Source organism: Aegilops tauschii, chromosome 2 (assembly GCF_002575655.3).
Source record: "Aegilops tauschii subsp. strangulata cultivar AL8/78 chromosome 2, Aet v6.0, whole genome shotgun sequence".
NCBI lineage: Eukaryota > Viridiplantae > Streptophyta > Magnoliopsida > Poales > Poaceae > Aegilops > Aegilops tauschii.
Genome location: NC_053036.3, coordinates 258,853,333 through 258,924,572, shown reverse-complemented (window position 1 = coordinate 258,924,572; position 71,240 = coordinate 258,853,333). Strand labels below are relative to the sequence as shown.

Below are 71,240 nucleotides of genomic sequence, written 5' to 3'. Positions count from 1 at the left end.
GATGCCCGAGGCTTAGTTGCCTCCTACTGTGGTGGCTAGTCCTATTTATAGTGGCCCTAGTCCTCTTCCCAAATATTGAGCGGGAAGGGAGCCAACAACGAACAATTTGAAAGGGGACAGCTAGTACAGCTTATCCTGACAAAAGTAGTCTTCGCCTGCCAAAGGCTCTGGCGGTGACGCCGCCTTGGGCTCCATGGTGACCTCCGTCTTGCCGTCCTGCTGGTCTTGGTCTCGTTGCACTGATATGGAAACCTTTGCTTGACGCCTCGGTACTCCGCGCCTGCGCTTGCCTCCTTAGCACCAAAGAGGAAACAAGGACTCTGTGCGTGCTAGCGCCTGCCTGGCGCCCGCCTGGTCTCGGTCGTCATGGCTCACGTCACGAGAACCTCGCGAGGTTTGCCTTGCCTTGATCTCTCCGCCCCTCGCGAGCCAACCTGGTGAGGCCGCTCCCGAGGAGGTCTCGTGTCGTCCGCCTCATGAGGCTTGGCCCCTCGCGAGGGTCTTGAGCGCTTGTTGGTGAAGATGGGCCGTACGGGCCCACCAGCAGAGCCACGCCGTGGCCGCAGGCAGGCAAGTCTGGGGATCCCCGTTCCCAGAACACTGACAGTAGCCCCCGGGCCCAAGGCGCGCTCGGGCTTGGCTTCGAGGCGAAGCCAAAGGTCAAGTGCGGAGCACCGCGGGCCCCAATAGCATGTGGCCTTGGTCGACGCGTGGCTGTTGATTGGATGTGGCGGTCTCCGCTTCCCCTTGCTGCCTTGGTACCCGCCTGGCTAGGTGGCCACCGCAACCTACACAGTTATTCTTCCATCGCCTGCGCCATACTCCTCCAATTCCTCTGCTTCCCCGGGACTCCGCTCCTCTTTCGGATCTGACCTGAGCTCTACCCACTCCGTCGTCATGGCTCCGAAACAAGCGGATAAGGGCAAGAAACCCCTGTCTTTGGCTAGTGCGCCATCGGCCGCCGAGCCCGTAGTTGGCCGGTCGCTGGTGCTCAACGATGAGGCCATGGGCAAGGTGCGTCCCATTCTCGCCTCCAGCTTCAATGAGTAGGGAAAGACGGTGGCTTGGCCTGTGTCTCGTTCTCGCATTGACCGGGCTGCCACCGAGGTCCCAATCTTCATCAATGCTCTTTGGTCCGGCCTAGTCCCTCCTTTCTCCGCCTTTTCCAACGCGGTGCTTGAACATTACCAGATCCACATGCTGCATCCCGACCCCCAATCCATGACTCTTCTCGCCGTCTTCGCCTTCATTTGCGAGGCCATGGTGGGCATTGCCCCTTCCGTGGCCCTTCTCCGCCACTTCTTCTCGTTGCATCTGGTGGATCCCCGGCAGAGCTCGGGGTGTGTGAGCTTCCATGCCGTGGCCGAGACAGCTGGCTCGGGGATTGATTTTGACCTCCCGCCGCCCGCGAGCAGATTTCGGACGCGCTGGGTGTATGTGGACGTAGGGGTGCTCAGCCCCCTGCTCTCGCCTCCGTCGTCGCCTGCCGTCCCCAACTCCGGCTGGGGCCATGAGAAGCTCGCGAGCCCTTGTCTTGTCCCCGTCTGGCTCAGGCTGAAGAAGCTGAAAGACCTTGGTGTGATCGCGCCTATGGTGGTGAAGGAGTTCGTCAGGCGCCGAGTCGCTCCACTCCAGCGCCATTCTCGACCGATGTGGGCCTTGCTCAATAGCAAGGACCATATGAGGCTTCAGGAGTCCGGCCTCCCTCCTGAGACGCGACAGACGGTGCTTGAGGTCTTGGCGGGCGTTCCGTTGCCAGACAAATCGCGGAGCACATGCCTTCCTTTGACGAGTGGGGGCTGCACCCAGACGGCCTGGTGGGGCCCCGCGAGAAACGCGTCAATGTGGTTCCCCTCTTCGCTGTAGGTGCCGAGCTCACACCGAGTGTGGAAGCAGGGGGGCGAGCACCATCCGGGGCCGGTGGCCCTAGCACCGAGGTGCTGATGCTGCATGGGGCTCCCGAGGCGTCGTCCTCGGGAGTCCGTGATTCTTGTCCTAGGACGGCAGTTGCGGGGGCGATGCAACGCGCGACTCCTAAGGCCGAAGCTCTTGAGACCTCGGCAGGTCGCCGCGAGGTGGCGCCCGGCAATTCTCCTCAGCTTGACGCCCCTGAGGCTGTCCCTTTAAGCGCTTCTCCTGCTGCACCTCATGCGGGCCGCCATGTCCAGCGCTTTGGTCGGCTCTGCGTGGACTTCGAGGAGCTCCGGAAGAGGAAGAGGTCCCCGAGCGGCAGCGGTGGCATCTTCGGGTCGTTGAAGTGGAGGAAGTACATCGCCATTGACGAGTAAGTGTTGTATCTCTGTGGCTTCGTAAGTGCTGCCTTCCTTCCTGACGTTGGTTCTTCAGGGTCCCTTCCGCCACAGCCGCTGACTCTTCCGAGAAGCAGTCTCCTCCCTCTTTGACTCCCCCGCTGGCCTTGAGCACCCCGAGCCCGCACGCCGCTCCTGGTGCAGGGTTGGTTGGGGAGCCGTGCTCGCCTCCATGGCGCCTTGAGCCCACGGCCTCGTCGCCCCTCCTTTGCGGCCTCGCTTGGAGCTTGGCGGGCGTGCCCAGGACCCCCCCTCTGGTCATGGACGGTGGCTGGTTGGCTTCGATCTTCGGCTCCTCTTCAAGCAGCGGGCCCCGTCTAGTTCGGGCCCCCCGCGAGGCCTGGCTGGCGCCTAGGGCAGCGCCAGCCCCCAGCCCCCTGCCGAGAGGGGGCGCACCACTTCAGGCCTCGCCCGCAGCCCCCGTGGTGGAGGACGAGATAGGCCGTGCGCTTGAGTTTGAGCACGAACGGAGCGTCGTTCGCCACGAGCTCTTCCAGGAGGCGATGGGCGCGATGGACCGGCTCGGCGGTGAACTCGCGGACGTCGACGCGTGCCTCAAGGCTGAGTGTCTTCGGCTGGCGGAGGAACGGCGTAAGCTGAAGGTGGCTATCAACCTTGGCTGCCATCAGCGCGATCTTGACAACGCGAAGGCCAAGGCGTCTCTTGAGGTCTCTCGTGAGGCTTGCTCCCGAGCTTTGGAGGAGGCTCGCGAGGCCGACCGCCGTCGCGAAGCTGCGGAGAAGCGCGCGTGGGACCTCCAGGCCTGGAGTGCGTCCCTGGAGCAGCAGGTGGAGGCGCGCAAAGCCGCCCTTACGTCGCTGAGGAGGACGCCCGCCGAAGAAGAAGAGGTCCGGAGGCGCGAGGAGGCGTTGGCACTAGAAGCCGTGGAGCGTAGCCTCGAGCTTGAGCGGTTGGAGACGAGGGAGCGTCAAGTTGCCCAAGCGGAAGATGCCGTTGGTGCACGCGAGGCCAAGGCTCAGGAGGAGGTCGATCGTCGGGTGGCCAAGGTTTGCGCGGGTCTTGAGGGTAGTCATGACCTGAAGCTACAGCTTGCAGAGACGGAGGCTGCAGGTAGGACCGCTGCCCTTAGGCCCAGGCTAGCTGAGGTATAGAGGCACGAGGAGGCCACGGCAGCCGCCCTGGTTACGGCGCAGGCGGATCTGGCCTCCACCCGCGCCGAGCTGCTCTCTCTTCATAAGCGGGTTGCCGACGCCGAGGCCATCGCGTGGCAGAACAGGGAGGAAGTGCTTCAGCGGCGGACATTGGAGCGCGAGCACGCCCCCATGCTCCAGAGTCTCAGGAACAAGGCCAACACCGCGATGTGCCATATCTGCGATGAGAATGCCCCTCATCCCCATACGGACGACTACGCCAGCCACCTTCGCTTCTTCTCCGACGTGGTGACGCGCCTGGAAGCTCGATTCGATAGAGCTCGCCAGCTCATGGAGGAGAGGAGTTGTGGCCTGCTCGGGCGCGCGTTCTCCCGCGTCTTCAGCCATCTTCAGAACACCTTCCCCAACTTCGACTTCGACGCCGCCATTGCCCCCGTACCCGCGGCCATCCGGGGCGACCTTGCACGGTGGGTGGAGGACAACGTGGATGCACTAGTCAGGGCCTTCGCCTCTGAAGATGACGTGGTGGTAGTCGCGGCAGACGAAGGCGACGTGGTTGACGACGGCGATGTCGGGGCCGGCTGTCGGTGTACAAAAAGAGGGGTGCACTTTTGTACCCCTTTACCTGTGCAGGGGCAGTCGGAGCCGCGCCCGCGGTCAGACCAAGCAGAATAGGGGAGGTGAGCCAAGGTAAGACTGAAGCCCAAGATAATCAGAGCAATGCCAAGGCCAAGACCACAAAGAGCAGAGGGACTAAGCAGGTTCCCCGGGCAAGACCCTTGCCGGGGCAGCTCGCCCCACACCAACAGAGCGAGCCACCCTTGAGCCCACGGTCCCCAACGCCATCATCCACGTGGGGCCAGGGCTCGGGAAGGCACCTCTCTGGTGGCATGCAGATCTTTGTGAAGACATATTCAAGATCAGATGAGGATTGGAAGACGACGATCCTCGGCAAGATCCTTGCCGAGGAAGGCCACCAGACCCCGGCAAGGTCCTTGCCGGCGACGGCAGCGCGCCGCGGCAAGACCCTTGCCGGGCCACCCGGCAAGGCCCTCGCCAAGGACGCCAGCACGGCCACCGCTAGGCCCGCGCCAACCAAGTTTCCGCCGTCGTTCGCATGCAGCTGACAGCTCAACCAGCTGAGCAGGCACCTGCGTGGCAACATGCAGCTCCCGGGCCAACTCGTCAAGCGCCTGCGTGGCGGCATGCAGATCTTCGTGAAGGGTCCACCACCGTGCCACCCCAGCTGCCTGCCTGCCTACATGGCACCGCATGCCTCACTGGCCGGGGCGCGTGTCGAAGCGAGAAGGAGCGGCGACGGACAGGTCGGGCCTCGCCCCCGTCCCCGATAAAGCAAGGGGACACCTAAGCTATGCATTAAATGCGTCTTGTCCAGTAATATGAGTGATAAGCTCATAGCACTGTGCGCCTTTCCACCTCTTGTGTGCCACTGTGGCAGCCCCTTTCAACTATAAAAGGAGGCCCATGGCATACTGGAGAAGGATTCGGCTCTTTCAAACCACGCACTCACCACAGCTAGTTCGAGAGCTCAAGAACTCTCTGAAATACACCCACCAAAGCAGGACTAGGGTTTTACGCATCCTCGCGGCCCGAACCTGGGTAAACGATCCTCGTGCTGGCTACTGATCCTGCTCTACTTGCAACCCTGCGCCCCGGCAACCGTAGTAGGGATTCTTGTGATCCCGTGGGTGTCGTTTCCCCGACACCGGCGAAGGTGGAGGCGACGCCAGTGACGGTGACAGCGACGCCAGCGGCGCGTCTGAAGATGACCTGGGGGACGCGGCGAGCGACATATCCGGCTGACTCCATGTTCCCCTGCTGTTTTACCCTGTATGCAAGAACTTGGGCGTGGCCCCTAAAGATTGTAAGAGCATTTTGGGAGGGGAGCCCCTCATGTAAACAAATCGTAGTTTTTATTCTTCAATGCCAAGCTGACTGTGCGCCTTTGTGGATCCATGAGTCTGGTGGCAAGTTTTGCTGTTGCGGCTTACCTTAGCCGAGGCAAGCCCCGAACTGGATAGTGAGGTCATGAGTTCCCGCGGAGCTCCTGTAGGGTCTGCTCACTCGCCCGAGAAGGCCTCGCGAGGATCAAGTGCCGATCGGCGCGTGCGGTGTGTTTGTCGCGCCCAGCCCCGCTTGTGAGGGGCCCGCGAGGGGGAGGCAGCGAGTGCGAGCTTCGGAATAAGGCAAGAACCAGATAGCAAGAAATCGCTTTAACGAGAAAAGGCACCCCCCGCGCGCATCAATGAAAATTCAAATTCAACGTAAATCCAAATCCAGAAGGCAAGGCTACAGAAAAGGGATCCAAAGAAAATGGCCGCGTCTGGCACCTAGTCTAGTCTTCTTGCTTCGAGTCTTCTCACCAGCGCGGAGCTAAGTGCTGCCACTAGGACGTGGGAGGGAGCCCCCGAGGCCCGAGGACGGCTCTCCTGAGGCTCCGGGGCGTGTACAGCCCCACTCATTATTACGTGAGAGTGTCACGGGCGGCGATCTTCATAGGCATGAGCCTTACTTCATATCGCCAGACGAGGCGCCCGCCTTGCGCCTCCCTCGGCCATCGTTGGGGGCGACCAGAAACCAGGATGCCACCAAAGGGGCAAAGGGGATGCCAGCGGCGCCCTCGGCGACCACGGGTCCTCTGCCGGGGTAGGGCTCGCCGGCGCCTCCCCGGCAGAGGGCCTACCTCCGGGTAACGCCTTGCTCCATGCGACGCAGGGAGGGGCCTTGCTCCTAGCTCCTCCCTCGTAGCCCCCAGTGGGCCTCTCCTGATGGGGCAGACATCGCCGTGCCGGAACCATCGCCTGGTGCTGTGACCTGGTTCACCTGTGACTCATGGTTAGCGTAAGCTTGCCCTTGAGGGATTAGTGGTACCATGTATCTGTTGTCGATGGCGCGGTTGGTGGGGCTCTCTGGCGGCTCCTGGAAGGCTTCAGCTCCTAACGCCTCCTCCTCCCAACCTGGTCCGAGGAACGAGCCAGGGTCGTCCTCCGGCGTGTACTCCTGGTCCATCATGCGGGGCACGTAGGCCTCCGAGGCCGCTGCCTCGAAGACCTCGCCAAAGTGCCCCACGCTCATGTCGCCCGGCCTGTCACGTCGTCCTGAGGATGGCAGGGCAATGCTCCGATGGGGCCATATGTGGCAACGCTCGTGCACGCACCCATTTGGGGTGGTGCAGGCGCGACAGGGCGCCCTCCACTGTGGATCGTGTTGATGTCGACGAGGCCCCCGGGCGCACCCGGGAGCACGCGGACGCGGCGAGGCCCGCCATGGGATCTAGCCGCCGCCTGAGGCATGAGCTGATAGCAGAAGGGTGGCGCTCCCATAGCCGTTGCGTCCAGTAGCTCGGCGACGCGTTCCAGCAGCGCATCCCGGCCGCTTTCCATCAGTCGGCACCGCAGCAGCTCCCGCACCAACGTAAGTGCAGCCCGCATGTTTGCCTGCTCCCACCGGGTGTGTGGCGCCGTTGCCGCGGCGTGGCTTGCGGCCCTTGCAGCGGCTCGCGCTTGTCGTGGAGTAAGGGTGGACGGCACCTGGCCGCGCCGCCCACACCCAGCAGCGTTAGGTGGCGCCCGTGCCGCTTGGAGCGCGGGGTTGAGGTCTTCCTGGGGCAGGCGCGCCGTCCGGGCGGGCCAAGCTGCCCAACGGTCGGCGTCAGCCCTCGGGTCGCCGGACATCGGAACCGCGGAGCGTCGGTCGATCAGCTGATGGGGAAGAGGCTCCGGCGCACCCCTACCTGGCACGCCAAATGTCGGATCTCGGGTTCCGACAAAACCCTTAAGGTTCGAACACTAGGGTGCGTGAAGTTCTTCCCCTACCGATCCACGTCCTAGCTTTGCTAAGATCTCAAGGACTAACTCGACGAACTCGCAACACAAAGAACACAAGATTTATACTGGTTCAGGCCACCGTTGTGGTGTAATACCCTACTCCAGTGTGGTGGTGGTGGATTGCCTCTCAGGTTGAAGATGAACATTTACAAGGGGAAGAACAGCCTCCTGAGGTTGAGGTGTTCTTGTGTTCGGTGTGTGGCCAGGGATTGGCTAAAGATCATATACCCGAGGCTTAGTTGCCCCCTACTGTGGTGGCTAGTCCTATTTATAGTGGCCCTGGTCCTCTTCCCAAATATTGAGCGGGAAGGGAGCCAACAACGGCCAATTTGAAAGGGGACAGCTAGTACAGCTTATCCTGAAAAAAGTAGTCTTCGCCTGCCAAAGGCTCTGGCGATGACGCCGCCTTGGGCTCCATGGTGACCTCCGTCTTGCCGTCCTGCTGGTCTTGATCTCGTTGCACTGATATGGAAACCTTTGCTTGACGCCTCGATACTCCGCGCCTGCGCTTGCCTCCTTAGCACCAAAGAGGAAACAATGACTCTGTGCACGCTGGCGCCCACCTGGCGCCCGCCTGGTCTCGGTCGTCATGGCTCACGTCACGAGAACCTCGTGAGGTTTGCCTTGCCTTGATCTCTCCGCCCCTCGCGAGCCAACCTGGTGAGGCCGCTCCCGAGGAGGTCTCGTGTCGTCCGCCTCGCGAGGCTTGGCCCCACGCGAGGGTCTTGAGCGCTTGTTGGTGAAGATGGGCCGTACGGGCCCACTAGCAGAGCCACGCCGTGGGCCGCAGGCAGGCAAGTCTGGGGACCCCCGTTCCCAGAACGCCGACAACGACATGCGGGGCGGCTGAGTGAAGGCATGTCCCATGGAGTGGCCATGCGCGGAGCGATCGAGTAGTGAGGATGTGACTAACCGAGTGGCAATGCACAGGGCGGCCGAAGTGAGGGCGTGTCCCCCCCCCCCCCCGAGTGGCAACGTGCGGGTCGGCCGAGTGGTGGCGCGGGGCAGCTAAGTCAAAGGTGTGTGCCATCGAACGGCGAAAATGGTCCTCGGAGGAGTTAGTCGGATGCTTTCGAAGCTACAGTGACGAGGTCGGTGTAACGTGGTTGCGGTGCGAGAAGACAGGTGTGCCAACTGATTCTGAGTAGGGACGAAGATGGCGCAGAGCGCCTGAGTGATCATGCAACTTAACGAAGTGGCGGGTCCAAGTGCACTCGTTGAAGTGAATGATCTGACTGATGTCGAAGTACTCGACCACTCAGGAGAGTGTGATTCTGAATGAGCTGCAGCCCCCGAGTGCGGCGTAGCCCCCGAGTATGGCGTAGCCCCCGAGCATACTATAGGCTTCGACCGCGGTCCTGCCGGAACACGATTAATATAGTTTTGAATCGATAAATTGTAATTCATCGAGTTAGACTCGGGTAAAGGTTAGGAGGAGCTTCCAAGTGATGTTCGAAAGAGGCAAACTCGCAAAGGAGTGAAGTGTGCAGTTTGATTACAAAAGTGACTTATCTGTCTCATGCCTGACGAGGTCTATATCATTGATACGATGAAGAGGATTCCACAGAGGGGTCGGCCGGATGTGTTTGAAGTCAACAGAGCGACAAGGTCGGTGTTGTGGTGCGCTAAGACCGATATGGCGACCGAGTCTGAGTAGCGATGAAGTTGGCGCATAGGGCCGTCGAGTGGTCGTGTAACTTGTGCATGAAAATAGCACAAGCCAACGTAATAATTTCTCGAGGAAATTTGATGTGTGCTGAAACGATTTGTGTAAGTAACACCCATAGACACCTGCTGGGTGTGCAAGGAGATTGCTGGTTCAGAACCAACAAGAGTCTACAAGAGCGAAGGGATTGATCGAACTTGACGAAATGAATGATCCAAATTGACGTGTTAGAGCGACGGACTCGAATAAAAGGTAGTGAAATGTTCCGACTGAGTTGCAGCCCCCGAGGACCCATGCAAAATCGAAATGAAGAACGCATGGTGTTCATGAATGACGTATGCGTTAAAAGGTAAGTTGGACTCGGGAGTCAAATAACCAGTACTAAGCAAGTGTGTGAAAATAAGCAATCGAGCGTAGAGGTACACTCGGTGGCATGGCCTCCGAGCGAACGTGATGTGTGAATTATGAGATACTCGGGAATGCAGAAATAACAGAATGTAGTGCATGTATAATGACTTAGCTGTCTGAAGGCGTGCGAGTGGCCGAGTGGTGAAGATGTGTTCAACCGATGGCGATGCGCGGGGCGGACGATTTATGTAGATGTGTCTCACCGAGTGGCGACGCACGGGGTGGCCGAGTGGTGATGAGGTGACCAACCGAGTGGTGACGCGCGGCGGCCGAGTGGTGATGAGGTGACCAACCCAGCGGGGACGCGCGGGGCGGCCGAGTGGTGATGAGGTGACCAACCCAGCGGCGACGCGCGGGGCGGCCGAGTGGTGATGAGGTGACCAACCCAGTAACGACGCGCGGGGCGGGCAAGTGGTGATGAGGTGACCAACCGAGTGGCGGCGTGCGGGGCGGCCCGATGTCTACTACGCAACCTTCTTCTTGTAGACGTTGTTGGGCCTCCAAGTGCAGAGGTTTGTAGGACAGTAGAAAATTTCCCTCAAGTGGATGACCTAAGGTTTATCAATCCGTGGGAGGCGTAGGATGAAGATGGTCTCTCTCAAACAACCCTGCAACCAAATAATAAAGAGTCTCTTGTGTCCCCAACACACCCAATACAATGGTAAATTGTATAGGTGCACTAGTTCGGCGAAGAGATGGTGATACAAGTGCAATATGGATGGTAGATATAGGTTTTTGTAATCTGAAAATATAAAAACAGCAAGGTAACTAATGATAAAAGTGAGCACAAACGGTATTGCAATGATAGGAAACAAGGCCTAGGGTTCATACTTTCACTAGTGCAAGTTCTCTCAACAATAATAACATAATTGGATCATATAACTATCCCTCAACATGCAACAAAGAGTCACTCCAAAGTCACTAATAGTGGAGAACAAACGAAGAGATTATGGTAGGGTACCAAACCACCTCAAAGTTATTCTTTCCGATCAATCCATTGGGCTATTCCTATAAGTGTCACAAACAGCCCTAGAGTTCGTAGTAAAATAACACCTTAAGACACACATCACCAAAACCCTAATGTCACCTAGATACTCCAATGTCACCTCAAGTATCCGTGGGTATGATTATACGATATGCATCAATTAATCTCAGATTCATCTATTCAACCAACACATAGAACCTCAAAGAGTGCCCCAAAGTTTCTACCGAAGAGTCAAGACAAAAACGTGTGCCAACCCCTATGCATAGATTCCCAAGGTCACGGAACCCGCAAGTTGATCACCAAAACATACATCAAGTGAATCAATAGAATACCCCATTGTCACCACGGGTATCCCACACAATACATACATCAAGTGTTCTCAAATCCTTAAAGACCAATCCGATAAGATAACTTCAAAGGGAAAACTCAATCCATTACAAGAGAGTAGAGGGGGAGAAACATCATAAGATCCAACTATAATAGCAAAGCTCGCGATACATCAAGATCGTGCCAAATCAAGAACACGAGAGAGAGAGAGAGAGAGAGAGAGAGAGATCAAACACATAGCTACTGGTACATACCCTCAGCCCCGTGGGTGAACTACTCCCTCCTCGTCATGGAGAGCGTCGGGATGATGAAGATGGCCACTGGTGAGGGTTTCCCCCTCCGGCAGGGTGCCAGAACAGGGTCCCGATTGGGTTTTGGTGGCTACAGAGGCTTGCGGCGGCGGAACTCCCGATCTATTCTGTTCTCTGAAGGTTTTAGGGTATATGGGAATATATAGGCGAAAGAAGTCGTTAAGGGGAGCCACGAGGGGCCCACGAGGGTGGAGGGCGCGCCCAGGGGGGTGGGCGCGCCCCCCTGCCTCGTGCTCTCCTCGTTGATCCCCTGGCGTGCACTCCAAGTCTCATGTATTGCTTTCTTTCCAAAAATAACTTTTCCGAAGGTTTCATTCCGTTTGGACTCCGTTTGATATTCCTTTTCTGTGAAACACTGAAACAAGGGGAAAAACAGAAACTGGCACTGGGCTCTGGGTTAATAGGTTAGTCCCAAAAGTAATATAAAAGTGCATAGTAAAGCCCATTAAACATCCAAGATGGATAATATAATAGCATGAATACTTCATAAATTATAGATACGTTGGAGACGTATCAGCATCCCCAAGCTTAATTCCTGCTCGTCCTCGAGTAGGTAAATGATAAAAGAAAGAATTTATGAAGTGTGAACGCTAGCAGGTGCACAAGTTTGATCAATGATAATTTCAATCACCTTTTATAGCATCATTATGTGTCATAACAGTAGCTTAACTCATAGAACTTTTCATGATCAAGTAACAAACTATTCACAAGTTAAAGTATAGATCATAAACTTTCTTGAAAACTAACAAACTATGTTCTCAGTCCTCAAACAATTGCAATTCATCTTATTTTTAGGAAGAGTCTATGTCAGAGCTTTGATTCAGCAAACTTCACATACTCAACTATCATTTAGTCTTCCATGATTGCTACCACTCAAAGCATATTTTTAGAACAAATAGTATTCATCGAACACAGAGAAAGATGGGGGCTTAATGTTACGCCTCCCAACCTTTTACCTCATGGGTAATGTTGTCACGCCCAAGATGCGACCACTCGCCGCCCGCCACCTGTCGCCTCCGCCGCCTCCCTCCACCGCGGCCCGCGGGGCCCGAAGCAGGCCCGCGCGAGCCCGCGCGAGCCGCCACCGCCCGCGCCCGGTGCGCCTTCGCCCGCCGCCTCCAGCGCCGCCGCCTCGGATCCCCGCCGCCGGCGACCGACCCCGCCGCCATGTGCCGCCCCAGCGCCGGCCACCGCCTCCGCCACTCGCCGCCGTCGCCTTGTCGCCTTCCGTCGCGGGCCCCGCCGCGGGCCTCGCCGGAGACCGCGCCCCGGCCAGTCCCCTCCTTCCCCGGCGGCCTCCCGAGCTCCGGCCGCCCTTCTGCTCCGGCGAGCCGCAGCCCCGCCTCGATCCCTCGAGCCGGCCCCGATCTGGATCGAGTCAACGCATAAGGTTGACCCCGACCCCCCCTCGAAATCTCCGTCCTAAATTTTGACATTATCATGCCATGTTCTCTGCATCATAACTCCATGCATAATGCTCCGTTTCGCGCGTGTAATATGTCAAATTGTTCGTCTCGTGATGCTCTTCATTTTGTTCAATTGCGCCATGTTCATTTGAGTCCATCTTAATGCCCTAATCATCGTTGCAAGAGGGCTAGTTGCTGTTATCTTCTGGTTCTTAGCAGAACTTGGAGATTTGTTATTTTTGTATCATTTAATCTGTGCATCTTATGGGCATGAGCTCTACATGTGTTTTGTTGTATGCCATGCCATATTTCCAAGGGTGTATGCCATGTATTTTTGTGATCTCTGTGGTGACTAGCACAAGCATGCAAACTAGGCCCCGTAATGTTTCTGATTTCAGGGACAGTGATTTCTCCTAGTCCTTGTCTGCTGTTATTTTGTTGCCATGTAAACTTGATGCTACAGAGAGATCCATGCATATTTTGGAGATGTTCATTAAGTATGTTTTGTAGATATAGTTGTAATTGATCCATTCATACCCTTGTTTGCAATTATGGAGTACCATAGCATGACTCAATCTTACTCTACTTTTGCTATAAAATATTTCTGACAGATTGTTTACGTGTTATTCATTTTTGCCAAGCTTATTGTAGTTGATTCACACATGCTATGTATTTGCTCTTGCCATGGATAGCTTCTTAAACATGCCATCTTGCTGTAGTTATGCTTGTTTTGTCATGCATTTCTTTGTGGTGAGTGCACCAAGCTCACAAACATGCCTTCATATTATTGTTTTCTGCCATGCTCTGTTTTCTGCTAAGTCTGAAACCTGTTAACGAAACTTGCTATGTTTACATGCTTGCCATCATATCGTCTGGTCCTTTTTGGCTTATGGTCAGTAAGGGACTTTTGTCATATGCTTTGATTAGATTCATGCCATGCCTTGTCTTGCCATGTTAAGTTCCTGTAGCATGTTGATTTCGTGCTCTGAACATTACTACCTGATGTTATTTCTGCCATGTCCAGTAATTTCACCAAGTCTGTGAACCTGTTATTATTTGCAATCTTGCCATGTCCTTTTGAGCATGTTCTATTGGTTTATGGAGATAGCTCAGTGTTGATGTTTTGTTTTGCTTTACCTGTAAATCATCCCCATGCCTTTTGTTTTCATGTTGAATGCTGTAGCATACTGTTTTCTTGCTTGCTAGTTGCATAGTTGTTGTTTTGGACAGACTGTTGCTATGTCTTGTTTGGAGTGTATGTGTTGCACCGTTGCTCCGTTTTGAGCATGCTGTATATGAAACTTGCTTAGATTCACATGTAGTTTCATATTATCATGTTGCATCCTTGTTTTGAGGTGTTCGCTTGATGTTTGTATGCATTTTGCATCAATGCCATGCTTATCTTGTGTTGCGCATATCTTCTAGGCCGTTGCTCCGAATCTAATGAACTTTATATGTAACTTGACTAGAATTTCGTGTAGATCATCATGGTGCTCTTTAACTTGTTGTTTAACAACTTGAATATAAGGTTTATTCAGTTCTGGACCAATTTTGAAATTTGCATATGAGGACTTACCAGATTTGTTATATGTTGTTTCCGGCCTCATTTAAACTTGCCTTGGTGTGTTGTTCTTGTATGCATCATCTTTTGTCATGAGTAGCTTCATATAGCCTTGTCATGCATCATACTTGATTGAGCATCATGCCTTGTTCATGTGTGGTGTGTTTACCTTGTTGTGTGCTTCTTCTCGATAGTTCCCGTGTCGTTGCGATCGTGAGGATTCGTTCGTCTTCGTGGCTTCTTCTTCTTCATAGACTCGTTCTTCTTCCTAGCGGGATTTCAGGCAAGATGACCGTCACCTTGGATCTCATTACTATCATTGCTATGCTAGTTGCTTCGTTCTATCGCTATGCTGCGCTACCCATTCACTTGCTCCTCAAGCCTCCCAAATTGCCATGAACCTCTAACCTTTGTTACTCTTCCTAGCTAACCATTGTTTGGCTATGTTACCGCTTTGCTCAGCCCCTCTTATAGCGTTGCTAGCTGCAGGTGAAGATGAAGATTGCTCCATGTTGGATTATGTTTATGTTGGGATATCACAATATCTCTTATATTATTAATGCATCTATATACTTGGTAAAGGGTGGAAGGCTCGGCCTTATGCCTGGTGTTTTGTTCCACTCTTGCCGCCCTAGTTTCCGTCATACCGGTGTTATGTTCCTTGATTTTGCGTCCCTCACACGGTTGGGTGATTTATGGGACCCCCTTGACAGTTCGCCTTGAATAAAACTCTTCCACCAAGGCCCAACCTTGGTTTTACCATTTGCCTAGCCTATTTATTTTCCCTAGGGATTCGCTCTCTCGAGGGTCATCTTCATTTACCCCCCCCCCGGGCCAGTGCTTCTCCAAGTGCTGGTCCAAACCGAGCGATGTCCGGCGCCCCCTGGGCAACCAGGGTCTATGCCAACCCGACGTCTGGCTCATCCGGTGTGCCCTGAGAACGAGATATGTGTAGCTCCTATCGGGATTTGTCGGCACATCCGGACGGCTTTGCTGGGTTTTTTTTACCATCGTCGAAATGTCTTGTAACCGGGATTCCGAGACTGATCGGGTCTTCCCGGGAGAAGGAATATCCTTCGTTGGCCGTGAGAGCTTATAATGGGCTAAGTTGGGACACCCCTGCAGGGTATTATCTTTCGAAAGCCGTGCCCGCGGTTATGTGGCAGATGGGAATTTGTTAATATCCGGTTGTAGAGAACTTGACACTTGACCTTAATTAAAACGCATCAACCGCGTGTGTAGCCGTGATGGTCTCTTCTCGGCGGAGTCCGGGAAGTGAACACGGTTTATGGGTTATGTTTGACGTAAGTAGGAGTTCAGGATCACTTCTTGATCATTGCTAGTTTCACGACCGTTCCGTTGCTTCTCTTCTCGCTCTTCTTTGCGTAAGTTAGCCACCATACAGGCTTAGTCGCTGCTGCAACCTCACCACCTTATCCATTCCTTTCCCTTTAAGCTTTGCTAGTCTTGATACCCATGGTAATGGGATTGCTGAGTCCGCGTGGCTTACAGATTACTACAACACCAGTTGCAGGTACAGGTGTGCGATGATCATGACGCGAGAGCGATGTTTCTTGTTTTGGAGTTCTTCTTCTGCTTCTTCTTCGATCAGGGGATAGGTTCCGGGTCGGCAGCCTGGGCTAGCAGGGTGGATGTCGTTTGAGTTTCTGTTTATGTTTCATCCGTAGTCGGATGTTGATCTTATGTATGATGTATTGATGTATTCTTGCGGCATTTGTATGCCTTGTATGTATCCCCAAATATTATGTATTGTTGATGTAATGCTATCCACCTTGCAAAGCGTCTTCAAGATGCGCTTCTATCCTTGGTGGGACCTTCGTGTTCCTTTAGGATAGGGTCGCATCTTGGGCGTGACAAATGTCAACAGTAATAATTCATGCTCTAATATATTTGAATGGCCATATATGCTTAGATCTTTCCATCACATGATGCTTGCCAACTAAAGAGTAGGTTGGAATGAGAAGGAATACTACTGACTCTTGCATAAAAGTAAAAGATAGGCCCTTCGCAAAGGGAAGCAGGGATTTGCAGAGGTGCCAGAGCTCGAAGCAAAAACAGAGATGAAAATAATGTTGAGAGGTATGCTTTCATTGTCAACATAATGACCAAGAGTTCCCAATATCTTCCATACTAGATACATTATAGGCGGTTCCCACGCAGAAAGGTAAAGTTTTTACTCCCCTCCACCAACATTCACACTCCACGGCTTGTCCGGAACAACGGGTGCCGTCCAACTATCAACATCCTGGGGGAGTTTTGTTTAAATTATTTGCGAATTTGTTTTTGATCTTTTGATCATAGGACTAGGCATCCCATTTACCAGCCATTTTCTCGTGAATGATGAGCGGAGTCCACTCATCGTGAGAATAACCCACCTAGCATGGAAGATACTGACAGCCCCTAGTCGCTACATGAGCGATTCGGGCATACAAAACAGATTATTATTTGAAGGTTTAGAGTTTGGCACATGCAAATTTACTTGGAACGGCAGGTAAATACCGCATATAGGTAGATATGGTGGACACTCATGGAAGAAACTTGGTTCAAGGAGTTTGGATGCACAAGCAGTATTCCCGCTTAGTACAGATATTTTGGCTAGCAAAGGATTCTAACTAGCAAGCACCACATGTGTAACACCCCGGATGTAATTTTCCATATTTGTAACTCCAACTCTTGCCATTTTCGGCTATGTGTTATGATATTCTCTTCGTGGTCGGGTTTTGTCTTTCGTTTTGCATTTTGTTCATGTCATGCATATCATACCATGTCATCATGTGCATTGCATTTGCATACGTGTTCGTCTCATGCATCCGAGCATTTTCCCCGTTGTCCGTTTTGCAATCCGGCGCTCCCATCTCCTCCGGCGCACCCCTCTTGTTTTCTTTCGTGAGCGGGTGTCAAACGTTCTCGGAATGGACCGAGGCTTGTCAAGTGTCCTAGGTATGCTACCGGGAGACCACCGGTCAAGTTCCGTTCCATTTGGAGGTCGTTTGGTACTCCAACGGTTAACCGGGTAACCGCAAAGTCCGTTTGTGTGTTGCAGCAAAACCCCCCTCAAAACCAGCCCAAAACTCCTCTAAGTCACTTCCATATTGTAGGTCATTCGATCACGATCGTGTGGGCGAAAACCGCACCTCATTTGGAGCCTCCTAGCTCCCTCTACCTATATATATGCCTCCCCTCCCAAAATAACCCGCAGATGAAACCCTAGCATTTTCCCCGCCGCCGCCGGACACGTCCGTACCCCGCCGGACAAATCGCGCCGCCGCCCCGGGCCAATCAACCGCTGCCACGTGGCCTCCGCCGCGGCCCGCCCGGCCTCCGCCCGACGCCCGCCGCTCCTTCCTCCTCCTCCAGCGCCGCCCCGTCACCTCGGCGCCACCGCGCCGTCTCGTCGGCCGCCGCCCCGTGCCTCCCGCGGGTCGCCGCCCGCGCGCCCCGGCCCCGCCCTGCTGGATCCGGCCGCGGACGGCCCCCTCCGACCCCTCTCCGGCCTCGTCCTCTTCCTCTCCTCCGGCGTCCTCCCTCGCTCCGGCGAGCTCCCTCGAGGCCGGCCCCGATCCAGATCCACAGTAACCAGTGTGTTGACTTTTTCTCTTCCCCCCCCCCCCAAAATTTCCAAGTCTTTGAATTTTACGACATGTGCACATGTTCATAGCATCATAACTCTCCGCATATAGCTCCGTTTCGCGCGTGTAATATATCGAAATGTTCGTCTCGTGATGCTCTACATTTTGTTCCATTGCACCATGTTTATTAGAGGCCATCTTGATGCCCAAATCTCTGGTGCAAGAGTGCTAGTTGTTGTTGTCTGCTGTTACTTAGCAGAACTTGTGGATTTGTTATTTTTGTATCATTTAATCTGTGCATCTTATGAGCATGAGCTCTACATGTGTTTTGTTGTATGCCATGCCATCTTTCCAGTGGTGTATACCATGTATTTTTGTGATCTCTGTGGTGACTAGCACAAGCATGCAAACTAGGCCCCGTAATGTTTCTGATTTCAGAGACTTAGTAATTTCTCCAAGTCTCTGTCAGCTGTTATTTTGTTGTCATGTAAACTTGATGCTACAGAGAGATCCATGCATATTTTTGGAGATGTTCAGTAAGGATGTTTTGTAGATATTCTTGTAATTGATCCATTCCTACCCTTGTTTGCAATTATGGAGTGCCATAGCATGACTCAATCTTGCTCTACTTTTGCTACAAAATATTTCTGGCAGATTGTTTACGTGTTATTCGATTTTGCCAAGCTTGTTGTAGTTGTCTCATACATGCTATGTATTTGCTCTTCCTGTGGATAGCTTCATAAACATTCCATCTAGCTGTAGGTATGCTTGTTTTGTCATTTATTGCTTTGTGGTGAGTGCATCAAGCTCACCAAGGTGCCTTCATAATATTATTTCTGCCATGCTCTGTTTTCTGCAAGTCTGAAACCTATTAACGAAACTTGCTATGTTTACATGGTTGCCATCATTTCTTCTGGTCCTTTTTGTCTTATGGTCAGTAAGGGACTTTTGCCATATGAATTTAGTAGAATACTGTCATGCCTTGTTTTGCCATGTTAAGTTCCTGTAGCATGTTGATTTCATGCTCTGAACATTGCTACCTGATGCTGTTTCAGGCATGTCCAGTAATTTCACCAAGTCTGTGATCATGTTATCTTTTGCACTTTTGCCATGCTTGTTTGAGCCTGTTATGTTGTGATCTAGCCGTAGCTCAGTGTTCATCTTTTGTCAAGCATCTCCTGTAGATTGCTACTATAGGCTTTTTTGCTATATTGGAGTGTTGTAGCATTGTTACTTGTTGCATTCTAAGTGCTATCATGCTGTTAATCGCAGATTCGTGTCATTCTTGTTTTGCTTGCCATTTGCAAACCGTGCATCCGTTTCCGGTGATCTTTATATCGATTTCAACTGACATCATCTCATCTTTCCAGTGGCATGCTTGGTTTGACAAGTTACTGCCTTGTTCATCATTTTCCTTCCGGAGCACGCATATGCATCGCATATCATATCTCGCATATCATACATGTTTTGCATCATGTTGCTTGTGCATTTCCCGTGGTTGATTGTGGTTCCATTGCTTGTGTTCTTATCTTGGGTAGAGCCGGGAGACAAGTTCGTGTACGAGGAACCTGTTGAGTACGCTTACGAGGATCAAGCTTTCGACAACTCTGAGAACCTTGCAGGCAAGATGACCACCCCTCGAAATCACTTCTATCTTTGCTTTGCTAGTTGTTCGCTCTATTGCCATGCTGCGCTACCTACCACTTGCTATATCATGCCTCCCATATTGCCATGTCAGCCTCTAACCATCCTTTCCTAGCAAACCGTTGTTTGGCTAAGTTACCGCTTTTGCTCAGCCCTTCTTATAGCGTTGCTAGTTGCAGGTGAAGTTGAAGTTGGTTCCATGCTGGAACATGGATATGTTGGGATATCACAATATCTCTTATTTAATTAATGCATCTATATATTTGGTAAAGGGTGGAGGCTCGGCCTTATGCCTGGTGTTTTATTCCACTCTTGCCGCCCTAGTTTCTGTCATACCGGTATTATGTTCCTTGAGTTTGCGTTCCTTACGCGGTTGGGTGATTTATGGGACCCCCTTGACACTTCGCCTTGAAATAAACTCCTCCAGCAAGGCCCAACCTTGGTTTTATCATTTGCCACCTAAGCCTTTTCCCCCCGGGTTTTCGCGAGCCCGAGGGTCATCTTATTTTAACCCCCCCCCCCCGGGGCCAGTGCTCCTTCGAGTGTTGGTCCGAACTGAGTAGACTGCAGGGCCCCCTCGTGGAAACTCGAGGTCTGGTTTTACTCGTAGGATGTCTCATCCGGTGTGCCCTGAGAACGAGATATGTGCAGCTCCTATCAGGATTTGTCGGTGCATCGGACGGCTTTGCTGGTCTTGTTTTACCATTGTCGAAATGTCTTGTAAACCGGGATTCCGAGACTGATCGGGTCTTTCCGGGAGAAGGTTTATCCTTCGTTGACCATGAGAGCTTATGATGGGCTAAGTTGGGACACCCCTGCAGGGTATTATCTTTCGAAAGCCGTGCCCGCGGTTATGAGGCAGATGGGAATTTGTTAATGTCCGGTTGTAGAGAACTTGTCACTTGACCCCATTAAAATACATCAACTGCGTGTGTAGCCGTGATGGTCTCTTCTCGGCGGAGTCCGGGAGGTGAACACGGTTTGAGTTATGAATGACGTAAGTAGGAGTTCAGGATCACTTCTTGGTCATTGCTAGTTGACGACTGTTCCGTTGCTTCTCTTCTCGCTCTCTTTTGCGTATGTTAGCCACCATATATGCTTAGTGCCTGCTGCAGCTCCACCTCAGTACACCATCCTTTCCTATAAGCTTAAATAGTTTTGATCTCGCGGGTGTGAGATTGCTGAGTCCTCGTGACTCACAGATCCTACCAAAACAGTTGCAGGTGCCGACGATGCCAGTGCAGATGATGGGATCGATCTCAAGTGGGAGTTCGATGAGGAACATGGTCATTACTATGTGTCTTTTCCTGATGATCAGTAGTGGATCCCAGTTGGGACGATCGGGGATCTAGCATTTGGGGTTATCTTATTTTCATTTGGATCTTGACCGTAGTCGGTCTATGTGTGTATTTTGGATGATGTATGAATTACATAGCTACTGGTACATACCCTCAGCCCCGAGGGTGAACTACTCCCTCCTCGTCATGGAGAGCGCCGGGATGATGAAGATGGCCACTGGTGAGGGTTTCCCCCTCCGGCAGGGTGCCGGAACAGGGTCCCGATTGCGTTTTGGTGGCTACAGAGGCTTGCGGCGGCGGAACTCCCGATCTATTCTGTTCTCCGAAGGTTTTAGGGTATATGGGAATATATAGGTGAAAGAAGTCGGTAAGGGGAGCCACGAGGGGCCCACAAGGGTGGAGGGCGCGCCCAGGGGGTGGGCGCGCCCCCTGCCTCGTGCTCTCCTCGTTGATCCCCTGACGTGCACTCCAAGTCTCCTGTATTGCTTTCTTTCCAAAAATAACTTTTCCGAAGGTTTCATTCTGTTTGGACTCCGTTTGATATTCCTTTTCTGCAAAACACTGAAACAAGGGAAAAAACAGAAAGTGGCACTGGGCTCTGGGTTAATAGGTTAGTCCCAAAAGTAATATAAAAGTGCATAGTAAAGCCCATTAAACATCCAAGATGGATAATATAATAGCATGAATACTTCATAAATTATAGATACGTTGGAGACGTATCACGGCCGAGTGGTGATGAGCTGACCAACCGAGTGGCGACGCGCGGGGCGCCCGAGTGATTCTGAGGTGACCAACCAAGTGGCGACGCGCGAGGGGCTCGAGTGGTGATGAAGTGACCAACCGAATGGCGGCCCGCGGGGCGGCCGAGTGGTGATGAGGTGACCAACCGAATGGCGGCCCGCGGGGTGGCCGAGTGGTGATGAGGTGACCAACCAAGTGGCGACGCGCGGGGGCGGCCGAGTGGTGATGAGGTGACCAACCAAGTGGCGACGGGCGGGGCGGCCGAGTGGTGAAGACGTGCACGACCGAGTGGCGACGCGCGGGGCGGCTGAGCGGTGAAGACGTGCACAACCGAGTGGCGACGCGCGGGGCGGTCGAGCGGTGAAGACGTGCACAACCGAGTGGCGACGCGCGGGGCGGCCGAATGGTGTGGACATGTCTCATCGAGTGGCGACGTGCGGGGCGGCTGAGTCAAGTATATCGTCGACGACGTACACAACCGAGTGACGGTGCGCCATGCGGCCGAATGAGCAAGTTGATGAAGATGCGCCCAACCGCCTGGCGGTGCGTAGGGTGGCCGAGTCGAGCATGTTGTCGAAGATGTACCCAACCGCTTGACGGTGTGTCGTGCGACCGAATGGGCAAGTTGATGAAGACGCGCCCAACCGCTTGGCGGCGCGCAGGGTGGCCGAGTCAAGCATGTTGTCGAAGATGTACCCAACCGCTTGACGATGCGCTGTGCGGCCGAGTGGACAAGTTGATGAAGACGCGCCCAACAGGACGGCGACGCGCGGGGCGGGCGAGTGGTGGAGATCCGAGGAAGTGGACCACGGCGTGTCCGTCGTTGATGAAGATGCGGCTAGACGTTGTATTCATTCCATTCGACTGGACGAAGTCCATCCGAGTCAACCTTGGTCTTGTAAGTTCGTGGTTGTATTTGTTGTCGATGATGTTCTGGATGTTAACCGGCCGAGTGAACCCAGGGGCTTCACGGCCAAACGAGGGCCATTCGAGTGGACGCCTCGTCCGAGTGTTCCTGCCCATCCGAGTGAACCACAGCTACTCAGCTAGGCTGTGATCCGGTCGGTGTAGAGCTGGTTGGGCAGGCCGACTTGGAGTGTTCGGCTCGGAGGCGTTGGTGAGGTTCGGCGTGGAAGTGCCCATGAGCGAACGAGCGTTGCTTCCTCTGCTCGAGGCGGGCGGCTGCTAGCGGCCATGGTCACCATGCAGCGGAGGCAGCCAGGCGCGGCGGCGCTGGAGCTGGGCGCCGGCGGGCAGATGATGAGGTCGACTTGGTACAGAGTCCAGACAGTCATGGAGCAATAAATCATTGGTAATCACGCATTGAAGGAGTTGCCCATGTCCAAGACATGTGCGCAGAATCTGCATGCAAGTGAGCGCTAATTAAGCGAGAGTTAGAGCCATTCATGCACGTAATGAACGTTTCTCACGGCCATTTATCTCCTGCATGCAGGACATAAATGGGAAGGAAATAAGATTAGAAGGAGAGTGGAGGGGCTCAAAGCTCCCTGGTCGGCCATGCCAGCAGCGGCGCGGCGGCTTGACTCAGATCCAGCGCAACGTGAGGCGGCCCGCGACAAGTCCGAGTGCGGGATGGCGTTCTTCTGCGAGGGCGGAGCTTGAGGCGGCGGTGAGTCGATACGGTGGCTCCCATCTTGTTGTGGTCGAGGACGTGGACAGCTGCCTCGACCTCGACGCCGCGTCAGGTTCGTGCATCGACCACGGAGGTTGCCGTGCCGCGGTTGACGAGGGACGCCGCTGCAGCGCACCGTGTCAGGCTGTCGCGGAGAGGCCGCTGTAGCGGCAAGCCTACGCGCACATCGCAGCGACCACGGCCGAGCGCCCGTGCCGCCAGATGGACTGTCGAGCGCTTGCGATCACTGCAGCCGGATGACGGGTGGGTTGAGGTCGACTGAGAAGAGGAAGCAGGAAGCGCAGTCCAGCTAGCTGGCGGCCGTGCGTGAGGGCGATGGCCACGACCTTTGGCGCAGCGCGTCGATGCCCTTTTCCCTTCGTCGTCTCTTGTGTGATCTATTCATCGCAAATTTTTGTTGTTGATCCCGATGGGCACGCCTACAGCGTCAGGTGAAGATGTTGTCGGCGTTCTGGGAACGGGGGTCACAAGACTTGCCTGCCTGCGGCCCATGGCGTGTCTGTGCTAGCAGGCCTGTACGGCCCATCTTCATCTACAAGGCATTCAAGACTGTCACGCCCAATATGCGATACTATCCTAAAGGAACTCGAAGGTCCCACCAAGGATAGAACCGCATATTGACACGCTTTTGCAAGGTGGATATCATTACATCAACATTACATAATATATGGGGATACATACAAGGCATACAAATGCCGCAAGAATTCACCAATACATCATACATAAGATCAACATCCGACTACGGATGAAACACAAACAGAAGCTCAAACGACATTCACCCTGCTAGCCCAGGCTGCCGACCTGGAACCTATCCCCTGATCGAAGAAGAAGCAGAAGAAGAACTCCAAAACAAGTAAACATCGCTCTCGCGTCATGACCATCGCAAAACCTGTACCTGCAACTGGTGTTGTAGTAATCTGTGAGCCATGAGGACACAGCAATCCCATTACCATGGGTATCAAGACTAGCAAAGCTTAATGGGTGTGGAAAGGATAAGTGGTGAGGTTGTAGCAGCGACTAAGCAAGATATGGTGGCTAACTTATGCAAATAAGAGCGAGAAGAGAAGCAACGGAACGGTCGTGAAACTAGCAAATGATCAAGAAGTGATCCTGAACTCCTACTTACGTCAAACATAACCCAAAAACCGTGTTTACTTCCCGGACTCCGCCAAGAAGAGACCATCACGGCTACACACGCGGTTGATGCGTTTTAATTAAGTCAAGTGTCAAGTTCTCTACAACCGGACATTAACAAATTCCCATCTGCCACATAACCACGGGCACGGCTCTCGAAAGTTTATACCCTGCAGGGGTGTCCCAACTTAGCCCACTATAAGCTCTCACGGTCAACGAAGGATATTCCTTTTCCCCGGAAGACCCGATCAGTCTCGGAATCCCGGTTTACAAGACATTTCGACAATGGTAAAACAAGACCAGCAAAGCCGCCCGATGTGCCGACAATCCCGATAGGAGCTGCACATATCTCGTTCTCAGGGCAACACCGGATGAGACATCCTACGAGTAAAACCAGACCTCGAGTTTCCACGAGGGGGCCCCGCAGTCTACTCAGTTCAGACCAACACTTAGAGAAGCACTGGCCCGGGGGGGTTAAAATAAAGATGACCCTCGGGAGCGCGACTCCCAAGGGAAAAGAAATAGGTGATAGGCAAATGGTAAAACCAAGGTTGGGCCTTGCTGGAGGAGTTTTATTCAAAGCGAACTGTCAAGGGGTCCCCATAACACCCAACCGCGTTAGGAACGCAAAATCAAGGAACATAACACCGGTATGGCGGAAACTAGGGCGGCAAGAGTGGAACAAAACACCAGGCATAAGGCCGAGCCTTCCACCCTTTACCAAGTATATAGATGCATTAATTAAATAAGAGATATTGTTTTATATCCCAACATAAACATAATCCAACATGGAGCAATCTTCATCTTCACCTGCAACTAACAACGCTATAAGAGGGGCTGAGCAAAAGCGGTAACATAGCCAAAAAATGGTTTGCTAGGAAGGGTGACAAAGGTTAGAGGTGGTTTCATGGCAATTCGGGAGGCTTGAAAAGCAAGTGATAGGTAGCACAGCATAGCGATAGAACGAAGCAACTAGCATAGCAATGATAGTAATGAGATCCAAGGTGATGGTCATCTTGCCTGAAATCCCGCTAGGAAGAAGAACGAGTCCATGAAGAAGATGAAGCCACGAAGACGAACCAAGCGTAGACGAACGAATACTCACGATCGCAACGAAACGAGAACTATCGAGAAGAAACACACCACATGGTAAACACATCACACATGAACAAGGCATGATGCTCAACCAAGTATGATGCATGACAAGGCTACATGAAGCTACTCATGGCAAGAGAAGATGCATACAAGAGCAACACATCAAAGCAAGTTTAAATGAGGCCGGAACTAACATATAACAATTCCGGTAAGTCCTCATATGCAAATTTCGAAATTGGTACAGATCTGAATAACCTTTAGTTCAAGTTATTAAACAGCAAGTTAAGATGCACCAAGATGATCTACACGAAATTCAAGTCAAGTTACATATAAAGTTCATTTAGTTCGGAGCTACGGCCTAGAAGATATGAGCAAAACAAGTTAAACATGACATTGATGCAAAAAGCATTCAAACGTCAAGCAAACACACTCAAAACGAAGATGCAACAAGGTAATATGAAACAACATGCAAAACTAAGCAAGTTTCATATAGAGCATGCTCAAAACGGAGCAACGGTGCAACACATACACTCCAAACAAGATATAACAACAATCTGTCCAAAACAGCAGCTAGGCATCTTGCACGCATCAAAACAACATGCTACAGCATCCTAACATGAAAACACAAGGCATGGGCATGATGTATAGGTAAAGCATTACAAAACATGAACACTGAGCTATCTCCAGAAATCACTAGAACATGCTCAAAATGGCATGGCAAGATTGCAAATAATAACAGTTTCACAGACTTGGCAGAAATCACTGGACATGACAGGAATAACATCAGGTTGCTAAGTTTAGAGCTATCAAACAACATTCTACAAGAACAGATCTTAGCAAACAAAGGCATGGCATGAATCTACTAATTGCATAGAACAAAAATCCCTTACTGATCACGAGCCAAAAAGGCACAGAAGATATGATGGCACCCACGTAAACATAGCAAGTTTCATAAACAGATTCAGACTGCAGAAAAACTGAGCATGGCATAAACAGAATTATGAAGGCATCTTTGCGAGATCAAATCACTCATCAAGAAGAATTGCATGGCATCTGAAGGCATCCAACAGTAAGAAGGCATAATTATGAAGCTAAGCATGGAAAGAGAAAGTTCATAGGGTGCATGGATCACTAGCAAAACACATGTCAAAACTGAACTTCATGTTACCAGGCTGACAGCAACATTATTTAGCAAATTGAAAGCAAGAAAACAACAAGGTACAACAGGCTATAAATGCAAACAAGGGTATGGATGGATAGAGCATAACATGGATAACAAAATATCCTTAGTGAACATCTCCAGATTATGCATAGAACTCATGGTGACAGCAGGTTTACATGGCAACAAAATATAACAGACTCAGACTTAGCAGAAATGACTAAGTCATAGAAATCAGCAACATCATGGAGTCTACTTTGCATACTTGTGCTAGTCACCACAGAGATCACAAAAAATACAAGACAAGTACTCCTGTAAAGATGGCATGATGTAGATCAAAACACATGTAGAGCTCATGCTCATAGGATGCACACACAAAATGCAATGAAAAAGACAAATCACCAAGTTCTGATAACAGACAGCAGACAACATCATATAGCACTCTTGCAACGATTATTTAGGTATCAAGATGATCTCAAACAAGCATGGCACAATGGAACAAAATGAAGAGCATCTCATGATGAACATTTTGATATATCAAACACTCTAAACGGAGCTACAGGTAAAAAGTTACAAGCAATCAAATATGCACACATGCTGAAGATTTTCCCAGACTTGGCAAAAAAAACAAGTCCGAGCGCGGGATAACTAAAAGATGCACGGGGCGGGATTCGCGGGTTCTCACCTAGCGGGCCTTGGCCCGGTCGGTGGAGGAGGTCAGCTGAGCCGGCTGGAGCTGGGCTGGGCTTTGGGGTGAGAAGCCGGCCCACGCGGGGTCGACGCGGTCAACGGGCGCCGGCAGGGGCAACTCTGGGAGGGGTCACCGGAACTGGTGGAGGTCGACGGGAATGGACGGATCCGGGCGCGGGAGCGCCGGATCTGGTCTCTGGCGAGGCCGACGGGCCCCACACGGCCGGCGGCGAGGCCGAGCACCATGGCGGCGGCGGTTACCTGGGAGAGAGAGAGCGGTCGGGGTGAGAGAGAGAGAGCGAGGGAAAACGAGGGAGATGGGGGAAGGGCACGGGCACTGGCCTGGGGTCGAGGTGACCGGCGGCGGGCTTGCTCCGGCAGCCTTGGTCGCCAGCGGGCGGAGAGGCGGCGGGGCGCTGGTGGCTCGGGGAGGAGGCGAGCGCCAGGGCGGGCGGCAAGATCCGGGCCCGCGCGGGTCCGAGATGGGCTCCGCGGGCCGGTGGCGCGGTGGAGAGAGAGGGGCTGGCGGCGGTGACGTGGCGGCGCGGGGTTGGTCAAGAGTGGCGGCGCGGACATGTCCGGCGGCGGGAGATTTGTCCGGTGACGCGAGGTGGAAGGAGGCTAGGGTTTCATCCGTGAATTTTGGGGGAGAGGGCCTATTTATAGCTAGAGGGAGCTAGGAGACTCCAAATGGGGTGCGGTTTTCGCCCACACGATCGTGATCGAACGATCGAGAGCATGGAGGGGGTTAGGATGGGCTAGTGGGCTGTGGTGGAGGGGTGCTGGGCTGCAAAGAGAGAGGGGTTTTCGGGCTACGCGGTTAACCGTTGGGGCATCAAACGACCTCCAAATGGAACGAAATTTGACGGGCGGTCTGTCGGTGCTATACCAAGGCCACTCGGCAAATCTTGGCCCATTCCGAGAACGTTTTTCTCCCGCTCACAAAACAAGGTCTGAGAGGGGCGACGGGCGCGTGCGAGGTGGTCTGGGCTCAGAACGGACAGCGGAGAGAACCGGGAGGACCCGAACAGATACAAGTTTTGAAAAACATGCAGATGCAATGCAGATGATGACATGGCAAAATGCAACACGCAAGCAAATGACATGGCAACAGCGACGAATAAACGGAAGACACGTGGCGCATCGGATCTGGGGCGTTACAAAGACCCTCGCGAGGGGCAAAGCCTCGCGAGGCGAACGACGCAAGACCTCCTTAGGAGCGGCCTCACCAGGTTGGCTCGCGAGGGGCGGAGAGATCAAGGCAAGGCAAACCTCGCGAGGTTCTCGTGACGTGAGCCATGACGATCGAGACCAGGCGGGTACCAGTGCACGCAGCGTCCTTGTTTCCTCTTTGGTGCTAAGGAGGCAAGTGCAGGCGCGGAGTACCGAGGCATCAAGCAAAGGTTTCCATATTAGTGCAACGAGACCAAGACCAGCAGGACAGCAAGACGGAGGTCACCATGGAGCCCAAGGCGGCGTCACCACAAGAGCCTTTTGCAGGGAAAGACCGCTTTTGTCAGGAGAAGTTGTACTAGCTGTCCCCTTTCAAATTGGCCGTTGTTGGCTCCCTTCCCGCTCAATATTTGGGAAGAGGACCAGGGCCTATATAAGTAGAACTAGCCACCACCATAGAGGGCATCTAGTCGAGAGCTCACAAGCAAACCCGAGCTGAGCGAGACCACACACACAAGTTCGCCAAGCACAAGAACACCTCAACCTCAGGAGGCTGTTCTTCCCCTTGTATTATTCATCATCAGCCCAAGAAGCAATCCACCACCACCACACTGGAGTAGGGTATTACACCACAACGGTGGCCCGAACCAGTATAAATCTTGTGTCTTTTGTGTTGTGAGTTCATCGAGTTCGTCCGCGAGATCTTAGCAACCTAGGGCGCGGATCGGTAGGAGGGAAAGAACTTCGGGCGCACCCCAGAGTTCGAATCTTAAGGGTTTTGCTGGAACCCGTGATCCGACATTTGGCGCGCCAGGTAGGGGTGCGTCGGAGTCTCTTCCCCACCAGTCGATCCGCCGACGCTCTGCGGTTCCGATGTCCGGCGACCCAAGGGCCGACGCCGACCGCTGGGCAGCCTGGCCCGCCCGGGCGGCGCCGCCTGCCCAGGAAGACCTCAACCCCGTGCTCCAGGCGGCACGGGCACCACCTAACGCTGCTGGGCGTGGGCGGCGGCCAGGCGCCGTCCACCCTCACTCCATGACAAGCGCGAGCCGCTGCGAGGGCCGCAAGCCACGCCGCAGCAACGGCGCCACACACCCGGTGGGAGCAGGCGAACATGCGGGTAGCACTCACGGTGGCACGAGAGCTGCTGCGGTGCCGACTGATGGAGAGCGGCCGGGATGCGCTGCTAGAACGCGTTGCCGAGCTGGTGGACGCGGCGGCCACGGGAGCGCCGCCCTTCTGCTATCAGCTCACGCCTCAGGCAGCGGCCGGGTCCCCCGGCAGGCCTCGCCGCGCCCGCGGGTTCCCGGGCGCACCCGTGGGCCTCGTCGATGTCAACATGACCCACGGTGGAGGATGCCCTGCTGCGCCCGCACCACCCCAGATGGGCGCGGGCACAAGTGTTGCCGCGTACAGCCTCATCGGAGCACCGCCCTGCCATCCTCAGGGCAGCATGACGGGCCGGGCAACATGGAGCGTGGGGCACTTCGGCGAGGTCTTCGAGGCAGCGGCCTCGGAGGCCTATGTGCCCCGCATGATGGACCAGGAGTACACGCCGGAGGACGACCCTGGCTCGTTCCTCGGGCCAGGTTGGGAGGAGGAGGCGTTAGGAGCTGAAGCCTTCCAGGAGCCGCCAGAGAGCCCCACCAGCCGCACCGTCGACAACTGATATAGGGTACCATTAATCCCTCAGGAGCAAGCTTACGCTAACCATGAGTCGCAGGGGGATCAGGTCACCACCGCAGCTGGCGGCCCCCGCTCAGCGACCTCCCTTCCGCCAAGGGGATCGCGCTGGGGGCTGCAGGAGAGGGGTCGGGAGCCAGATCCCTCCCCGCGTCGCACGGGGCAAGGCACCCCCGGAGGTAGGCCCTCTGCTGGGGAGGTGCTGAAAGGCCTACCCCCGGCAGAGGACCCGTGGTCGCCGAGGGCGCCGCTGGCGTCCCCTTTGCCCCTTTTGTGGCGTCCTGGTTTCCGGTCGCCCCCAACGATGGCCGAGGAAGGCACAAGGCGGTGCCCTCGTCTGGCGATATGAAGTAAGGCTCACGCCTATGAAGATCGCCGCCTGTGACACTCTCACGTAATAATGAGTGGGGCTGTACACACCCCGGAGTCTCCGGAGAGCCGCCCTCGGGCCTCGGGGGCTCCCTCCCACACCCTAGTGGCAGCACTTAGCTCCGCGCTGGTGAGAAGACTTGAAGACCAGAAGACTAGACTAGGTGCCGAACGCGGCCATTTGCTTCGGATCCCTTTTCTGTAGCCTTGCCTTCTGGATTTGGATTTAAGCTGAAGTTGAATTTTTATCGATGCGCGCGGGGGGTGCCTTTTCTCGTTCAAGCGATTTCTTGCCTCTGGTTCTTGCCTTGTTCTGAAGCTTGCGCTCGCTACCTCCCCCTCGCGAGCCCCTCGCGGGCGGGGCTGGGCGCGGCACACGCACCACGCGCGTTGGTCGGCGCCAGATCCTCACGAGGCCCTCTCGGGCGGATCGGCAGACCCTTCAGGAGCTCTGCAGCAACTCCCGACCTTACAATCCAGTTCGGGGCCCGCCTCAGCTAAGGTAAGCCGCAACAGCAAAACTTGCCGCCAGACTCATGGATCCACGAAGGCGCACACACGGCTTGGCATAGAAGAGTAAAATGGCGATTTGATTACATGAGGGGCTCCCCCTCTCAAAATGCTCTCACAATCTTTAAGGGCCATGCCCAAGTTTTTGCATACGGGGTAAAACAGTAAGGGAACAGGGGATCAGCCAGATATGTCGCTCGCCGCATCCTCCACGTCGTCTTCAGACGCACCGCTGGCGTCGCTGTCACCATCGTTGGCGTCGCCTCCACCTTCACCGACGCCGGCATCGCCATCGTCAACCACGTCGCCTTCGTCCGCAGCGACCACCGCCGCGTCGTCTTCAGAAGCGAAGGCTCTGACCAGCGCATCCATGTTGTCCTCCACCCACCGCGCCAGGTCGCCACGGATGGCCTGCGGTACGGGGGCAATGGCGGCGTCGAAGTCAAAGTCGGGGAAGGTGTTCCGAAGATGGCTAAAGACACGGAGAACGCGCACCCGAGCAGGCCCCGGCTTTTCTCTTCCACAAGCTGGCGAGCTCTATCAGACCGGGCTTCCAGTCACGTCACCACTTCGGCAAAGAAGCATAGGTGACTGGCGTAGTCATTCGAGTGTGGGTGCGGAGCATTCTCGTCGCATACGTGGCCCAGCGCCGCGTTGGCCCTGATCCTGAGGTCCTGGAGCATGGGGGCATGCTCACGCTCCAGCGTCCGCTGCTGAAACACTTCCTCCCTACTCTGCCGCGCAACGGACTCGGCGTCATCAACCCGCTTCTGAAGAGAGAGCAGCTCGGCGCGGGCAGAGGCCAACTCCGCCTGCGCTGTGACCAGGGCGGCTGCCATAGCCTCCTCGCGCTTCTCCACTTCAGCCAGCTTGGGCCTGAGGGCGGCGGCCCTACCCGCATCCTCCGTCCCCGCAACCTTCAACCTCAAGTCATACCTACCCTCAAGATCCGCGCGAGCCTCGGCCACCCGGCGATCAACCTCCTCCTGAGCACTGGCCTCGTGCGCATCGACGGCGTCCTCCGCTTGGACGACCTGGCGCTCCCTCGTCTCCAACCGCTCTAGCTCGAGGCTGCGTTCCATAGCTTCCAACGCCATCGCCTCCTCAAGCTTCCGGATCTCTTCCTCCTCGGCGGGTGCCCCCCTCATTGATGCAAGGGCGGCTTTGCGCGCCTCCACCCGCTGCTCCAGGGACGCGCTCCAGGCCTGGAGCTCCCACGCGCACTTCTCTGCGGCCTCGCGACGGCGGTCAGCCTCGCGAGCCTCCTCCAAAGCTTGGGAACAAGCTTCACGGGAAACCTTGAGGGACGCCTCGGCCTTCGCATTATCAAGATCACGCTGGTAACGGCCAAGGTTGATGGCCACCTTCAGCTTACGTCATTCCTCCGCCAGCCGAAGACCCTCAGCCTTGAGGCACGCGTCGACGTCCGCGAGTTCACCACCGAGTCGGTTCATCGCGCCCATCGCCTCTTGGAAGAGCTCATGACGAACGATGCTCCGCCCGTGCTCGAACTCAAGCGCACGGCCCATCTCGTCCTCCGCCGCGGGGGCTGTGGGCGAAGCCTGGAGCGGTGCGCCCCCTCTCAGCAGGGGGTTGGGGGCTGGCGCTGCCCCAGGCGCCAGCCGGACCTCGCGAGGGGCCCGAACCAGACGGGGCCCGCTGCTTGAAGAGGAGCCGAAGACCGAAGCTGGTCGGCTGCTGTCCATGACTAGAGAAGGGGCCCTGGGCACGCCCGCCAAGCTCCGCGCCAGACCGTGGAGGAAGGATGACGAGACTGCAGAATCAAAGCGCCGGGGAGGCAAGCGCGCCTCTCCAACCTACCCTGCTCCAGGGACAGCATGCAGGCTCGGGGCGCTCAAGGCCAGCGGGGGAGTCGAGGAAAGAGGAGGCTGCTCCTCAGGAGATGCAACGGCCTTGGCGGAAGGGACCCTGAAGGACCACCGTCAGGAAGGAAAGCAGCACTCAAGAAATCACTAATGTACAGTACTTACTCGTCGACGGCAATGTACTTCCTTCGCTTCAACGGCCCGAAGATACCGCTGCTGCTCGGGGATCCTTTCCTCTTGTGGAGCTCCTCGAAGTCCACGCAAAGCCGACCGAAGCGCTGGACGTGGCGGCCGGCACGGGGTGCAGCCGGAGAAGTGCTCGAGGGGACAGCTTCAGGGGTGCCGGGCTGCGGGGAGCAGTCGGGCGCCGTCCCAACGCGACCCCCCGAGGACTCCGGAGCTTCGGCCTCGGGAGCCGCGTGCTGCATCGTCTCAGCGACCGACACCCCAGAGGAAGGATCATGAGTTCCTGAGGACGATGCCCCAGGAGCCGCAGGCGGCATCCGCACCTCGGCACTCGAGCCGCCAGCCTCCGACGGCGCTCGCCCCCCTGCATCCACATTCGGGGCGAGCTCGGCGCCAGCGACGAAGAAGGGAACCACATTGACGGGGTTCTCGCGAGGCCCCACTAGGCCAACCGGGCGCAGCCCCCACTCATCGAAGGAAGGCATGTGCTCCAAGAATTCTGCCTTGTTCCTGCAGCGGTACAGCAGACAGCTCCTCCCGAGCATGTCGTCCGGCGATGCGACACCTGTCAGGACCTCAAGCACAGTTTGTCGCATCTCCAGAGGAAGCCCGGACTCCTGAAGTCTCATATGGTCCTGACTGTTGAGCAAGGCCCACATCGGGCGAGAATGGCGCTGAAGCGGAGCGACTCGGCGCCTGACGAACTCCTTCACCACCATAGGCGCGGTCACACCGCTGTCTTCCAGCCTCTTCAGCCTGAACCAGACGGGGACAAGACAGGAGCTCGCGAGCCTCTTGTGGCCCCAACCGGAGTTGGGAACGGCAGGTGCTGACGGAGAATGAAGCAGAGGGCTGAGCACCCTGGCGTCGACAAATACCCACCGTGTCCGAAACTCGCTCATGGATAGAGGAAGCTCGAAGTCGATCCCTGCGCCTGCCGTCGCAGCCACAGCCTAGAAGCTCACGCACCCCGAGCTTTGCAGAGGATCCATCAGATGCAATGAGAAGAAATGGCGGAGAAGTGCCACGGAAGGGGCAATGCCCACCATGGCCTCACACACAAAGGCGAAGACGGAGATGAGAGTCACGGATTGGGGGTTGAGATGCAGCATGTGGATCTTGTAATGTTCAAGCACCGCGTTGAAGAAGGCGGAGAAAGGAGGGACCAGGCCAGCCCAAAGAGCATCGATGAAGAGTGGGACCTCGGTGGCTGCCCGGTCAATGCGAGCATGAGACGCCGGCCAAACCACCGTCTTCCCCTACTCGTTGAAACTGGAGGCGAGCATGGGGCGCACTTTGCCCATGGCCTCATCATTGAGCACCAGCGATCGGCCAACTGCGGGCTCGACGGCCGAAGGCGCGCCGGCAGAAGATAGAGGCTTCTTCCCCTTGTCAGCTTGTTTCGGCGCCATGGCGATGGAGTAGGCGGAGCGCAGGCCAGATTGGGAGGAGGAGCAGAGTCTCGGGGAAGCAGAGGAATCGGGGGAGAATGGCGCGGGCGATGGAAGAATAACTGTGTAGGCTGCAGGGGCCGCATAGCCGGGCGGATTCTAAGGTAGCGTGGGGAAGCGGAGGCACCCACGTCCAATCAACCGCCACGCGTCGACCAAGGCCGCAGGCTATTGGGGCTCGCGGCGCTCCGCGCTTGACCTTTGGCTTCGCCTCGAAGCCAAGCCCGAGCGCGCCTTGTGCCCGGGGGCTACTGTCGGCGTTCTGGGAACGGGGGTCCCCAGACTTGCCTGCCTGCGGCCCACGGCGTGGCTGTGCTAGCTGGCCTGTACGGCCCATCTTCATCAACAAGGCATTCAAGACCCTCGCGAGGGGCCAAGCCTCGCGAGGCGGACAACGCAAGACCTCCTCAGGAGCGGCCTCACCAGGTTGGCTCGCGAGGGGCGGAGAGATCAAGGCAAGGCAAACCTCGCGAGGTTCTCGTGACGTGAGCCATGACGAGCGAGACCGGCGGGCGCTAGCGCGCGCAGCGTCCTTGTTTCCTCTTTGGTGCTAAGGAGGCAAGCACAGGCGCGGAGTACCGAGGCATCAAGCAAAGGTTTCCATATTAGTGCAACGAGACCAAGACCAGGAGGACGGCAAGACGGAGGTCACCATGGAGCCCAAGGCGGCGTCACCACTAGAGCCTTTTGCAGGCGAAGACCGCTTTTGTCAGGATAAGCTGTACTAGCTGTCGCCTTTCAAATTGGCCGTTGTTGGCTCCCTTCCCGCTCAATATTTGGGAAGAGGACCAGGGCCTATATAAGTAGAACTAGCCACCACCGTAGAGGGCATCTAGTCGAGAGCTCGCAAGCAAGCCCGAGCTGAGCGAGACCACACACACAAGTTCGCCAATCACAAGAACACCTCAACCTCAAGAGGTTGTTCTTCCCCTTGTATTATTCATCATCAGCCCAAGAGGCAATCCACCACCACCACACTGGAGTAGGGTATTACACCACAACGGTGGCCCGAACCAGTATAAATCTTGTGTCTTTTGTGTTGTGAGTTCGTCGAGTTCGTCCGCGAGATCTTAGCAACCTAGGGCGCGGATCGGTAGGAGGGAAAGAACTTCATGCGCACCCCAGAGTTCGAACCTTAAGGGTTTTATCGGAACCCGTGATCCAACAGATGTATCTTATCCTCTCCTTTTAAGATGCTTCAGTTACTAGCCGCAAAGATGAACAATCCGATCAGGATGAACAGGAATTTAAACATAGATGAATGAAAAAACCATCTGCATCATGGCTCGATAGACGCCATGCCCCACGGTGGGCGCCAACTGTCGTGCGAACTATTCCGACAATAATAAGGGATAGGGTAAAGGAGCATGATCTATCGAGATGGATATGGGTGACTCGGTGGTTTTAGCGAGTTCGGGCCTCTCGTGGTGGAGATAACAGCCCTACGTCTCGTGCTCCGGAGAGGCTTTGTTTTATCTGAGTATGTATCCAGAGATTACAATGTGTGTGAGAGAGGAGAACGGATCTCCATGCCCGAGCTAAGTCCTGAGACTAGTGGTGAGAGAGATGAGAGTTAGAGGAGAAGAATGAGGGCCTCTCCCAAGTCCAGTGGTGGGGGGTGGCTTATATAGAGTACGCCACCCCCTCACCTCCTATGTTACAAAGTGGGGTGTTGATGCCGTAACGTCAGCCTACTAATAAGATGATGCTTTGATTGCCTTGTCGACTGTTGGTCTTCGCATATCCGAGTGAGCCATACGACCGAGTGGTCGACTGTCTTCCGAGTGGACGGTACGTTGATATGTCCAAGTGGAAAGTATGTATGTATGAGATTTATCTGGACCCACCTGATGTGTGGACCCCATGCTTTATGATATTTCGACCCTTCGTGGGCCTACCTGTTATGTGTGTCCCCAACAGCTACTTCCTCTGTCCATGAGGACTCTAGTTAGGTGATACCCATAGATAATGGGGTCAAGCACCAGCCTGTTTGATCGCCCAATAGTTACGGTTGGTGTGGTTGGCGGGCTTTTCTGGGGTGTCATGGATCTGGCAGGGCCTATCCATGATTTTGTCGAGCGCGGTCGGGCCGTCCATGTTCCCTTTAGAGGGTTCTTCCGCGGTCCCAATTTTGAGTTGCTGAATCCGACATTTACTGCCGTGTCCTTGGCTTCACCACCATTGTGTCGACGCTTGTTCTTGTTGTGTTGTGGTTTCCCATTTCTGTCCCGGACTTCTGAGGTGTCGGGGTCTTCGGGGTTGTTGCTTCTACGAGCCAACCAGCTGTCTTCGTCCATGCAAAAGCCGGTCATGAGTGAGGTAAGGGCCGACATTGTCTCTGACTTATCTTGGCCGAGCTAATGAGCTAGCCATTCGTCCTGAATGTTGTGTCTGAACACGGCTATCGCCTTAACATCCGGACAGTCGACGATTTGGTTCTTCTTAGTCAAGAACCGATTCCAAAATTGCCGGGTTGACTCACCGGGCTGTTGGACCACGTGGCTCAGGTCATCGGCATCTGGAGGCCGAACGTAAGTGCCTTGAAAGTTAGCTCGGAAAGCATCCCCAAGCTCTTCCCAGCTCCCAATGGAGTTTTCGGGGAGGCTGTTCAACCAATGCCTGGCTGGTCCTTTAAGCTTTAATGGCAGGTATTTTATGGTGTGGAGATCATCTCCTCGGGCCATATGAATGTGTAGAAGGAAGTCTTCAATCCACACGATCGGGTATGTTGTCTCGTCGTATTGTTCGATGTTTACGGTTTTAAACCCTTCGGGAAACTGATGCTGCATCACCTCATCTGTAAAAACACATTGGGTGAGTGCCGCTCCTAACGCGGGCCATGTCACGCTGGAGATCGGCTGCCATCCGGGCCCGGTGCTGCTCCCGAGCTCTATCGTTTCAGTCGCGCCAAGCTTGGTATCCATCCCGTCCAGCGGGAGTGTATCCTCTAGATCCATATATGGATCTTGTCTGACCTGCTCTAGTGGCCAGGTCATGTCGTAGGTCGTATGGGTCCTCTGGCAACAATGGTTCCTTGCCTCTCCGCCGAGGTAGTGCGGGTGGGTCTTCGGCCTCTCCAGCCGTCCTATCCCGTCCTCGAGGGGGGCGGTTGGGCTGGTGTGCCTGAGTATATCTTGGGGGTGCGGGCTCAAGGGCCTCATCGTTGAATTGTGGCAACAAACGTCGGCGTAGGTAGATTTTGTTCTGATCTTGCCGCTCATTGCCATACCCTTCTTCGGCTGCTTGGACTTTCGTCCATCTGTCGTTGAGGGTGTCTTGTTCGGCTTTCAGCTGCTTTTGCTTCTTCTTCAGGCTTCGTGCATCGGCTATAAGTTGCCGCTTGAACCGTTCTTGATCCGGCGGGTCCTCAGGGACGATGAAATCCTCGGCTTCGAGGCTGCCTCCTCTTCGGAGAGAGGGAGGTGGTTGTTGTCCAGGGAGTCATTGAGGTCCTTAGGGTTGTACTGATCCTCGTGCCCCTCCGAGTCATCGAGCTGTTGCTCGAGGGCAACGTGGTCGCTAGGTCTTCCATATTGTCCGGGGTATCGTTTTCTCCGGTGCCCGTGTTGCTTTCCCTGCCCCTATGCCCCTTGGATCGTCTGCGCTGTTGTCGACGTTTGGGCGGCTCCTCGCTGGGCTTATCGCCATCTTTTCTGGGGGTGCTGTTGCCGTTCTTTCCATTGGTGTCATCGCCCTTATCGTTGGGGGTGTCCACCATATAGACATCGTAGGTGGAGATGGCCGTCCACCGTCCAGTAGTGGGAGGGGCAATAGCAGTATGAGCTGTGGCGTCAACATCTTCATCCATGTCGTTGGCCTCCTCAGAAGCGTAGTTCAGCATGTCGGTTAAATCTTCGACTGTGGCTACTAAGTGGGTGGTGGGTGGGACGTAAAATTCCCCATGGCCTGCCTCAAGACCGATCCGAGCATAGGTCAAGGATGGGTCATCCGTAATATTCATCGTCTGGATCCGATCTAGCATCTCGCTTAATAGGGAGAGACTAGACAAATCGGTATCCGGGATTTCTTCGGAGCCAACCTTCGGTATGGTGGTGTGAGGGGCAAGTCCGGCCAGGATTGACTCCTGGTCTTCGGATGCCAAAGTCATATCTGGGCTTGAAGCTGGATCTGAGGTAAGGGCAGACCCAGGGATAGGGTCGGGAAGAGAGTTCGAAGTCAAACCTTCAGGGTTTTCAGGTTCTTCAGGCAAGGCCGAGAACCCGGTGAAGATCAGATCGCCCCGAGCATCAATGACGTACTCTAAGTTGCCGAACCTGATTTGACGCTTAGGGGCAAAGCTGTCGACCTGGTCGAGGTGACCGTTCGAGTTGGCGTGCAAACGATGCCACCGAATGCGAAGAGCTGGCCGGGAACAAAGATGTCCCCGGTGCGGATGCCATCTCCGATGACTAGGCAAGCCATCGATCCTTCAGCGATCCCACAGCGGAACTCTCAATAAAAGCACAAATGTCAGTGTCAAAACCGGTGGATCTCGGGTAGGGGGTCCCGAGCTGTGGATCTTGTATCAATGGGGAACATGAGACACAGGGACAGTATTTACCCAGGTTTGGGCCCTCTCGAAGAGGTAAAACCCTCCGTCCTGCTTGATTGTATTGATGTGTATAGGATGGTTACAGAGTCGATCTACCACGAGATCAGATGAACTAAACCCTAGGTAAGTAGGATGATGGTTCTTCTTCTAGCCTCTACGGACTAAACCCTCTGGTTTATATAGACACCGGGGGTACTAGGGTTACACATGGTCGGTTACAACAAAGGGATAAACATGCCGATTCTCCTATCTTGACTTGGAGGACACACCAAGGCTTCGAAGGTTTCTTGTCCGGACACAGAGTCGCCTTATAGCTCGGCCTTCTAGTAGTTGCAGAGCGGCCCACCTGTCCGGCCCATAAGAGATAGGCAGCAGCCCGAGGACCCTTAGTCCAAGACTCCCTCACACGGGGCGTGCCCGATTCTGACGAGATCTAGAGCGACGCGCCACCCCCACCTAGCCACATGTTCAGATCCGGCGGCGAGCTCTGCCTCGCCATGCCCTGTCCCGCACCATAGTCGTGGTGGCCGGAGTTGTCCTCGATGCGCACGGCTGCGTCGTCACCCGCCTCATCTGCTTGCCAAGAGCACTGCTGCAGCCGCGAGATGGGGCACAATAGGCGACGACGAGGAGCACCCAAGGTCACCGGAGTCATGCCCAAAATCCCAGCCATGGTCGCGAGGCCGGGAGCAGCGGATCTAGCTTGGGGAAGGAAGCAGCGGAGGGAGCGTGACGCGCGTCATCGGCGGACGGAGGAATCAGCCGACGTAGATGGCAATGTCGTAGGTGGTCGTGGGAGGAGAAAGGGTCGCCGTAGGTGCAGTGGGGGTGTGAGGTGGATTTGGCAGCCGCCTGATCTGTGAGGAGAGGGGTAGGAGACGAAGTGGTGGGTGTCAGCGGCGATGTGGGAACGGGAGTCAACGAGGGGTGAGTTTTTTTTTCTCTTTGGCTTCGAAGTGGGAGACTAGGAGCCGAGGTTCGAGTGGGCCCAGCAACACATAGCAGTCAACATGGGATGTTGGAGGTAAAACCGGGAGACGTCAGCCCAATACCACTCCGTTTCTGGTTTTGAACTAATTGTGTCCGATTTTGAGACATGAGGGACGAAATGTCTCTCGAATTTTTTTGAGGGACCAAATGTATATTTTTGGTGAATATAAGTGATCAAACATACTTTTCTCTAAAGTTAAACCAACGTAAATAGAGTAATTTAGAATAATCTAAGCAAATCGCTATGTTCCCAAAATCACGTCCTGCATTAACTCAATCAAATCACAAGAAAATCTTACCAAAATCATAACTGAATTGAATTTTTCCTTTCCTTCCCCTACAAATATTCAAATCAAATCTTGTATTCTCTACCCATACTTAAATTAAATTAAATCTTATCAAAATATAAAATATGGTAAGTGTAAGGCATAAATCAGATATAATTAGTGTTTTCTAGATGGGGATATAATTAGTGTTGAACCATCAAAATACGTAAATTAGCTGGTTATTATTCACTTCTCAGTCTCAGTCCTTCCTCACAATTTCGTGTGCCTCGTCACCCGGCAATCTCTCCGCCGGCGACGGGAGACGAGACAACATGCCAGACCCCCTTCTGCACCCGAGCCTTCTCGCAGGCGTGGAGTGAAGAAGCGAATCGTCCCGGCTTGGATATGTTTCTCTTTTACTGGTGATGATGGTGAGGAACCCTATCTGTGATCCGATGGATTGCTGTAATGACATTCTTCGTTCTCGGGTATCAGTTCTGTTTTTATGTTGCTTGCAGCAATCAAATCCAAATCTAATCGAGCTCTCCACCGATTACGCCAGTGTTCTTCAGCGCGCAAGATCGATTTCAGTTGACCCCACAAGAGTCGCCGCAGTTTATATTTCAAGAATCTTTTAGGGGGATTCAGTTAAACATCCATGCCCGCGCTGAGACTTCCCCTGGAAATCAAGATTCAAGAACCATCTCCATCAATGGATGACGCGGGAGGGGACATTCTCCCGTCTCTCGGCCGCGTGCGCCTCGGCGATCTCGCGGCCGTCGAGGGCCTCGCTTCCGACAGCTACAAGATATGCGTATCGACACTGATGCAGTCGCTGGCTCAGTACTCGGCAGCCATCATCCAGCTGCCTCCGGCCGATGCTGCCCTCTTAAGGTCTGGTCTGGACTCCGCTCGCCTCTTCTTCCACCAGCGAGTGTATGATTCGGTGGGCGATGTTGTCCATTCGGATGACGCCCGCGAGTGGAAGACATCTGGTTACTATGCAGATCCTCAAATGTGGCTGGAAATGTATGATTATAGGCCTGGTGTTACTGTCAGAGAGCATGGTGGCGCAATGGAATTGTCCCCGTCTGGGCTGCCCGACATATTTTCAATGCTTGGGAAAGTTTGCCGAGATATCTTGGATGCGGTTAGCTTCTCACTGAATCTCCGTAGTTGTGTGTTTACTGAGATACTCGACAACATGCCATTGAGAAGCCAGGAAGTGTCGTCCTCTGTTCTTTCAGCATGTTGCCATTCGAGGCCATCATTTGAAGAAGCACAGCAGCATGGTATTGCTTCTCCCGATGACAGTCAATTGCTCATGTTTTCTGAGCAGGAGCAACAGATCGACAAGACTTTGCTTACACTAGTTAAGTCTGATAGGTCAGGCTTATATATCAAGGACTTGCATGGACGCTGGATTCTTGTTGATGGGGACCTTGGTCCACATGATATTGTTGTATATCCTGGCCTTGCGCTTTATCAGGAAACCTCTGGCTATGTAAATCCAGCTGTGCACAAGACAGAGGTTGGAAACTTGCAGGGATGTATGTTTGGGCGTTGTTCTTTGGCGTTTAAGCTCACACCGAGATTTGTTGCTAGGCCTGGTGGTTCAGAGATGGGAGCTGCTGGTCATGGTGTTGATACTCAGTTTCAGGTCCCCGTAACAGTTACTGAGTTCATGCAAACAGATCATTCTGCTGATCAACTTTTTCCCAAGAACAATGAATCATCATCCCAGGCAGAGCAGGATGGTAAGTTATTACCTCCCAGTCTTTGCTATGTGAATTATGCTTGAAGCTATTGTTGTGCCCCCATGTTGTTGTTATTTCCTCCAGGACGAGCACATTCCTTATTCCTTCTGTCCTAATTTATGAGCCATAGTCTGACTGCCAAAAGTCATACTTTGTTCTAGATAATATTTCTGATGAATAATGTGGTGCAGTCTCACAGAAGTGTAATTTGTCATATATGAGTTCTGGGTGGTGGAGTGCAAGGGTACACGAGCGGAACAAAATTAAAGAGGGGCCAAGATTGATTGCTAGATGAATTAGGCCCCAATTTTGATGCTAAATCAGATCAGCATAGGAGCTTCACATAGGGCTATTAATCAAGGGGATTTCAAGCTTGAGGGTAGGCCATGTATCACCCCGGACCGGCACTATGCAGATCTAGCAACCTCGGCTAGCCTCTACATAATATCGATCCTAAGGCGCCACCTTCACACGATGTACATGTGGAACGTGGATGCCATCTGGGTGGAACGGTCGGTATCACAACACAAGTCACGAAAGAATCTGCAACAACAACATAGAAATACAACAACTCCGGAGAGTCAAATATAACGAATGAAGACAACAAGGGCCTTTCGACCAAAATACAACTCATACAACGGAAGCAAATATACCTTAGACATGTAAACAATACAAATGCCTTAAGAAGGCTTTAAAGAAAAGCAAAGGGCGTCCATATCCCTGCCAAGATCATTGTCTGTGGGATAACCACCTGACATTGTCCATAACACACGTGCTTCCTGAAATGCTACCGTCTGGATTGCAACAATCCATGGAAAAAGAATAATTAAGCAAGGTGAGTACTCAACTGTACTTGCAAGACTTACATCAGATCTGCACTACATATGCATCATTCTCAAGGAATGGTATGTATGTGGTTTCAGCGGCTTCAAGCGCTAAGCATTCTATAGAGACACGCTACAACTTGCTTCTATTAGAGATAAGGAATGAGAGCGCATAAGTAAGGCTCGCATATGAACCAATTATGCCTACTGTAAAAGATAACACTACCTTGCATTCTTCCCCGCATCTCCCTGTTAGGAAGTATCAGTATAGGTCTAGGAGTCCTTATTAGACTATGTTTCCTTTCCTTGTACCCCATGGGCTATGCAATAGAGATAAGTTGCTTTCATAACATGGTATTAGAGCTTAGGTTTTTTTTAGCACGCGCAACTCGTGCTATTGATCCACTATCGCGTCGCCACCAAACTTTTTGGTCCCGTTGTTTTCTTTTCTCTCCCGTAGCCGCCAGATTTCTCACGGCTGCTGCTGCTACCTCCACACCTAGGCCGGCTCCTTCCCTCGTCCCATCCGCCCCCATGGTGTGCCGCCCGCCACTCCTGATCGAGCCGTCTGCTTCTGGATCGAACACAGGATCGAGCCGCTAGCTGCCGATCTCCAACGAATCCCGCCGCCAGCCAGCCTTTGGATCAAACACATGATTGAGCCGGCTGCCTCTGGATCCGATCTCCGCAGCCGGCCGCCGATCTCCACCGCCGGCCACCAGATTCTGCCCCCGCTGCATCCGCCGGTTCCTCTTCTTGGCTGGTTGTGCTCTGCTTTCGTTCACCAGGAGCTTCTGCTAGCCTTTGCTAGCCGCGCTAGCTGCCACCTGCCGCTGTTCTCGCTGGGTATGCATCGCCCTCGCCGTCCGCTGGCTCTTGACGGTGTTTCCTATATTGGTCCCGTCTCGCACATGCGTCGTGTTTCGTTGTTGTGTGCTCTCGTTGTTGTGTGCTCTTCCGCTGCCATTGCATCTAGTCTAGTATGTGCTTTCTAGTTTTCTTTGTTTTCTGTTGCGTCCATCAAATCCGTTGATATTTTGTGTTTCTCATGCCATGCGAGTCCACAATACCTTTGTCCGTCAACCTTTTTCTGGTTCTGGTCCTTTCTATACAACTTTTGTGGCCTACTTGCCCTAGGATTTTCATGGAGTTCTTTTGCATTGTCGATCTATGCCCATTGTCCTTAGCCGCAGAGCTTCTTTCGCCGTCAGTTGTTGTGGGCTATGATTTTCTGCGCAATGCTTCATTCTCTTGATGTGCCATCTTCTTTTGACAACCCATCTTCTTTTGATACCTCTCTTGTATCTTCTATTGATGCGGTGTCTTCCTCTGGTGTGCCATTCTTTATTCCTTTTGGCTTGACTTGATAGGTTTTGAAGACCCTTCATGGTACGACGACAGTCTCAAGACGCGGATTTTGGATTATCATTTTTTTCCTAGTGTTACACTTCTTCAAATGCAATGTTGTTGCATTCGCTTTGCATTACAAAAGGGGGGGGGGGTGTTAGGAAGTACTAGTACAGATCTAGGAGTCCTTATTAGACCATGTTTACTTTCCTTGTACCCAAATCATGTGTAATGTATATATGCCCCATGGGCTATGCAATAGAGATAAGTTGCTTTCATAACATTCCCATGAAGAAGAATCCCCAAGGCACTCACACTAGTAGCCAGGTGTTATTTAATTAGTTTAAGTGGTAATACGGCCTATTAGCTAACAGGATTAAGGGTGGGCAAGTTTTAGAGATTAATAGTTAAAGTTGTGCTGTGAACCTAGATCAATCACCAAGTCGTACATATCCATGGACGCAGCAATTCGAATAGAGTTAACCCTGTAGGGGTGTGCCAATGGACCCACACGTTTGATCGTCCTTAAAAGGCCAGCTAAGCACATTATGTCATGTACCAGCGGGGTTTTGATCAACTATGACACTCCCCTACGCTACATCCAAGTCCAGGGAGGCACCCGGTTGAGTTTAACCAGAATCGATAGTCCCGCCGTAGCTCCGAGTTAGACTCATCTAAATGTGGTACACGACAGGGATCGGCTAGCGCCCGAACCCGGGAATAACCGCCTTCCACTCCACAAAGTTTGCGAGCCACCAGGGAATCCCCCTATGGTTCAAAGTACAAAAGGCAAATGAAAAAACAGCTTGTGACCCCTGGACTAGGTCTGCAGTTTCAGGTACTCGGTCAAGGAAGGCCTCATAAACCTCCACGTATGGTTAGTGCGCTCGTTTCGGATCAAGACAACAAGAACTTGGGTCCTAGGTCGGCTGGAGTGGAACAAAACACCGATGCATAAACCATGCATGGCCTCCCACCGTTACCTTCCTAACTTACTACCACATTTCATATAATTGCACAAATAACTTCATGGCATAAAAGAGTGTAACAGAGCTAGGTTAATAACTACCCATAAGCAGGATAAAGCAGCAGACAACCTGGTAAAGCATAAATCCTAAGCATGCATACTAACATGGCAAGGTTGAAATGAAGCAGGTCATCCTAGGACAAGTATAACCAAGGCAATAATATGCTAGAGGATCAAAATCAGGCCATGCAAGGAATAGGTATCGCAAACCACTAAGCACCGTAACCCTAGCGCAATAAGGAGGGAGAGAGCATGGGTAAGGCATGATCAAGGATGGGGTTGTAAGTCTTGCTTGGAATCCACGCTTGGTACGTTCGCAAACCTTGTTAGTAGCTCACATCATATCCGGATCCTATCCGTGAAGAAGCGAAACAATACTGGAAAGGGAACAACAAATTCAAGTCTTACTATTGCGTCAAAGGATCCAACATGTTCATGATATGTGATGCATGACATGGCAAGAATGATATGCAAATGCCACATGAATCAAGTTAATGGGTTAACATGTAATATATGACATGTTGATTAACCACGGCAATTAAGGATGAAGGTTGTCAAGGGTGCTTAACATGGATGAACACGGTAAGGATGGTGAGATGCATAAACTAGGACTATCTGCACACATTTTAAATGAAATCTGGAAATATATGTAAAGCATTCCCCAAATACTGTATAACAAAAGAAAGGTTAATTGTGGAATAAGCCTAATCCCAATTTTACTTGGTGCAAACGTGCATCAATATGACATATTAATGGTCTATGCATCATGCTGATCAAAATAGCATGTTTAATCATATCAATATGACCTAGGATGGTTTAGTTATTAATTAGGCATGTAATTAATGCAATTTAAATGAAAACATGTTAAACAGTTCAAACATGGATGCAAATGGCATATTCATGATCTACACAATTTTCGGAGCAAGTTTCATATATAACTTGTCAAATTTGGAGCTATATATTAAAATGTATGAATAATACAAGATTAAATGATTTTCTAGAAATTATAGTTATAATTATAATCCCTAGAATATTTTGCATCACGGCAAAGCTAGCCTGTGTGACTGACAGCGGGACCGGGGAAGGCTGACTGTGCAGTGATGTGGTCGTGGGTAAGTTGTGGGTTTCACATCAAAGCCAACCCTAACCAGGGAGGCTGATGGGCGGGCCATGGGCTCATCTGGCTTGGTCAATAGCTAACTTGGTCGGACGGATCCACATGCCTGCGGCCTAGGGTCTAACTGAAAAGAACTAAGCCATACTGCATCGAGACGGACCGGCTAATGAGAACCAGCCAGCCAAAATAAACCGGCTCGGTTGGACAAAACCGGACTGGGCCCACATGTCATGGACTCGGACGGGAAAATAAATCGTGGCGGCGCCCTCTCGCAACCAGTGGGCATGGCGGTGATGCATGGGGAGGGTGCTCCCGACCACTCTTTGGCCTGGAAGGAGGAGCTATGGGGTGCGGTCGACGTGGTGCGTCTAGCGGCAGCACAAGCATGAGCTATGGAAGCCGGAGATGCCGACGGCGACAAGGCCGGTATCACCTAGAGGGTGCCGGTGCAGACAGGAAGGTTGTGGAGGACCAGAGCGACGACAGAGGTAGCCGCCAGAGCGTGGTTTTGCGGAGGAGCTAGGGAAAGTTGTGCTTGCTGGGAACGCGCCAGGAGATGCCCATGGATGTCGTGGAGTTGATGGAGGAGTTGGAGAGGGCACAACGGCAGAGAGCAATTTGACGACAACGGACGACGAATGGTGGGGAAGAACTGGTAAACTTCATGCACTAGCCAACACAACCAAAAGGCCGAACTGATGGAAAGGGCTAGGCAATCCACATATACACAAGTCCCAAACAAGTGGTAGGCTAGAGGTGAAACCCATAAGATCTCGCGACCAACTCATGGTTCTGGCACATGGATAGCATGCTTCCACGCATCCCTGTCCATAGCTAGTTCATTGGTGATACTCCAACCCTTTAGATCTCTCTTTACGGACTCCTCCCATGTCAAATTCGGTCTACCCCGACCTCTCTTGACATTATCCGCACACTTTATCCGTCCGCTATGCACTGGAGTTTCTGTAGGCCTGCGCTGAATATGCACAAACCATCTCAGACGATGTTGGACAAGCTTCTCTTCAATTGGTGCTACCCCAACTCTATCTCGTATATCATCATTCCGGACTCGATCCTTCCTCGTGTGGCTACACATCCATCTCAACATCCGCATCTCCGCCGCACTTAACTGTTGAACATGTCGCCTTTTAGTCAACCAACACTCAGCGCCATACAACATTGCGGGTCGAACCGCCGTCCTATAGAACTTGCCTTTTAGCTTTTGTGGCACTCTCTTGTCACGGAGAATGCCAAACGCTTGGTGCCACTTCATCCATCCGGCTTTGATGCGATGGTTCACATCTTCATCAATACCCCCATTCTTCTGCAACATTGATCCCAAATATCGAAAGGTGTCCTTTTGAGGCACCACCTGCCCATCAAGACTAACCTCCTCGCGCCTAGTAGTACTGAAACCGCACCTCATGTACTCGGTTTTAGTTCTACTAAGCCTAAAACCTTTCGATTCCAAGGTTTGTCTCCATAACTCTTAACTTCTATTGACCCCCGTCTGACTATCGTCAACTAGCACCACATCATCCGCAAAGAGCATACATCATGGGATATCTCCTTGTATATTCCTTGTGACCTCATCCATCACCAAGGCAAAAAGATAAGGGCTTAAAGCTGACCCCTGATGCAGTCCTATCTTAATCGGTAAGTCATCAGTGTCGACATCACTTGTTCGAACACTTGTCACAACATTATACATGTCCTTGATGAGGGTAATGTACTTTGCTGGGACTTTGTATTTCTCCAAGGCCCACCACATGACATTCCGCGGTATCTTATCATAGGCCTTCTCCAAGTCAATGAACACCATATGCAAGTCCTTTTGCTCCCTGTATCTCTCCATGAGTTGTCGTACCAAAAAAATGGCTCCATGGTCGACCTCCCAGGCATGGAACCAAACTGATTTTTTGTTACGCTTGTCGTTCTTCTTAACCGGTGCTCAATGACTCTCTCCCATAGCTTCATTGTATGGCTGATCAGCTTAATTCCACGGTAATTAGTACAACTCTGAACATCCCCCTTGTTCTTGAAGATTGGTACTAATATACTCCGTCTTTGTTCTTCTGGCATCTTGTTTGCTCGAAAAATGAGGTTGAAAAGTTTGGTTAGCCATACTATCGCTATGTCCCCGAGGCCTTTCCATACCTCAATGGGGATACAATCAGGGCCCTTGCCTTGCCTCCTTTCATCCTTTTTAAAGCCTCCTTGACCTCAGACTCCTGGATTCGCCGCACAAAACGCCTGCTGGTCTCATCAAAGGAGTCGTCCAGTTCGGTAGAACTCTCATTCTCCCCATTGAACAGCTTGTCGAAGTACTCCCACCATCTATGCTTAATCTCCTCGTCCTTCACCAGGAGTTGGTCTGCTCCGTCCTTGATGCATCTGAGTTGGCCAACATCCCTCGTCTTCCTCTCTCGGATTTTGGCCATCTTATAAATGTCCCTTTCGCCTTCCTTTGTACCTAACTCCTGGTAGAGGTCCTCATACGCCCGACCCCCTGCTTCGCTGACAGCTCGCTTTGCGGCCTTCTTCGCCATCTTGTACTTCTCTATGTTGTTTGCACTCCTATCCAGGTATAGGCGTCTGAAACAATCTTTCTTCTCCTTAATCGCCTTCTAGACATCATCATTCCACCACCAGGTATCCTTGTCTTCGCCTCTCCTTCCCCGGACACTCCAAACTCCTCCGAGGCCACCTTACGAATGCAAGTCGCCATCTTCATTGACACATTGTCGGCATCCCCTCCTTCCTCCCAAGGGCCCTCCTTAATCACCCTCTCCTTGAACGCTTGAGCTACCTCCCCCTTGAGCTTCCACCACTTCGTTCTAGCGACTTTGGCACGCTTATCCCGCTGGAAATGAATCCGAAAGCGGAAGTCAGCAACCACCAGCTTATGCTGAGGGACAACACTCTCTCCAGGTATCACCTTACAATCTAGGCACGCACGCCTATCTTCTCTTCTCGAGAGAATGAAATCAATCTGGCTAGTGTTAGTCGCTACAAAAAGTCACCAGATGTGATTCTCTCTTTTTAAAGAGGGTGTTAGCTATGATTATGTCGTAGGCTAGAGCAAAGCTTAAGACATCTTCTCCTTCTTGATTCCTGATGCCATAGCCAAAGCCCCCATGCACCCCTTCAAAACCTGTGTTGGATGTACCCACGTGGCCATTGAGGTCTCCTCCTACGAAGAGCTTCTCGCCAATCGGTACACTCCTCACCATGTCCTCCAGGCCTTCCCAGAACTCTCTCTTGGTGTTCTCATTGTGGCCTACTTGCGGGGCATACGCGCTGATAACGTTGAGAACTAGGTCCCCACGTCTCTTGACGTCTACCACTCCATACTTGAGGCTCTTGTTGATCAAGATGCCTACGCCATTTCTGTTTGCAGCCGTTCCCGTGTACCACAGCTTGAAGCCGGTATCCTCCACCTCCTCCGCCTTCTGTCTCCATTTGGTTTCTTGGACGCAAAGGATATCAACGCCGCTGCATCAACTAGCTCCGGGAGCTTCCCTGTCAGAGACCCTACGTTCCAGCTACCTAAGCGGATCCTCCTAGGCTTGGCTAGCTTCCTTACCCTTCGCACTCGTCGAGTCAAATGCGAAGACCCTTGTTCATTTTCCACTACATCCGGGCGCCGATGTAGCGCGCCTCTAAGGATGCGACGACCTGATCCTCGCTCACTTGCCACCGTATCCAGATCAAGATACGGCACGCCACCGCGTGCGGGGGAGGCCCGCTATGTTGAGACAACATAGGCGGAGTTAGTTGGGTCCTCCGCACAGAAAAGAAATGGGCCTACTGAACTGTGCACTGCAAAGATTTTTTCCTATTTAATTAAAAACAGAAAACAAAAGGAGGGAAACGAATTATTTGGGGGTCCAAATAATTTCCAAATTGAAAGAAAACTTTATGGTGTCCTCTCTGAATGATTTCCAAGCTCCACTAAAATTTCCAGAAGGTTTGAGCAATGTTTGACAAGAATTTGAATATAAGAGAGAGAAAAGGGCATGGAGGAGATTTGAACTAGAGGTTGGAGTTAGGGGCTTGTACAATTAAACAGTTTGTGTGGCTCACAAATGTCACAAGAAAAACTTGTGCAAAGTGTGGAGAGATTTTTGGGCTGACAGATCTTATTTACCATTTAACAAATGGCAAATAAAATATCCAAATTATTTAATTTAATTAATGCAATATGATGCTTATGCAACACTTATGATGCAAAAATAAAATAACAACCAATTTCTATTTGGGGTGCTACCCCGGGCTGTTACAGGACACTGGTCACCACTCACCACTACTCTCCTGTGCTGGCTGGGGCAATAACATGCTTGTTCCAACAATAAGGCAAACAACAAATAATAATCGTGTGCCTGCTTGACATGAATATTATTACATATGATTTTTTTTATGCCTTTCAGTATCACTAACATGACGGGACTCTAGGAGGTTCGATTTCCGAGGGCCTGTCAATGGTAATAATAGTGTGTTTTGAAATGAAGACATGGTTTTCCTAATTGTCCTTCAGAGTTCATACCATCCTAATTGATTACCATGTTAATGTCGGTATGGTGTATCAAACTTCTACGACTTCATGGATTACAAACTGGGAGTCCCACTGCACAGGGCCGTCGGCGAGGGCGTGCTAGGTGAGCGACCGCACAGGGCCCCGAAAAAGTGGGCCCCCCAAATCGCACCAATCATGCACTAATTACGCACAGGATGTCATGCATGATCGATTAAACCGGCTAGCGCTTTATTTCCTTCTTTACACACGGCCCCGCAGTCTCCTTATTATCTCCCTGCATGCATGGGATTCCTTTGATTGATGGAGTAGAAAGATTTTTCTCTCGCAGAAGGCAGAACTCCCTACTGCATGCTTCCTTTATTTTTGGGTCTGCCTGTTATGTGTGAGAATTGAAGAGGAGCTGAAATCACAAAGCAACATTCATGGGCCTTTTTTAGGGAATCCATTGGCCTTTTTTTTCCGTAGACCAACCAGGGGCAAATTAGGGAATCAAACAGGTAGAAATCAAATATACCTGGTTTTTTCTAAATTCCTAATGCACCTAATAATATGAAATGGAGGGGGTATGAATTTTTAAAATTTAGAACCCTATTACTTGGTGTTCATATCACGTGAATGTGCAACCTCTAGTACTCCAAGGCAATGGAATTCAGGTAGTGCGATTGGATGCTCAGCAACCACACATGCAAAGATCATGGAGTGATAATGTCTCAAATGATATATGTGGCGATGAGCGCGCATCGTGCTAAATTATTACCACACCGTAACACAATCCTTTTGTATTTCGCACCGGGGCCCCAAATTCCTGGAGACAGCCCTGTCACTGCAATACCATGTATCCATGACTTGTTTAATTGTTTTATGTAGCATCACCTAACTCCGTGACAAAGAAAAAAAAGGGAATTACAAGAACAAAGTCACTCCCTCCTTCCAAAAGACTTCGCCTAGAGGCACAGAGAGTGCTCAAGGAGCGTGTCCAGGATATTGCAGACAGGAGAGGCATCAAACTGAGATTTTGCAATCTCAAAGAATGTGAAAGTCACATACGGTCATTGGACAGTCCTTGTGATAATATCCGAACTGAAATCGGATGGCCGCAAGGGGTTCCATTTGTCCATCCGCATGACCTCCCAAACAAGGCAAAGCTTGGGTTTCTGGAAGCTTATGAACCGGGATGGACTGCTTCCCAGCAAGACGAGTTAAGTTTTACTGAAGCATGATAGATGAATTAAGTTATAACAGAAATTTTGAGGTGTAGAACCATTTCCACTTTTAGGGCACAACAGTATAAATCGCTTTGCTTTATTGATAGGGAAAGAAATATAAGGGATTACAGTTTTACTCTTACATATATATACTCGGTAGTAGGGACAGTAGATTGCTGTTCTGCACAAGATTGTGACCTACCATATTAGCTAAGCTTAGTTACATCTTCTAAGAGCAGCCAGAGAAGAGCTGTTTCTTTCCAGTCCTCGTGCCTGAATGATTTGCACTCAGTTGGTCCTATCATGCCAGGTAAAATCAGTAATCTGTACCGACTTCACCACTGGTGTCCAAAACCTAGCCTGTAGTACCTACCACGAAAACATGTACTTGGACAGCACCCAAGTCTTGTGAGATATGCATTTTGGATGGAGTCATAGGAACATGTGCATACTGCTGCATAAGATATGACAATTTTGCAGATTGTTGACTGTAGATTGTTCAAACCCAAGTTGTTTTGTTACGTACCTGTTTCACTGTTATCAGCACCATAGTGCGTTGGGCTTTCCCTAGATTTCAGCATACCCAAATAGGAGTTTGTTTTGTTGAACGACACTTCCTTTCTTTCTTGCGGGGGTTGAACAACTTTAAAGGGGCACTTTTTTTCACTCAACCTACCAATATGAATTTACTAGTAATTTCTATGCCATATACTAACATAGCCGCATCTGGATTCTTTGTTCTGCAGGAGCCAGTCTCTGTAAATCTGTATGTGCTACCAACCCTGGATACTTTTTGACTTGCCAAGGTTGGCCAGTAGTCTGATGATCTCGCCACATGTTTGAGGAGGAAGGTTCATGTACTGACACCCAGACACCGTTGACATATATACCCGTAGTGTTCAGCTCGTGTAGTTAGAAACTACCTTGTGAACTGTAGATGGTAAATGGTTGCTGCTTCATGGCCCTACTTCACCGTGCGGTCGTGTTGCAGATGTGGCGGCAAACTTGGAGATCTTGGGCTTCTAGCTGTGTGATGAAACTCTTCATTTGGTTGTTCATCTAGGAGCCTGGACCTTGTAGCGAGGAGACCATGCAGCACCTTCCGAGCGGCCAAATCTGGTACGAGGAACTGTTCGACAAGTTTTATTCCGTCGGCTGACAATGCCTTCAATCGTAGACTGGTGCCTTGGTGATGCTTGTCACGGTTTGGGGGATTCAGAAGCTGCAGTACCGTTGAATCTTTACCAGCGATCGCCGCCTGAATGTACGAGAGTTGATGATGCTTGCAATTAAGTTCGTTCTAACAGTGCATCCAAGTGCAAAAGCTTTTGCCATTTCTTGAGAAAGAAACGAAAGTGTAGTGCTTGTCATTGGCTGCCAACTCGTCATGATTTCTTGTTCACTTTTTACTTGAATGACTGCTGGCTGCTGTGCCTGCATATATAAGGCCAACTCAAACGCATGACCCCTAACAGATGTCTGTTTGGTGTGGATTTCATCCGTTTGGCGGCGGTAACGGGGTGTAGTCCGGCCGTTTCTCTGGATGCGCCGGCCGTGCGTCCAACGTCCGGCTGCATCTTGTCCGGCAGCTGAAGGCCTGTATGCATTCTTTGAATGAAATCAAACATAACAAATAGTTTAAAATCAAATAGTTCCACATCCAAAATTATCTTGCAACCCAATAAAAATAAAAATATATTCAAATAGTCTTACAACCCAATCGAATTTGTCTTGCATGAAAAGAAATTCAACCGATACATCTACTGGTTGCCAATGTGAGTCCACATGTGCTCAACCAAATCCTAGAGTATCACAGCCCTAGCTTAGTCTTGATTGTCATTGCATAATCATCATGCATCATAATCAAATTCAAATAAAATTTGAACTGGCGAAAATTTGAAGCCTCCAAAATTAAATAAAAAGGGCAAAAACCTTGAAAATGCATTCAGTGAATCCAAAATTCCCTAAAAATAGTTTTGAGAATTTTGGAAAGAATTATATATGAAACCAAAAATTTGGAACATTTTTAAGGAATTATTTGGGCTCTGAATTTAAATCAGTATTCTATTTGAATTTGGAATTATATTCATAATATATAATGAATATATTTTCAAATGCTATGAGATATTTTATGTATATTTGGAGAAGTCCATTTAGTGACATAAAAATATCCAGGGGAGTTTTTGGCATTGTTTGAATTTGTTTGATTTTCAAACAATGACAAAATAATTAAATCAAAACAGAAAAACAGACTCACCTAGCAACTTACCTGGCCCACTACTGTGCAGCCGGCTCAGCTGCATTAGCCCAGAGAGAGAGAGAGAGAGAGAGAGAGAGAGAGAGAGAGAGAGAGAGAGAGAGAGAGACTCACCTAGCAACTTACCTGGCCCACTACTGTGCAGCCGGCTCAGCTGCATTAGCCCAGCCCACCACCGCAGCCCTCTGTCGACTTGCTCCTTGCGCCAGTAGGCAGGGGAACCTCCTATATGCCGCACTCTGCGGCAAAGTGTCATCGCTTCGCACAGGCGGCCTCTAACTGGGCCTGCCAGTACCGCCAGCGGACTTGTACGGTAGCTTAAAAGAAATCAACTTTGCAGGGAATCGAATCAGGGATCTCGTGCTACAGACTAGGACCTGCGACCAGCTAAGCTAGCGCTAGTTAGATAGCAGCGTCAATCTTTAAGAACCAACCAGCAGGGCGGATCCGAATTATTCGGAATTTTGAATGCATTTTTTTTAGAAAAACTGAGTATCTTCTGAAACGCAAATACCTTTCAAATTTCAGAATGTTTTTTTATAAACTGAAATGTTTTAGAAAATAATGAACATTTTTCGAAATCAGGAACATATTTTTTTAAACAGGAACATTTTTTTGAAATTCCAATACAAAACTATGCAAATGCGAACATTTTAAACTCCCGACTAAACTATGCAAACATGAACATTTTTTAGAAATTTCTGAACAATTTTTGACACTGGAACATTTTTTGAAACTTCAAAAAAATGAAAACATGAACATTTTTCGAAATGGGATTTTTTTTAAAGTTGTGAAATTTTGCACCAGAAACATTCCGAACTTTTATTGAAAGAACAAAAACAATTTTTTGAATAAGCGAACATTTTTGAAAAATGTATGCGAACATTTTTGAATTTTTGGGAAAAATGATCGTCTTTGATTTTTTTATCATTTTTTAGAAGCAAGAACATTTTTTTTTAAAACACGAACATTTTTTAACACCCCACTTTTTTTGAAAAGTTGTGAAAATTTTGAGAAAAAGCATTTGCAGCATTTTATCAAATCCAAGAACATTTTCTGAAAATTGTGAACATTTTTCGAATTTATGATTTTTTTTTTGAAAAACGACCTTTTTTAAATTTCGAATATTTTTAAAGGCCAGAACATTTTTGTAAATTTAAGAACAATTTTCGAACATGAATTTAGTTTAAGAAAGATAAAATAACCTTGAAAAGGAAAAAAGAAAAAGTAACAGAAAACAAAAAAAAACAAAAGAAAAGAAAAGGAGGAAAAAGAAACAGAAACAAAAAAAACATAGGAAAACAGAAAACCAGTAAAAAACAAAAAACCGGTTGAGGGAACCTTCTAGAAGGTTTTGAAAACCGGCTGGCTAGTTGCGATTGTAGGCTAAAAAATGGGCTGGCCCATTGCATCGCTGCTCGGTCGCTCGCCTATGCGAAGCGCCGGCAGTTTGACGCTAAGAGCATCAAATAGGATTTTCCGTAGGTAGGGCACGTGGTCGTTGCGCGCGCGCCAGCTCCTGCATCCACCGCGACGCCTCGGCCCTTCTAGCCTCGCCAGCGGGACCCCCACGAGCTCCTTGTCCCTCTCCTCACTCTCTTCTCTCTCCCTTCCTCTGTCTCTCTCGCGCACAGCTGTCCGGGCGCCATCCTCGCCACCCGCCGTCGTAGTGGGATCTACTGGTCAGTTTTGACCTGGTTGACCTCTCTTGACTTGCTGACGTCATGCTGATGTCATAAAACATTTCTAGATTTTAAGTAAGTCTAAATGGTTTATTAATTCTAGAAAATAGCTAAAAACTTCTAAAAATCATAGAAATTCAACTATAACTCAGACTGAAATGAATTATATATGAAAAATTATCAGAAAAATGAAGAATCTGTTTATGCCATGATCATGCATGTTTGAACAACTTAACATCATTGTTTAGGACAAATCATGTTTAGGTCAATTTTGATAATTAGTTTTGTAGTTGGAATTTTCTATATGTTTGAATTCCACTTCAATTAATATGACTAACCATTGCATTAGGTGAATTCAGTACCTTAATATGTCATACCATGCATATGGATGTGCATCATTGCCATGAATTGTATGTTGTTCCTTCTCTATTTGTCGGTGTTTGTTCCTTCTCGGTAGAAGACGATTCCAATGTTGTGATCGTTGACACCGATAAAGAGCTATACTATCTTCGAAAGTGCTAGGCAAGCAACCCCCCCCCCCCTGATCACTCTGATACAATCCCACTCTCTCACTCTTGCTCTCTTTTACTACACTAGGACAACAACGATTCAACTATTACGTGTTGTGGTAGTTGAACCCATTCCTCTGCATGACCTGTCTTTGCCGTAGTAAATAGTTAAAACCTTCTAGCATGAGTAGGAATTGCATGAGCCATGTTGTGACTACTCATCCATGCTTGCTTGTTATGCCTGCTCTGCTTAGAGTTGTGTCGGGTCTGATTCATTTGGGCGATGAATTGGAATGGTTGTGTTCATGTTCTACTGTGTGAGAGCTAAGTGTGTGAACACGATTTGGTAAAGGTAGCGATGAGAGGCCATGTAGGAGTACATGGTGGGTTGTCTCATTGGGACCGTCCTCAGGAACTGAGTTTCGTGTTTGTGATCCAAGACAGTTACTACCACACACCGGGCCCTGAAATATGACCCCACTCGACTTATTAATCGCCTTGATCTCTGCCCAGAAGTTGCAACTAGTTTCTCGTGTTTGTAGGATATGTGTTGGAGGCCGTGCATAGCGTTGACCATAGGGGTGGGCTATGATGTGGTAGAGACACTATGGCCCGGTGTACCAAGCGTAATACCATCCGTCGAGGTGGAATGGGGAACCCTGCACACATCGTTTGGGGCCGTGATGGAAACTTCGGCCGGACTTCCCTTGCGGGTTCAACCTCAGATAGGCGATAAATCTGGACTAGAGTCTTGTGTGGTTAGTCAGGTCGTGGTCTACACCCATGCCGGGCTTCCGCTTGAAGGTTGCTGAGATACATGACGGGTATATGGCGCTAAGTGGTGGAAACATGTGTGAAGAAGCACACACCTGTGGGGTTATAAATGATCTATTTGAATAGTCGCGTCCTCGGATATGGACTACCTGGAAAGCTACATTGTTCATGGACAACTCTAAATGGATACTCTAAAATGCGCAAGATAAGTGTGAGTGCTATGGATGGCCTTCTCGTAGGGAGACGGGAGCGGATCCATAGTGGTGTATTGATGTGGTGACTATGTGGACTCGTGTGCGCTCTCTGACCCAAAGAAAATACTGGTAGTCATAGTGCACGATAGCCACTGAGTCAAAGCTGGCTTGCTGTAGTTAAACCCCACAACACCCTTGTTCATATTGATGCATATGTAGATAGTTCTGATTTAAGTCTTGTTGAGTACCTTTGTACTCATGGTTTCTTAATATATGTTTTTGCAAAGAGACTTCAGTCTCACTAGTAGTTCCACGTAAGCTTTGATGAGTAGCTTGGGAATCTCAGACAGAGGTCTGGTTCATATGGAGGGTCTTGTAGATACTCAGACTTCTCAGCCTTTTTCTTTTGTAGTTATTTGTACTCAGACATGTTTATGCTTCCGTTGCTTGTATGACTTTGTATGTTGGGTCATGAGACCCATGTTTGTAATATCATGCTATGTAAGGCTCCTCGGAGCCTCTTAAATAAATACTTTGAGTCGTAGAGTTATGTTGTGATGCCATGTTGTATCTACACATATCGTGCATATTGTGTGTATGTTTTGAAATGCATTGGTATGTGTGGAATTCAACACCTAGTTATCTGCCTTTGGTAGCCTTTCCTACAAGGAAATGCCTCCCAGTGCTTCCACTGAGCCTTGGTAGTTTGCTACCGCTCTGGAACACATGGATTGACCAGCATGTATCCTTCTTTGCTCCTGTGTCATCCCCTACGGGGAAATATCACGCGTTGTTCCTTTAAGTCCTTGTAGCTTGCTACGACTTGGGTTCATACGTTGATGACCGACACGTGCATTGCTGGGTTACATATGCCCGTCCCTATACGTTTGTGCCACCTTGGTTTATGACTAGTCATGTCGACCCGGGTTCTCTGTCATATGGATGCTAGCATCGCAATCATATACATGAGCCAAAAGACGCAAACGGTCCTAGCCAAGGTAAAGGCGGCAGCCGTGGGTTACCGTGCGTGAGGCCGCAAAGTGATATGATGTGTCTTATGCTAGATCGGTGCGACTTAGGATCGGGGTCCAGACATGGAGCTGCATATGAGTATGCCAATCACGCATGCCACGATGGAATTGGGTGAATTGTTCAAACGTTGCCGGTTCTTGGTGCTATGGCACAATTTTTTTATGCCCTAGAAATCAAACCCTTGGTCGTAGATGGTGTTAGCATGCTCCTCCTCCACGATCATGTTGTGCATGATCATAGAAGCAGTCATCACCTGCCAAATCTTCTCGGTGCTCCATGTCAGTGCGAGATGTCGAACATATCCCATCAATATTGAAGCACACCTAAAGCACGCTCCACATCCTTCCTAGCACTCTCTGTCTCTTCTCTCCTTGCGGATTGGGTGTTGTCTTCACAAGAGCTGACCACTGAGGATAGATACCATCAGCTAGGTAGTACCCCTTGTTGTAATGGTGGCCATTGATCTCAAAGTTGACCTCTGGGGAGTGGCCTTCCGCAAGCCTTGCAAACACCAGAGAACGCTGAAGCATGTTGATATCATTGTGAGAACCAGCAATGCCGAAGAAAGCATGCTATATCCAAAGATCTTGTGAAGCCACCGCTTCTAGTATGACAGTGACACCTTTCACATGGCCCTTGTACTGCCCTTGCCAAGCAAATGGACAGGTATTCCACTTCCAGTGTATACAATCTATGCTAGCAAGCATGCCTGGAAAGCACATGCCGGCATTGATCGCCAACAGCTTCTCTGTATCAGCGGCGGTAGGCTCTCTCAGGTACTCAGGGCCAAACACTGCCAACACGGCCTTGCAGAAACTGTACATTGATAGCAGACATGTGGACTCACTCATACACACGTACTCATCCACAAGATCGCCCGGTATTCCATATGCAAGCATACGAATAGCCGCAATGCATTTCTTGTAAGACGAGAAGCCAAGCTTGCCAAGGGCATCCTCTTTGCACTGAAAGTATGAGTCATATGCTACCATGACCTCCCGAATACGATTGAACACATGTCTCGCCATCCAGAACCGGCGACGGAATTGATGTGGTTTGAAGAGCGCGACATTCTCAAAGTAGTCAGCATACAACATAGCCTGGCTGCTCTCCCTATTGCGGTTCAAGGCCGGAGCATGGCCCGAGATTGACCCCCCTGTACCGAGGCCGCTACCTAGCAATGTGGTCGTTCACGACCAATGCAGCCACCAAGGTCTTTGTCATCCGAGGATGTATCGTCCAATGAACAAATGAAGTTGTGGGGAAAAACTCATCCCCACTTTCCATGGTACCTTGTGAGCAAAGTGTCGAACACCTTGCGGTTGTAGTGGAGACACGGCCGGGAAGACCACCTAGTACTGCCCAAGCAGGCATCAGGCAAGGGTAGCGTCGATGGCGGGGCGTCCGGCGGCCGTTGCAGCACATGCCGGAAAGTGTTGGGGTCGATGGGTATGGACAGCGGCCATAGCTCCCCTGGAACCGGATGCGGTGGGAACCGCTCCGAAAACACCGGCAGGAACTACTCCGAAAGACGGACGTGTGCCAGCTATGGAGAGCGATGGTCGTGGTTTGGGCTGTCGGGCAAGGCAGTGAGGAGGCGGTCTGAAAATGGGCAGCGACGTGCTATGGCTGGCGGGGGGGGGGGGGGGAGGGGCATGCCTCATAGGGGAGAGAAAATGAGCGACTGTGTCCCCGACGGGGAGGGGGGCAGTGGAGGACAAGGGCGCGTGTCCCGCCCGTCTGCGCGATGTTCACTTTGACGCAAATGCGGCCCAAATTTGGGCCAGAAATAAGTCGAAAGCGGACCGAAAATGAGCATTTGTCCGTTTTCTCCCAGCATTGGGCCACACTTTCTGTCCGTTTACCCTCTAAACAGACTCGGCCGGACCGTTTGGAATTGTGCATTGAAGTTGGCTTTAACTGTGCTGGTTCTACTCTTGTGTAGTGTCGTTAATGCTGACAAGGGCAATTCAATTTTGGCGTTCCGCTGATGTGGACATCCATATGTAATCAGTTGTGTCAAATCGGGTGTATAGTGTCCCTCCAGAGTCTCGCCTAAGACATTTGGGGCCTATTAGGAACACTGGATTTTATTTACTTTTCTGCGGGTGAGGAACACTTGATTTTTGGAGGACTTTTTATAGGAATGGAATCCCGTTGGAATAATTTATGTGGCACCATTTGGAATGCAGGAAACCGGCCTAGGAATAACAAATTGAAGTTTCTTATAGGGCCGTTTTCATGGAACCAGAAACACTTGGCTCACAGATTTTAAGATGGTCCCAACTATTATGTATCGTCTATTATTTGGGATCCAAGGGCCTAGATTGAATGAAATAATAGGTCCCTCGTGAGAAGGTTACTCATGAGAGGTGACAAGTGTTAGAAAAGAAAGGAACACCAAAAAAAATTAATTGAACACAGTACAGTTGAAGTCGCTCACATACACAAGCATAAAAACTCACCCTTATGAACGCATACACGAACATCCTACCTCTATGAGCATCTTTGAGAGACCGAGTCGGCATATCATCTTGAGATTTGAAGGAGTCACCATGGACACCTTCGTTGTCGACGGGAACATCTTCTCCCACTGAACGCACATCGCCGAAAAGTCTGAAATAAATTTAGGAAAATGCAAGCACTGATGTTAAGTTTAGGACTTGAACTCTGGTGGGATGGGGATATCACTATTTTCTTAACCATCCAATTAAAAGTTGATTCGCAAGAAACACTAAAATTAAGAGGTGCTAAATCTGCAAGGCGGACGCTACGCATTAGCCGGCTGATGAGCTCGAGGGATCAGCCGCCTGGCTAGCCACCTGATCGGTTGATTACCAGCCATATGATTAGGGAGGTCCTATGTGAGGCGTTCTGCGTCAACTAGGTGCGGTTTCGCACAGAGCACTTCGCTCGCGGGCTTACTGGACCGCGCCGCGCACGTTTCACTATTGCGCGGGCGTTTCACTATTTCGAACTTTTTCACCGTTTCAGCTGTTTCTAATGTTTCTTTGTGTGAATTAAAGAATATTTTTGTTGTTTCTGCTTAGACAGTTCTCTTCTTTATAACTACAAGTTGATTCTAAAACAGTTCTAAAACAATAATTCTGCTGGTTCTAAAACATTTCTAAAACAGTAAATAAAGGTTAGAGCTTCTTTTAGAAATTAACTCAGCTGGTTGAACCTTCTTTACAACTCCAAGTGAGCAAGAAAGTATCACTAGGGCAGCATAAAAAAACATAAAAAATGTACGGAACATAGTATATAAATCTTAGAGCTTCTTTACAGACTAGTTCTCCAGTTTTGAACCTTCTTTACAACTGAAAGTAATGCAAGAAAGTATCACTGGGGCACCATGATAAAAAACAGAAAATTGTATCATTAAGGAAACATTTTCCCCATGGAAGTATTCCTTAGTTGAAAAAATTTCTTGCACTGCAATTTCCCTTGAAGTTGACAGTAAATAATAGCGATGAGACCCTTCAGAATAAAAAGGGAAATATGTATGTTGGAAATAGGGAAAATATATTTGGATAGGTCAAATTTGAGGAAAAAAGGAATATGGTAATACACGATCCTTCCAAGAAAAAAACAGGTGCAAACGTTTGTCAATTGGGATTCTTAGGGTGAAAAGTGTTACAGTATGCACTATTATTTAGTAAGAGAAACTATAGATCATGAAGTTATCTAAGCTGAGTTCATATGCAAAAAGGAAAATGATTGGCCTTCAAAGCTTCACTTGAATATGTGGAAACCCTGTTGAAACAGAAATGTGATTACATGAAATTAATTGCACTATTCAGTACAAAGAACAATGTCTAAGGAAGTAATATTTCTCTCCTGTCCTTGGGAGAAAAGAACTAGAGAACTTACATGTCTCTGCAGGAAAGAACTAGAGTAATATTTCTCTCCTGTCCTTGGCAGTTGAATTTCATCGTCCTTGCAAGTGGCAATCTCAAAAAGGAATTTCTCACGTAGAGCTTGCAGATCGTCCTTCAATTTTTAAATAAATTGCAGTTTAATTTCTGTTATGTTCCGAAGAATGACAAAAAAGGAAAAAAGTGCTTTCATTGGAGAAATTTGTAGGTACTTACATTAGAGAAACCCTCCATTCCGAGACCTTTGTAGTTGCTAACATACCGAAGTAGGAAAATTCTTGAGTCATACCTGTAATAAAAAGAGTGATGGAAATTCTGGTGAATTTAAAATTCTTTTTATCTGTTTTTTTGAGGAGATAGAACAAAGAAGTTGATTATCAGTCATATAAGGACAGGGGAGAGTTCCATGGAAAAGGCACCTGAAATTGACCTTGGGAGCTGATACAAATCTTGACTCAAAATTTCCTAAGTTAAAAGAACTAGTATTGCCATATGTAGCAGCGAACAAAAACTTGAAGTTGTAAATTACTACACTAATTGTTGGTAGAAATGTATCACCACTGTAGTACGGGTTCATAATATGAAAAAATCTGGCTCTGAAGTTAGCAACGATTAATATCCATTATTTTCCTTGAATACATGCACTTTTACCTACATAATAGTAGAAAAGAACAAACTATTAGTCTAACCTCTGTCAAAATGAAAATTCTGTAAGAGCACTTTTTACAAAAATCTGTTCTTACCAAGGAAGCATTCAATAAACTGAAGACAACAATAGTTTCCTGTAAGATTAGTTGGGTTGCAGGATCTGAATGATTTAGCATTGGGTTCATTAGCTTCTCCTACATGTTTGTTCTCCAAAAAATGACTGATAGTTAGAAAAAGGAAAAGATCGTTGAAGTGGAAAAGAAAACTAAAGAAAACAACACAAAATATAGGCTGGCCATGTCGTCGATGCTAACTATGTGTTCTACTAATTTGCTGTTTGGTAGAAGGCCTTTTCTTCCTTGGTTCAGCTGGTCTTTATTCTTTAGTTTTTAAAAACAACCAACAGCCCGAGGATTTATTCAACCACCAGTCTTGAATAATAGAGTTATAGTTTTCTAGTCCAGCCAAACTCCTTCAATCACAAATACGCTTTGGCTCTTCATGGCAGAAGAGTAGCATCAAGAAAGAAAAATAAAGTGTGAGAACTAGCATGGATAGAATACATTTGTTTATGTTCGAATCATGTAGAACATATCAGAATTTTCATACTCTATTTGTGCATACCTATAAGTTAACTTGGAAAGAATCCAACCAAGGATTGGTAGAAATCATTCTCTATTCCATTTGAAAAAATGACCTGCTTACTTGCCTTTTTTTGTTCTTGAATTACTAGTGTCCCAGATTTGAAAGATTTGTTCACACGTTATTGCCAAGTTGAACCTTCTGGTTTTGAAAAATTAATGGAATGTGTTTCATGCTGTTCAAGTGCTTGAACTAGCAAATGATCTTCATTAGATGTGCCAGTATTGGTTGGGTAGCGTTTTGGTGATAGGGAATCCATTATCCTCATTGGGATATCACTTGGAGGAACATTGGGGTTGACATGACTATTATATTGGGTATTATATCGCTTTGCTAGGAGGCTGAACTGAGTAGACGAAGCAGATGCACAGGGTTTAGTTGGTTCTGATATAATTCTCTCAGAATTGAAAGGAACAATCCCTACTATGTCAACTGAATTGGTAATTGCATCAAAAGAAGGACAATCTATGCCTGCGTATTGAGTGCTTGTACCAGGCTCTCCATTTGAAATGCCATGCACTGTATTGGTGAAAGTATTGTCAATTGGAAATGTCTTTTCAGCAAGCAACCAATCTTTTTCCAGTTCAGGGTCAACAAAATCTGGTTGCAAAAAGAAGTAGAAGAGAACATTAAGAATGATAATCTTAACACCTCAGTTGATCTGCATGCCTGTAAATTCTTTGGATAAAAGGAAATTGGTAAGAGAAATGACCTTGCAAGCGCTCTCCTCGTAATAAGAATCTGAAGATTGGTAAGCTGAACTTTGTTTCTTCTACTTTTCTCTTTGGGGATCTTGATTCAGACAAGTATAGTGTAGAAACAAAAAAAGATTTGTTATGATTTATTTCATGATCTATTTTGGTAGAGAGAAAAACATGGTGAGATGCATAGATAGAAAAGAAAAACTTACGATGTAACAATGCTGAAACATCAGTGCTAGGTATTGCTTTTGGACTTGATGTCCTAACAAATAGCTCCGGGCAAGCAAGTTGTTCGAAAGATGGTAGATTACCATAAACGAATGGCTTTTTGAGGATGGAAAGCATGGATAGTATCATGAGATGACACTAAGACCTACAAAATTTTATTCAACCACCAGTAGGGTAGGTGCATCAATCAGTCTTGTTTCAGTTTGATATGTTGATGTCCAAGAGCAGAATTTTAATTCAGGGATTGCTCGGATCTCCTTCAACTCCGTGCTTCACCAACTACGCGGATCGGAGGCCTCTCATAGTATAATTTGGTGAAGTTGCCGAAGCTTAGCTTTGTGAAGTCGAATCACATAGCTCAATATATTTACGACGGCAATGCCATCGCCAAGTGGCATAACTTAGTTCTGAATTCCCCTTCTGACGATCCCAGTCGAAGCGCTATTCATGACGCCGCCATTGTTCCCTTCTCACAAGCTCGCCACCGCCGAACCGCCAACCCTCCACCTCACTCTATTTAGCTCGCCGCCACTCCATTGCCTCCCTCTCCTACCGCGGTCCTCCTCCCTTCATCACCCTCTTCCACATCATTGGCCTCCTCCCCAGCATCGCCCTCTTCCCCGACACAGACCACCTCCCCGCCGTCGACCTATGCTATGCTCGTGATCAACCCCTCAAGCAACAGAAGTTGACCAACACGTCCAAAACGGTGCAGCTCCTCCACAGATGCTGGAGCGCGGTGCTGAAGCTTCAATATTTCCAGACATTTCATAATAGGCTTATATGTATGTTTCTTGCCCTCAAGTTGCCACCCAGTGAAATATTTTAGCAATGTTAACTTCAGCTAGAAATATAGTATATCTGCTCTGGTAATAGGTCATCTAAATAGATGATGTTTTTCACTGGTATACTCTGCATGCAATCTTTCATCAACCTCCCACACATTGATATAAAATCACTGCCATTTGACATTCAATCACCAATTGTAATGAAACTTTTTATTCTATTTTTTGCTGGCGCTACAGGGAATATCAAGGTCACGGCTACCAGATTTTTAGTTAACATAATGTTACAATAAAGAAATTTAAGGATATGTTACAAACTTCAGTGTCACTAAATTTACAATCCATATGATAAACAATAGTGGCCCGTAGCTCATACATATACAATATCCATGTTAGAAGGTCCAGCACACTTTCCTGCTTCATCCTTACTACAGTTAAGAGAATAGGCATACAATGTGTTATCCTTGCAATATGAGAGGCAAAGTACAGACCCACAACAGTATTTCAAGTAGGCATAAGAGAGAATATATTGCATTACTTCTATAAGGCTGCTCCCAGTGCTCCACCCTGGACGGGTGCTAATCCTGCCATGTAAGCAGAAAACTGATGTGACATCTTAATCAAGGAGGAGAGAGAATCGTTTGGTAATCCCACGGAGAAACTATACCAGCGCATGTATCTAGGAGAAAACAGAGTTAATACGATCCCGTGCACTGAACCAAGCCGTCGCCTCAACTCCCCCATGCGCAGCCCCATCCGCCGCTTCTTCCTCGCCCCATGCCGTCGCCCCGGTGCAGCACTTTGTCCTTGGTCTGCAGCGCTGCCTCGCCTCTGATTGTCGCCCGGAGCCGCTATCCCATCCCCGGTTTTAGCTTGCATCATTGACCATCACCTGCAGAAGATCGCAGCAGCACCACCGGCTCCTCCGGCAAGTCACCACATGGTAAATGGTAAGGGCAAGCCTGCATTGCGAAAGTCCATCGATTCTGTGTTTGATATAAACTGTAGTCGTCCATTGATTACATTTTTTCACAAGTCAAGTCCATCGGTTCCGAGTTTCTTGCCAAATTCTCATAAACTACAGTCTGTCGATTTCTTTTAAATATCATGCCCATCTAATTTGAGTGTTGGCGAAAGACTGCTGCATATAAGTCTGTCACAATCTTTTTTACAGAATCAAACTGAGTTGAGTCCAGTTTAGAGTTAACAAGAAAAATTCAAAGAAACTACAGTCCATCAAATTATTTTGCCCACCGAACGTTCAGTTCAGTTTTTATAGAATACCATTATTTTTAAGGCGTCCTGCCTTGGACGCTTAGGCGATAAGGTGCCCTGGCAGCGCCTTACAAATATGCCCGGGCGTCGCCTAGGCGCTAGAGCGGGTGGTGCTCGCCTTAGGTCACCTTACCGCCTTAAAAAAATGTAGAATGCAACCCTATATTTTCTAGAACCAAACTGAGTTCAGTTCAGCCCCAACCGAGTTCAGTTCAGTTTAAAACCAAAAGCAATTTTAAGGTATTGCTATCTAGTCATACAGATTGTCAAGTAGCAAGTTTTTGACACAATCAAACTGAATTTTATTGATCTTATGGGAATGGACAAGGATGTATTGATCTGAAACCAATGGTTCGATCAGATGAGGCTATGTTGTATTGTAGATTTACAAGAAGTTGGTTCAGACTGATAGGGTTCTGTTAGGATTTACAGAATTACTCTGTTTTAAGAAGCAGAAGCAAAATTTGAGGTACTGCTATTTAGTCGTACACAAATTATCAGGCAACAACTATTTTGAAGGAATCAAACTGACTACTTCTATAAGAAACTTACTTCAAGTAGACACTTGAAGAAACATGTTTCCTGTAATCTAGACACTTGAAGTAGGCAAGCACCTAAAATAAACTGAATATGAAGCTCTGCAATTCCCTCATTGGTCTTGACATATTGGATCCTTCGCCATCCTAGGTTCAGGGGCTCATTCTTTCCAAGAAATTACAAAAATCTTCTTGCTTCAGTTGCTTGTTAGCTGGCATACCATGTGTCATCTAATTCCAATAAACACTGGAGGACTAATAAACATAGTCCTGGTCTAGTTGAATTGGTTTCTGAAAAGGAAAATCATAATATTACAAATTACAAGTTGTCCAAATAGAAAGATCAGTTTAATTTGACGATTTGACAGAGAGTTACAATACTGGAGAAACTGGGATTTCCAAAGCCAACTGGCACCAAATAATAAAGCAAAATCAGGTTCTACATCCACTTCTTTCTGTTATGGAAAATCTATGCATTCTGCAAAACCCTAAAATAACTACAGAATTTGCACAATTAGAAACAGCAAGCTTGTGATACACTAATCAGATTATCCCTATGGAGCTCAAACTTGTAATTAGAAATACTGGACTGGTGCAGACTGCAGTAACCATCTACTTTCGTCAATCATTACTCCAGGATCAAAATGTGATAATCATAACATAAGTTTGCTTCATGGAAAAATTGGAATATTTGCTTGTACTCTGGTGATAGCTATACTCGTTCCTAAGATAACAAACATGTATTTTGACAAACTGATGAGTATTTTTATCCACTTTTTTGTGATCGGATCTTCCATTGAGCAGGCAGGCAGAGGCATACATGGGCTTTGTAGCGCTGGCCTGATGTAATGTAAAGATGGAGGTGCCAACTGTTAGTCACCTGCGAAAGAACATGTGTTCATCAGAGCCTAGACTCCTCTTTTCCCAACCTCTGTAACCAATTCAGGTTGGAAAATTCATGAAAAATTGTTCAGTCATCATCTGCATGAGTTTCTCCATTGCTTGCATCTGTATGTATACATACTGTCATGGAGTAACTCCTCTCTCAGTGCATAAGAGAATGAATTTCAGAAAAGGGCCATTTGGCGATGACTCATGTGAGTTGTGTTCAAGCCACTTGACCAATGCTGCAGCTAAAGCATGTGTGGAGAAAGTAACCATGCAGAGATGTAGGTTATACAGAAAAAAAATTCAAGCCAAAATTTTAAGATAAAACATGGTAAGCAGGATGAGACTTTTTTCAATTTTCTTCCGTTAGGGGGCTTACCAGTTTTTTGCCGCAGCAGCCTACTACCATGACACATGGTAGCAGGAAAATTTCAGTCCCACTAAAGTGCAAACAAAGTATTCGCACAACTGGAGCAAAGAAGATCACAAGATGGAAAAAGTGATCATCATTATAGATAAAAAATAGGATGGTGAATAAAAAAATTCTTTCTCCTCAATCTGACATAGCAGAGCATGAGTACACCCAAATAGTTACGTAATTTGCCTGCTTTCCGTACTATCTAGATAATTAGATTTGCTTGAGGGAATATGTTGAAATTAGAAAACCAACATAAAGTAAACTGACATTGTTCTAACCTTGCAAATTGAGGTGCATCAGTAAGAAAACTGAAACTTGTTACCCTGTTGCTTGCACAAGTAGCAGGCTTCCTAGGTTTGAATCACTCCAAGAAATCAACGGGTAAATTGCAGCCGCTGCTCTGTTCTGCTCATGTGCGAGAGAGTATAGGGACGGATTACATCGCAAATTCGACAACCAACAACGACAGGGCCACATCTCTGAAGAAAAACACATCCACGATGTGATCTTTACTCCCTTATAGCCAGTGGAGAAAGTAGATAGAGAGCGTCATCACCATCACAAACGCAGGCTTCATCTCCAGCACCGGCGGAGCTCTGTCCAGGCTGCAGAGGCGACGACGCGGGGTTCATCTCCGACTCACACAATCAAGCGTCTACCGGCGGGGGGCATGCCCTGTCGAGCCGGCCTCGGTGCTCCGTCAAGGCTACTATTAGTGCAGTAGCAGGTCGCCGCGCACACCTGCTCGCTTGCTTCATGCCCCTGTATCGTTTCTCGGTGCAGTATACTTGCCGCCTACTCGCTGTCGCTGTTTGCACCCTGCACACACACACACACACACACACACCAGCCACCAATTAACATATATGCATACACACAAGCAGCCACGCACCGCATCCTCTACAGACCCAGGACAACATCCCCTACACACCCTGAATTGACGAAGTAACACGATAGCAGTACAGAAAAAAAATTCTATAGTCAAATTTCATCAAACACTATGTTTGCCTGGAAATCAGAATATTATGATAGGGGGAGTGGGATCCAGGGGGCCGGCGAGTAGGAGAGGTATACCGGGCGGCAAGTAGGAGGAGTGCGCCGTCGAGGGGGCTGGGCGCCGTCTTCAGCGGGGCTGTGGGACGGACGCCGATGAGCAGCTCGTCCGTGCTCCCTGCATGTCCGACGAGCAGCTCGTTCATCCTCCCCGCATGGCCGACGAGCAGCTGCGCGAGATGCGGCGGATTCTCGCGATCTCGTCCAGATTCGGCGACGGCGGAGCGAGGACGGGCACCAAGGAGAGGATTGACGGGGGCGCGGCGTCGGAGGGACGGGGCGCGTGGCGGCGAGCAGAGGGACGGTGGCGCGGCGGCGAGCAGAGGGACGGGGGCGCGGCGGTGGAGGGATGGGGCGCGGCCCTCGTGTTCTCGTACGGGCTGGGGTGGCAGGGTTTTTTTTGCAAAAAAAACGAAACGTTATCCACATTTTAAGTAGGACTGCAGGTCAATTTATCAGAACGGGGGGACTTTTTTTGCAAAAAAGCCCAATGACGGACGACCAGAAACAATCGCTGGTTTATTATTAGGGAAATATATATATATATATGATAGACCGAGGGAAATCATTGACCAATTCTTGAAAAATTTCATCTATGGTTACTCGTTTATCTTCATCAATGATTGTTGGAACATGTAGCATTGGACAATTTGGAGGTGATTGTATAGCCAACAATTGTTTAGTCCTAGGAACTTTGAATGTGTTTTTTGAAATAGCTGATTTGAATTGGAGATTTGGGTTGCTGGAAGACGTCCCGATCTTCAGAAATGAAGAATGCATATCATCGACATAGGTCTTCAAGGTAGGTGTTGAGTTCCAAATGATATTTCTGTAGAATTCTTGAGCTTTCATTTGAAGAATGATCTTATCCTGTTAATGACAAAGTATATCATGTTAAAGAGACTCAAAATGACAATGTCAGTAAGAGAAATAGTTGTCCTTATTCCAAAAATACCAAAAGCAGCAAGAGAACTTCTTGTGTTAGACCGATATATGTGAATTTGGAATCAATATACTCTTAACATTTCTTCAGGTAGTTCAACGAAAGCTGAATCACTGAATATAGTATAGGAGATGTGCTTTATCTGTTTGATAAGAAGAGGATGTTAAATATTAATATAATGTTTCACTGTATAGTAAGTAGTAACATAACTTTAAATTCAAAATTAAAGACAGGAATAGAACTATCTTATGTGCAAAGTGGTATCTATGTAGAACAAGGACATACCAGTAGTCTACTATATTCATTGCTTTTGCCATGGAGCACATTGAGTGCCACGTATGAATTTAGCATGTTTGTTGACCATAGTGGGAGTCTTGGTTCAATGGTTGGCAACTTGAATCTAGTTATTATGAGGAACTCAAAGTAGGATATCTGGCACTGAAAAGAAAAATGCAGACGGAATAAAAATGAGAAATGTCAATTTGGGGCAACAATCTTTTTTGGTATGGTATATATAAAAAGAAATATTAAATAAGTTTTGTCGTGGGAAATAGTCTTACCACCATAAGTAACTTGCTTCCTCCAGGAATGAACTCTTTGCTACTTGTGTTTTTCACTCTTGCTTTTTTATTGAATAAAGCATGTAGCCCAGGCATAGCAAACACCAATCATATTGTGAAATTCTTTCAATGTGAACTATTGCTATGTACACAAACTTGCTAGCAACTCCACTTGAATTAGGGGCAACAAACAATGATAGTAGTATAAGAATGAAGATTCTGCACAATTTATCTTCAGGAAGGTCATCATTTATAATTGAGAATAGGTACTCAACTGTTGGTGCAGTTGTCCCTAACTCGTGTTGGATGAACTCATAGGTTACTTTCGATGGTTTTGTGATGACAGGAACTCAACCAATCGGTATGCCAAAAAAATGCGAATAGTTGTAGGTGTAATTGGGAATTTGAAGCCATTTGGTAGTTCAATAGAGTATGAAATGGTTTGCAAGCCACAGGTAAATAGAGTCAATATTGGACAT

At 49.8% G+C, this 71,240-nt stretch overlaps 2 protein-coding genes across 54 annotated transcripts in view; one reads left to right on the top strand and one right to left on the bottom strand.

The window, feature by feature from the left end:
- The first annotated feature begins 40,159 nt into the window (after positions 1 to 40,159).
- Positions 40,160 to 53,255, top strand: LOC109783953 (uncharacterized). Of its 7 annotated transcripts, XR_006669956.2 has the most exons (5): positions 40,173 to 40,375; positions 40,463 to 41,701; positions 51,421 to 51,751; positions 52,505 to 52,609; positions 52,750 to 53,128. XR_006669956.2 is itself a non-coding variant. In XM_073508444.1 (4 exons), exons 2-4 carry the CDS (start codon positions 40,603 to 40,605, stop codon positions 52,518 to 52,520), a joined length of 1,446 nt encoding a protein of 481 aa, XP_073364545.1. In that variant the 5' UTR covers positions 40,160 to 40,375; positions 40,507 to 40,602; the 3' UTR covers positions 52,521 to 53,255. The 7 variants fall into 7 exon arrangements, 6 of the variants coding, with proteins under 6 accessions (XP_073364545.1, XP_073364547.1, XP_020198122.1 ...); XM_073508444.1 differs by having other exon boundaries at positions 40,160 to 40,375; positions 40,507 to 41,701; positions 52,505 to 53,255; XM_045232988.2 differs by lacking the exon at positions 51,421 to 51,751 and having other exon boundaries at positions 52,750 to 53,255.
- Positions 53,256 to 65,354: 12,099 nt separating this feature from the next.
- The window catches only part of LOC109783954 (uncharacterized), a 9,896-nt gene continuing 4,010 nt past the window's right edge, over positions 65,355 to 71,240 (bottom strand). For 4 of the 47 annotated variants that reach the window (XM_073508431.1, XM_073508433.1, XM_073508434.1 and 1 more), the window contains 5 exons: positions 70,762 to 70,823; positions 70,487 to 70,639; positions 69,280 to 70,128; positions 67,720 to 69,024; positions 66,642 to 67,190 (listed from right to left, as the gene is read on the bottom strand). In XM_073508431.1, the coding sequence (XP_073364532.1) occupies positions 69,784 to 70,128; positions 70,487 to 70,639; positions 70,762 to 70,823 (560 nt within the window). In that variant the 3' untranslated portion in view covers positions 66,642 to 67,190; positions 67,720 to 69,024; positions 69,280 to 69,783. Of the gene's footprint in view, positions 66,051 to 66,641; positions 67,191 to 67,719; positions 69,025 to 69,279; positions 70,344 to 70,486 lie in introns of those variants that run through there. The other 43 variants (XR_012202412.1, XR_002237782.4, XR_012202414.1 and 40 more) reach the window with 30 other exon arrangements.

What these genes read in the sequence shown, in the direction of transcription:
- LOC109783953 (XM_073508444.1), top strand. Translation starts at nt 40,603, where the DNA reads ATGCCCGCGCTGAGACTTCCCCTGGAAATCAAGATTCAAGAACCATCT. An exon ending in ATCCCAGGCAGAGCAGGATG is followed by an intron (nt 41,702 to 51,420) that starts GTAAGTTATTAC and finishes TGTTTTATGTAG; the next exon opens with CATCACCTAACTCCGTGACA.